The sequence below is a fragment of the Vanacampus margaritifer genome, chromosome 9 (assembly GCF_051991255.1).
Source record: "Vanacampus margaritifer isolate UIUO_Vmar chromosome 9, RoL_Vmar_1.0, whole genome shotgun sequence".
In the NCBI taxonomy this organism is placed as follows: Eukaryota; Metazoa; Chordata; class Actinopteri; order Syngnathiformes; family Syngnathidae; genus Vanacampus; species Vanacampus margaritifer.
The window spans coordinates 7,730,404-7,802,492 of record NC_135440.1 but is presented as its reverse complement, the minus strand read 5'-3'; the positions used below and the strand labels follow the sequence as shown (position 1 = coordinate 7,802,492).

General features: G+C 39.5%; 3 protein-coding genes and 1 long non-coding RNA gene across 6 annotated transcripts in view; 2 read left to right on the top strand and 2 right to left on the bottom strand.

Annotated features, from left to right (window-relative positions):
• Positions 1-4,135: 4,135 nt before the first annotated feature.
• Positions 4,136-8,444, bottom strand: LOC144058204 (uncharacterized). Its single transcript, XR_013295400.1, has 3 exons — positions 8,377-8,444; positions 6,186-6,213; positions 4,136-4,521 (listed from the first exon to the last, which is right to left on the bottom strand). It is a non-coding gene; the product is annotated as an uncharacterized LOC144058204 (long non-coding RNA).
• Positions 8,445-16,458: 8,014 nt separating this feature from the next.
• On the bottom strand, positions 16,459-18,564 carry tpbg (trophoblast glycoprotein). The gene has a single exon (XM_077575790.1). It carries the CDS (start codon positions 18,158-18,160, stop codon positions 17,003-17,005), a length of 1,158 nt encoding a protein of 385 aa, XP_077431916.1. The 5' UTR covers positions 18,161-18,564; the 3' UTR covers positions 16,459-17,002.
• A 3,175-nt stretch (positions 18,565-21,739) lies between these two features.
• On the top strand, positions 21,740-61,514 carry ibtk (inhibitor of Bruton agammaglobulinemia tyrosine kinase). Of its 3 annotated transcripts, none has more exons than XM_077576125.1 (29): positions 21,740-21,875; positions 22,511-23,423; positions 23,574-23,670; positions 23,818-23,942; positions 25,093-25,203; positions 25,779-25,949; positions 27,626-27,743; positions 27,975-28,155; positions 31,762-31,885; positions 32,502-32,679; positions 32,886-33,039; positions 34,740-35,124; positions 35,256-35,506; positions 35,603-35,689; positions 35,775-35,857; positions 37,013-37,050; positions 37,170-37,266; positions 37,390-37,491; positions 40,597-40,714; positions 41,123-41,183; positions 43,020-43,147; positions 43,821-43,933; positions 44,018-44,160; positions 44,235-44,347; positions 50,738-50,836; positions 50,944-51,102; positions 51,796-51,996; positions 57,601-57,733; positions 60,571-61,514. In XM_077576125.1, exons 2-29 carry the CDS (start codon positions 23,100-23,102, stop codon positions 60,694-60,696), a joined length of 4,020 nt encoding a protein of 1,339 aa, XP_077432251.1. In that variant the 5' UTR covers positions 21,740-21,875; positions 22,511-23,099; the 3' UTR covers positions 60,697-61,514. The 3 variants fall into 3 exon arrangements, with proteins under 3 accessions (XP_077432251.1, XP_077432250.1, XP_077432249.1); XM_077576124.1 differs by having other exon boundaries at positions 44,015-44,160; XM_077576123.1 differs by having other exon boundaries at positions 43,821-44,160.
• An 8,224-nt stretch (positions 61,515-69,738) lies between these two features.
• tent5aa (terminal nucleotidyltransferase 5Aa) overlaps positions 69,739-72,089 on the top strand; it is a 5,374-nt gene continuing 3,023 nt past the window's right edge. The window contains exons 1-2 of the mRNA XM_077576690.1: positions 69,739-71,256; positions 71,657-72,089. The exon at positions 71,657-72,089 is cut by the window's right edge and continues 3,023 nt beyond it. Coding sequence (XP_077432816.1) covers positions 70,831-71,256; positions 71,657-72,089 — 859 coding nt within the window. The 5' untranslated portion in view covers positions 69,739-70,830. The remainder of the gene's footprint in view (positions 71,257-71,656) is intronic.

The following is a 72,089-nucleotide window of genomic DNA, read 5'->3' as shown; positions in this document are numbered from 1 at the left end:
GTGTGCACATTCGGACACAGCCAAATTTTGGGGTGTTATTTTGGATGAAAATTTAAGTTGGAAATGCAGCACATCAAGATAAATATAGCAAAAACAATAGCTCTGTTACACAAAGTAAAGGACTCATTGGATAATAAAGTACAGTTCATTTTATACAACACCATGATTGTTCAATATCTGACCTACTTGAGAGAAACGGGGCAGATACAACAAGACTTGTCTTCTTTCTGCTCCTCTTTCATTCAACGATGAAGAATATTGTTTTATATTGTCTTTTTTTCTTTTACAAATGAATTAAATAAACGATTGAAATGGGAAAAAAACTACAATTTTGCCCATTCCTAGCAAATTAGCTAAAGCTGAAGGATGAATCGCCTTCCAGCTCTCAAGTTTTTTGCAGCTTCCAACAGGTTTTCTTCCAGGATTGCCCTGGCTGTATTTAGCTTCATCTAACTCTGACAAGCTTCCCTGTCAATGCTGAAGAAAAGCGTGTGTTCAGGCAGGGTGATAAGCATAATAATGTACACTCCTCTGACGTCAGCAGCTTCTTCCACATGTTTGTGGTGTCCCCAACATGTCAAATAATTTGTTCTTGCTACTCTTCCATTAAAGCCAGCTTTGTGGAGTACATAACTTCCAATTGTCCTGTGGAAAGATTATCCCATCTGGACTTTGGATTTCCGTAGCTCTTTTAGAGTGACCATGAGCCTTTTGACTGCTTCTTTCACCAGTGATCTCTTTTTTAGCATAGTCAGTATAGGTCGACAGCCATGTCTTTTGCAGTTGTGCCATACTTTTTCCATTTTTTTAATGATGCTCAAGCTTGGCATATATACATAACAAAAGTAGTGATAAGTGTGCAGAAGGGGTAAGGACAAAAGTCACCTTGCATGCACACGTCTCACTTTGTATTATATTCCAACTTATTTGATATATAATATAAAATTTATTGTCCATTTAGCCACATTGTATTGAGCGGCTAGGACAAAGATTTATGTACTGAACTACTGACCACTAATTGGCTCGTTTGCCAACTCAGCAGTGCCTTCCTTATTTGCGGGGACACTTGCTGATGGGCTTTGGGTGGTGGCAACTGGTAAAGTGCACAAAAAGGCCAAAGACAATGGAATGAAATTTGCAGTTCATTTTTGAGACATGAAGTGTCATGAGATATGCTGTCTCACAAGATTTACTTGATTCAAAAATGATAAGTTGCTTGGCGGGCTAGATTTCACAGTCTGCATCCAATGAATTATTCCCATTCTTTTGCTGCCCCTATGTCACATGTTTGGAAACATTGCAGGCATCAAATTCAAAATTTGAGAATATTTTTTGGGACGTTAATTAGCTTTAACATTACATGTTTCATCTTTGTAGTGTAGTCAATTGACTATTGGTTGAAAAAAATTGTATTTTGTTATTATTTACGTTTTACACAACATCCCAACTTCATTGGAAATGGACCTTGTAAACCAAATGTAGGATTATTTTACCAATACAATACATTTCTCAATTTATATTCACAATGCATGAGTTGAGGTATGCTCATTACGCTACATTTCACTTCCTCTTTCCCTACTATACTGTGAAAATATGCAGTGCGTTTATGCTAAATGGTAAATATAGGCAAAGCGCATGTTATTAAATCTGCATTATATAATGAGCAGCAAAGATGCATGGTACAAAGATTCCCGTTTCCACTGTGAGTACTACAAAAGGAAGAGCTGAACACCTCTCCCAGATTAATGGCAGGAAGAGAACTGTCATGTTCGCTTTGGACCCTGTTAGACAGTTTCTTCAAGGCCTGCTGAGCATTCTAATTTAAAGAAGAAGAAAAAAAGAGTACACACTTTGAAAAGGGGGGTGTTTTACCATATGACCTTGTAGAAGTCTCACAGGGTGGTAGAGTCAAGCTCCTTCAAGCTGTCTTTGATCCCGCTGCTTTGCTGCTGTGTCACTGAGGTTGTTAATCACTGCGACAACCTGCACTGCTAAAATGTTTTACCAAGCATTTTATAGTATTGCCTAAGGACCATGTGGAAACGCATGCTCCAAATACATCATTAAGTTTGTGAAAGTCCTTTCCTCAGTGTAACCATTGTACAATCACGCACATGCACATTCTCTATCTTTTTTAGGCAAATATTTGACCTCACAAGGTGTGAAGTGAGAGGTGGGTTATTATGAAAGATTTTGCTTCAAAAAGCAACTTTCCCCACAGCCATTGTTATGGTTTTTTTTGTTTTTTTTTTAATGACGTACACATTGAGGGCCAACAGAATGTTCATCATGTTCATGTTTTTATCGGCACTGTCAAAGTTGACAAATGTTTTTTTAGGGCACTATGTCATATAAAGTGGTGTTTCCAATATTTTGGTTTCAGCCACGTCATAAAGAGAAAATGCTCCCTCCTGTGTTATCTCAGTACAATTTTATACACAGCAGGCTAATGAGAATATTAAATTAGTTTATTTTTGTATAAGTAGGATATTTGTTTTGATTGCATTAATTTGTGCAGGAAGATTAACTTAATTGACTCTGCTTTGATTGTAATAAAAGCGTGGGCCACGTGGGCCACTGGGAATGATAATAGGGCCCCTATTATCATTCCCAGCACAAGTCTAGTGCAATGCGCAATCTAATTGTGCACATTTGTGGAGTTTTGTTTCTTTTCATATTTTCCTAGAAGGCAAGGGGGCATTCACTCCGTTGTGGGATGGAACGTAGCCGACTCCCAGCCAATCGAAGCGGGTCATGGGTGTGATATTAAAAATATTTCAGGATGATAATTCATTCAATAAATGTATTTCTACAATAATTAAGGCGGATTGTCTCGCGCTGTTGTCATATAGTATATGAATTAAATATGACATCCACCACACGTCTGCAGAGCGCAGAATTTGCCTGCACCTCAAATCCATCAAAATTCCGTTTCATCCCCTGCGCCACTAGTTAGACTTGGTTTTACTGAGTCTAAAATCTCATCAACTTTTTGTCACCAAATTGCAGATGCGCCTGTCTGCGAAAATAGAGCACAATATGTTGAATTGAAAATTGCTATTCCCGAGGGGACACTGTATTATTATTATTAATACTATTCTGTATTAAATATACAATAGAGATGAAAGAAAATCTGTCAGGCGGCACGGTGGTTGACTGGTTAGCACGTCCGCCTCCCAGTGCAGAGGACGTGAGATCGAGTCCGATTGGCTGGCAACCAGTTCAGGGTGTACCCCGCCTACTGCCCGAAGCCAGCTGGGATAGGCTCCAGCACCCCCCGCGACCCTTGTGAGGAAAAGCGGTTAAGAAAATGGATGGATGGATGGAAAATCTGTCATTGCTGGGTTTAGTGAGATTCTCAGTTTTTACAAATCAAAACAAGTAGTCAGTAATGCTGTATGCAGCATTCCCGCTAACCATTATGTGTAAAACTCTAATTTGAAGTTTCTTAACATCATTTAGTCAATTTGTTGGCAGGGAACCAGAACAGTTTAACATATGGATATCTAGCATTGGTTCATTAAAGAAAATATATTTACAGCTTAGTATCTGATCAAACCGTCCGCTGATCTGGAGACATGATTGATTATCCCCCCCCTAACTCCCCACCACCACCCCAGTTTCCAGTCACTTCCCTGCAGTCATGCAAGTTTAATTATCTAGCTCTTCATTAGAACATAGATGAAATTATCTCCTTATTATCTTCGAACCAAATACCCAGTAAGATAAAAATAATGAAAACATATTTCCCAAGTGTGCATTAAAATAAAATTTGGAGCACAGTGACCTAGTGGCTAACACATCTGCATGTTTTTCCCTTGCTTTGTGGATTTTCCTCCACCCACATTCCAAAAACATGCATGTTAGGGTGTTTGAAGACCAAGTGAGTGTAAATGGTTGTTTGTCCAACTATGCCCTGTGACTCTTGGCTGGCGAGTCGCGACCAGTCCATGGTGTTGCCCAAATTCAGCTGGGAAAGATCTAGCTCACCTGCAATCCTAACGAAGACAAACAGATGTAGAATAGAATTAAGATTTGAGGTATATTCTCTTATTTTTTTTTTGTGAATTCAATTTATTGCCACATGACATAAGTGAGTTATGAGGTGTGTGAATCACAGAAACGCAGACACAAATAAAGGTTATAAAAATTTACAAAAAACAAAAACTGCACAAAATGTCAAAGTTTAAATTGAAAACGCTTACCAAACGGCAAGGGGAAAAACTGAAGAGAATGCGCATGCACAAATGCGGAAAAAGAACCAACTAACAAAAACACTTCCAGAAAAAGTGCAAGGAAATAAACTACAAAGTACTCACAAATATCCAAAGATCAAGACATGGTCAAGTTGAAGCAACAAACAGGTACAGTCAGGTAGTCAAGATTAGCAATTGGTACACCGTACAAAGAGGTGAGCAAGCGAAAAGTCTGACGAGTAACGAGCATGTTCAGCTGCCTTTGAAATTACTGTTCAGCGGCAATGCGTCGCCGGAGGATCCACCCACTATCATTCAAACTGGGCTGGGGGAAAAAACACAACAAGCCTGAACGCAGAGACATTACAGTTATTCTATTTTTAAAACGTTCATCCAAAATAAAAACATATCAACTGTGTCGGACAGAATTCTCATACCTGTTTGTTCAACCATTTATTAGTATTAGTGTTAGTATTAGTATTAGTATTAGTATTAGTATTAGTATTAGTATTTTCAAAATTTAAAATTGGTCAATAATTTGAAAAAATAGCACCCACACTTGTAGATTGACCAATAGCATAAATTTGTGAAAAATATGAGATTCCGCATATTGTGGCTTTGGCCCAATGCCAGCGATATATATATATACTGTGTGTATATATATATATATATATATATATATATATATATATATATATATATATATATATTGTTATTGGCTTTATGGCCACATTTAACCCAGTATGCATCAGGGGTCACCAAAATGGTTCCCACATGAACCACGAAAGACTGCATTAGTAGTCTATGGGTCTGTTAAAAACATCGCTCACCAGTGAGGGGACATTGAGATTTCCTAAAAATGTTCAAGATGTAATCATTTGAAAATAAAAACAATTAATCAGTGTATTCACATAATTATTGTTATTAATAACATACAATTTTATGTAATTTGAGCAAACATATTATTTCAGAAGTGTGTATCTAACGGAAAGCCCTTTGTATTAAGAAATAGCTCTCAATTTCAAAAGGGGTAGTGACCTCTGGTATATGAGTCATTGTAACATCACAATGCATTTTCAGGTGTTATTAATGAGAGGAAATCTTCTATGTGTGTTATACTTTGTTAATAGTGTACATAGGATATCATACAGTGCAGAAACAATGTTTCCATAAGCTCAAGGTAGAAGGTGTTATCTCGACCTGTTGATCAGGTTTCCAACAATTGAAAACAGATAGCAGCAGCTAATCTAATAACTACAGTTTGTGTGGTCGCTTCTATGCCTACAGAAAATGTCATCTTATTCCTAACCCAGAGTTGTGGTTGTTTATGGTCTAAGACCAGGTGTCCAATATGTGTTTACATAATGTATTTTTTTAGACAATAATCACCATTATTCTACTTTGTCATGGTCCTACATTGTACCTCCATTGACATGATCAAATGTGACTTAAATATACTATTCAAATATTAAACAGAGAGAGAGAGAGAGACCTTTTAGCTGTGTATGGGACTATTGACCCCAGCAAGCTTCTTCTCAAGCATGTCAAGATGTCAGTTCATTAAAGAGACAAATATGCATAAAACCATTGGATAGCAATCAAATGAGCATGGCTGCACAATTAATCAGTCTTTATCAGCTTTAATAAGATTTTAGGGGGCCTTTCCCTCTTGATACAGTAAAATAAGCACACTGGGTTCCGCGTTTTCTGAGGATGCACAAAAACTGCATTAAAGGTTGGCACATTAATCAGATATACTATTAAACTCCGGGGAATTGACACAAACATTTTCTGTGCGTGTCTAATAGATTGTTGGTGTTGGTGCTTTGTGGTCGCGCTTCATTATTTATGTTGAGTGACAAATGTTTAGTTTTTTTTAATTCCTGATTATGGGGCTTTCATTCAGAAACTGAAATACGTTGCAATTTACAATTGTATTTAGTAGTGATGTTCAATTTTTTTTTAGAGCGATACCGATACAATACTCACCGATACCACGTGCCGATACCATTAGTACCTATGATACATAAAAAAAAATAAAAAAATTAAACAATGATGTATAATTTTTTTTAAATGACACATATCACAACTACAGCAAATTTCCTTAAAATTGAATGAAGTTATTGGCAATTATATTTTTTCAATTTGCTCATAAAAGTTATTTTTGAATAGAGCACACAATAAAATGATTTTTTTTTTTATCGATAAATAAGAAACAAATAATCCAGTGGCTAGAAAAAAAAGTCAAAATCAAAATATGTGGTTGCACAACTTCTTTTTAAAGAATACAGTGAAGTGCAAAAAATTCATTTATATACAATAGGGCTTCAAGTAATTTAGTAATATCTACCATGTTAAAATTTCTCAAGCTGTTTAGTGTGTGATGTTTAATTATATCTCGTTTCGAAATCCATGCTTTTAATTTGGAAGGCTGCTCTGTATTTCCATTTCCTGTTTCACATTCTCATTCAGAGCTAGAATTAGCGTCTGTGAGAGCCGTAAACTGCACCCATCTAATTTTAGCGCCGCAGCTCGAGGACGTAAACAAGGTAATTAAAGACTGCAAAGTTGCGTGAGCTACAAACATACAAACCCAATTCCCAAAAAGTTGGGACACTATACAAATTATGAATAAAAACTGAATGCAATTATGTGGAAGTGCCCAATTTCAATATTTTGTTCAAAATAGAACATAGTTGACTGTTCAAAAGTTTAAACTGAGAAAATTTATAATTTTAAGGGGAAAATATGTTGATTGTAAATTTCATGGTGCCAACAAATCTAAAAAAAATTGGGACAGGTAGCAATAAGAGGTTGGAATTGTCAATTGCACTTAGTTACCAGTTACCACTACTGAGGTCCATTGGCAACTTGATTGGAGTATAAAAAGAGCTTCTTGGAGTGGCAGTGTCTCTCAGAAGCAAAGATGGGTAGAGAATTTCTCCAATGTTGCACAGAAAAATAGTGGAGAAATATCAGAAAGGTGTTTACCAGCGAAAAATTGCAATCATCTATAGTGCATAACATCATTCAAAGATTCAGAGAATCTGGAACAATCTCTGCGTGTAAGGGTCAAGGCCGAACAATCATACTGGATGCCCATGATCTTCGGGCCCTTAAAACGGCACTGCACCGCAAACAAGAATGCTTACTGTAAAAGAAATCACAGAAAGGCCTCGGCAATACTTCCAGAATATATTGTGGGTGAACACAATCCACCATGCCAGCCGCCGTTGCTAGATGAAACTCGACAGTACAAAGAAGAAGCCATTTCTAAAGCAGACCAAGAAGCGCAGGCGTTTCTCTGGGCCATTTAAAATGGAGTGTGGAAAACTGTTCTGTGGTCAGACAAATCACGATTTGAAGTTCTTTGTGGAAAACTGGGGCGCTATATCATACTGACTAAAGAGGACAAGGACAACCCAAGCCAGTTTATAAGCCTGCATCTGGGATGGTATAGGGTTGCATGAGTGCGTGTGGCGTGGGCAGCTTCCACATCTGGAAAGGCATCGTCAATGCAGAAAGGTATATTCAGATTGGAGAACAACATATGCTCCCATCCGGGCATCATCACTTTCAGAGAAAATCTTGCATTTCTCAACACGATAATGCCAGACCACATGCAGCACCAATTACAACATCATGGCTGCGTAGGAAAAGGATCCGGGTATTGAAATGGCCAGCCTGCAGTCCACTTCTTTCACTTCTAGAGCACATTTGGCGCATCATAAAGGGGAAGGTGCAACAAAGAAAGCCCAAGACAGTTGAACAGTTCGAGAGACGCGCGTTAGTAGACAAGAATGGGACAGCATTCCTATTTCTAAACTTGAGAAGCGTGTGTCCTCGATCCCAAGACGTTTGCAGACTGTTGTAAGAAGAAGAGGGGATGCCTCACAGTGGTGAAAATAGCCTTGTCTCAACTTTTTTTAGATTTGTTGACACCAGGGAATTTCAAATCAAAGTAGTTTTGATTAAATGATACATTTTCTCAGTTTAAACTTTTGGCCTGTTCTCTATGTTCTATTCTGAATAAAGTATTAAAGTTGGGCACTTCCACATGATTGCATTCAGTTTTTAGTCACAATTTGTATAGTGTCCCAACTTTTTGGGAATTGGGTTTGTATATAACAGACATTGAACCACAGATATAGGTGATAATACTCACAACAAGCGAACTTACTTATTCTCAGTAACACACACCGAAATGGCTCTGCCGGAAGTAATGAAATCAACAAGTGTTACCTCATGAGGAGACACACAGGAAACGAATGAGACGAAACAAAACTTTTGTTCCCCCCAGTCTTTCTGACAGTTCCTGACCAAAAAATGTCCCCAAGAGCGGGGGCCGATACCTGGTATTGGTACTCGCCCATCCCGAGTATTTAGTATTTTTAAGATTATTTAAAAAATCATCTGCAAAACATAAAACACATCATAGTTAAATTATTTCATATTTTCTCTCAATATGCAAGTTTAAAAGGTGACCTATGAAAGGTCAGCATATTCTTAACGTTTGAGATCCACAGCTATACTTAGCATTTGGAAGAAAGAAACTAATTCTCATTTATTCCTGAATCCTGAAACACTTCCTGCCATAAATGGTATTCTATCTGTGTTGTTTGCCGCTTTACAACATATACAGTATGGCATTGAGCCTTAGTCACAATGCTATGTTTCTTGCTGTGTTGCTTTTCCTCGAGAGCGTCCCTGAAGCGCATGAGGCGAACGGCTGAGCTACTGCCTCCGAGAGGCTGCGCCGCTGTCAGCTCAGATCCGTCTTCATTAAGTCGAGTATGGCTCAATGGGAGACTTGCTTCCAAAGCATGGAATGTACAGCATCATAAATCCACATTAGAGAAAATGAGGCGTCTCGCGTAGAGATGGGATGCTGAGGGGGTGATGATAAGTTGTGGAGGTCAGCATTGCCCTACCAAATCCAGACAAACTATATGTCCTTAGAGGCATTCATGGCATATCAGCATGATTCAGGGAAGTCTGAAAATCTTTGCATGGTAATTCCTCGTCTTTTGTTTGTGTTTTATGACAGCCTTAGATCGCCTTTTTCAGACGGAAAGGTCACTCACTGGGGCAACTTGCCAGGTGTTTGCGGAGCAGCAGACCTGTGCTGTGTAGTGAATGTAATTATGGCTCTCTGGCAATCTGATGACCTGCCAGTCTGTCTCTCAACACAAGGAAAGAGCACTGGCATATTAAATGTGGCTAAACAAACATGCTTGTCTGAAGGGCACAGTCTGGTGGGTTAAGGAGGTTTTATGGCACCAGGTCATTATGGTTTTGAATGTCAGGTTGGCCGCCTACTTATTCCGGACCATAAAATTGGATCATTTTCATTCTAAGAGCTAAAATAAAATGTTATACTGTTTTCCAAAGACTTGGATACGTTTTCGTGTACCTTGGTGTCCAAATTCTTCAACATTAGCCTTGTAGCTTTCAACCTGTAAGTGTTTTTGTGTTGTTTCCTTTTTAAACAAAGGACAAAATTAGGAAAAAGTTTATTGATAAATAGAAAATACTTCATCAGTGTTTTTCCCCTCAGAAACATTACAACCATAACAATTTTTTTTACTTTCTTAAACAAAGTGTACAAAATGATCATAGGAAAATAAATTTGAACAATTACTTTATCATATACTGTTCAGAAAATACAAATACAAAACGTAACAAAAATTTCTGCCATCATCACTTTTTTTTCAACCTAAATAAACAAGATGTTAAAGAATATATAACATAAAACAATATACCAACATGTACTACAAAGATGAGATGGCGGCACTCGAGCGAAACACAGAAGGGGGAGGAGGGAGAGCGGGAGCAAATCTGCCTGTGGCTACTGTGACATGCCTGTTATCTGTTCTGTTTGACCAAACCGCAGCATTGCATAAAAGAGCCAAACTGAAACTAAACTATTAGATCGATATTATAGTTCATGTATCGAGCCGAGATCGATACTGACTTGGTATCGATAATATCGATATTTGGATCAACCCGCCCACCATTATTTAGTACTTAGTTCCGCACTCATGGCTCAAACTACAGGAGAAAATCTCTTAGCATGTTCTTACATACTTGGCCAATAAAAATAATTCTGATTAAAATATATGTATTATTATGAGCATACCTAATCAGTTGAATTTCCAATGGCAATCGCGACTGCATTGGGCTGCTGCTATCAGCAAAGACTGTTAGTTAGTGGGAATAACAGGCATCACTTCTCCTCTTGTCTGCAAATGAGCTCAAGGCAGCAGCCCTGACAGCCAGGAGTCCAGGGAGATTCTGCCCAGGACAAGCGCTGACATCATAAGTCAATGGCTGGCTATTTAGATGTTGGCGGTGTTTGGAGACTACTGCTAACAAGCACAAAAGGGCTACTGAGTGGACCGGTGAAGATGTCAATTGGAATTATAGGACAGAGGAAGTGCTCATTTGTTTTATTCCTCCACCTCCCAAGACCGTTCGATCTTTGTTTCTACTGTGATTACAATGTGCTGCCAAGCATTGCTTTAGGCGTGACGGGGAAAAAATCTCCTGTTAACATGGATGTGTGTGTGGAGGACTCCTCCTTGTTGGTCTCTGTGGAAACATTGTAATCACCTGTATGTAGGAACCCACTGGGACGCAGTGCTAGGGAGGCCTGACTTTGGGGAATTGAGTACGAAGAGAAGCCATCCATTTTCACAAGGAACCAACTGAGATTGCAAGACCACAATGAGAAAACAAGTGCTCGCGAATTACCGTCTTTAACTTTGCGATGAAATGGACCTTTAAAGTCACAGCTGTTCAAGCAGTCAGAGTGCCAGTGACAGTTGGGGAAATCACCTTCACACCATTGGGAATCCTGTCACAAATACATTCTCTGCTGTTTTTCTACAAATACCTCCCATGAGTTTTACAAGAAGGGAAGTGTTAAACTTAAGGTGCAATAACAAATTTACAGAGTGCAGAGATGATAAGCAGCAGCAGCAGCAGTGCTATGGTGTTTGTTACATGCCACACAAGACTGGTTTCGAGATAGACAGAAACTAATTAGTTATAGGTACTCCTCAACAAGCCAAGTACACACTCAAGTATATATATATATATATATATATATATATATATATATATATATATATATATATATATTTATATAGGGGCCTTTCTTTAAAATAATCAATTGTAACCATACCTGCCAGTAAAAGTAATAAAAATATTGAAGTGATGTAATAAACAATGATGGAAAACACATTTAGTTAATGTTAAGTTAAAGATAAAGCTGCTTGAGCTCATTTCCATAATATCTCTCTGTGCCCCATTAGATTCTTGGAAGCATGTTTGCCTTCATTTGCATGTGCCATGAAATGGTTTAGATCTTTTCTGGTATTTGCGGCTAGGGCGACCACTGGAGTATAATGAAATTCATACAACTGAATGTGAGACTTTGTTGGAAAAAGCCTCTGCCTTTGAAACCTGTCCACTGGCTGCAGCTCAAACAATTTTTTGGGAGGGTGGGGGGTGGGCTTTACAGTCCAGCCTTGGATTTTTATCAGATTCACAGCAGGAAGCAAATTGGACAGGAGATAGCAGTCAGCCACATTCGCCTTCTGTAGACCCACGAACAGATCAATTGCGTCGCAATGTCCTCAAGTTACCTTTGTTCAACCTTTTCATACCGGCCTTTCTATACATACAGTATGTGAACCAATTCATAAACTTAGTTTGTCATAAACTCATTTAAAAACAATTGACAGCTGAACAGGGCAGGTGTGCACAACTTGTGAATGTAGATAAAAGTTTCGGGGCGTTTGAAGGATATGAATTGTAGCATTCAATTCTTAAATAGGTTAAGTAAAATATATCTGTAACTATTATTGTTTTTTAAATTGATATACAGTATAATGGAGAATAAGAATCATTCTGAATGTTTCATCAGTCTTCATGATAATACACCTGTTTCAGACTGGATCATTTAGTTTACGAAATTTCAGTCAAATACTTATGAACATGACACAACATTACACAATGTTATTCACCACTGACTCTATTGACCTTGTTTTTGCAACAGCAGAAATGCAAATCCCATTAATGGGAGGTCACTATCACTTAAGGAGTTTATAAAAATTGATCTATAGGCCACCTTACTAATGAGTCAAGGTGAATACAGAGAGGGACTTTTTTTTTTGTTTGGGTAGGAGTCAGTCCACAAGAAGGGTTACCGGTATATATATTGATACGAAATTTGCAGTGTAATGGATGTTATCAAATTGAATTGGCTACGAAGCTACTTAAAGGAAAGACGGCAGTTTGTAAAGTTGGAGGAGTCTCAATCAAATTGTTTGGACATCGTGTGTGGCATTCCTCAGGGGTCAGTCTTAGGACCAAAATTATAAATTATTATAACAAGGGGTGGGAATATAAAAGTTTATATTTTTTCCTACACCTTTTCGAACACCTATGTCTAACTTACTACCAAAGACTGGGATGACTGTCTTACTTTCAGGGTTGGGAGGGTTACTTTTAAAATCTAATCTGTTACAGTTACAGTTTGCCTGCTACAAAATGTAGTTAGTAACGTAATCCAAGTGCCATAATATCAAAGTAATGTAACTGGATAACTTTTGGATTACTCCAATATTGAGTATGCTCATGAAGACAAAATAAAAATAAATATCACCACAATATATATTCTATACAATGTGCCCCTGCTATTTGCGGGTGATAGGGACCCGGGCAGCCTACGAATAGCAGAAATCCTTGTGTAATTAAAAAGCATGTAGGCTATACTGTAGATTGATTGATTGATTGATTGATTGATTGATTGATTGATTGATTGATTGATTGATTGATTGATTGATTGATTGATTGATTAAAGGCCATATGCTGTTTTCGAACTGTCACTGAAAGCAACCACACCTCACAGTAGATAGATAGATAGATAGATAGATAGATAGATAGATAGATAGATAGATAGATAGATAGATAGATAGATAGATAGATAGATAGATAGATAGATCCAATGAAGATGATGATGCGCGACATCAACTGCAGTCACAAGTTTAGCCGTGTATTTGTTGTGCAAGATGTTTAAATAGTGAATTGGTGGGAGGAAGATTTTTTTGTTAGGTGTAACCCACATTATGGTTGTAGGCTAGCGGGCTAGCTAGCAAGAAGCTACAGCGTGTAGCATGCCGCTGGACTCTCAGCTCAAACTTTCGCTCTGAGTAAGTTCCAGTGAATACCGGTCGCCATTTCCTCCTCTCGTCCGTGACGCTTTTTCAAACTGCCCGCGTGTGGAGCACACGACTAGTCAGTTCGACATGTAACGGTCCCACTCGTGCGGGCGTGCACACGCTCTCTCTCGCTCTGTCGCTCTCTCCCGCTCTGTCGCTCTCTCCCGCTCTGTCCTTCTCTCTATCTCTCGCTCTGTCGCTCTCTCTCTTTGTCTCTCGCCTTCTTTCGCACTCTCTCTCATCATTTTTAATAAATGTACCTGTAATCTGTTTACATGTTTTTTCCTGTAACTGTAACAGAACACAGTTAAAAAAAAAATTGTAATCTGATTATGTAACATGTATTCCGTTACTCCCCAAGCCTGCTTGGTTTATATCTCTTGTTTAATATGATGTTAAGTTTTGTTTCTTGTTTGCTACAATTGCTTCTTTTTCTTTCCTCTTTTTATTACATTTGCAGTTTACAAGTTTTGACTTCACAATTTTTATTTTCATTATTTTTAATTATGTTTTTCTATAAATGTTGGAAATAAAAATTCTGATCAAAAATCCTAAATAGACATTGAATAGAATTTCTGCCATCTAGTGGTGAACTAATGTAATGATTAAAGTTAGAAGCTCATGCATTTTGAAACACAAGCACTACGGTGCTTTGGAGAGACCCCACTTCGCAAGCCTACCACCAATACTACAGTGGATAAGTTTGTCACCTTCGGGCATCCGTAGCAGAAAGATGATGGCGAAACATGTCAGCTTCATTAATAAAGAAAGCAAAGACAAAAAATTGTGCAGTGCCATAGATAACTGTTTGGGAGCTAATGGGAAGAAACATAACCACAGGGTGGCCATCTTGGGAAAGGGCTGCTCGATCACTTATAACATTACAGTCAATGGAGTACGGACTTTGAAACAGATGCAGATTGCTCAACTCTACCAAATTCAACGGATTTACATTTTTCTTGTTAGGCATGACACAAAAAAACTGCAGGGTTTTAAAAAATATATCTGCGATTTAAAAATTCAGCCTGGATCATAGCCACATTAATAAGGTTTGTAATAAGCCAATCAGTTTTTAAATCCAGAATTCAGTGAGTTACAAGTATTTGAGTAAATCATCCAATTTACTGCAGACTACAGCACAGTGAACCAGAGCAGTCCCCTGTCCCAAGATGGCCGACCAGTGGTTACATTGCCGACTCCACCTTGAGTGTTCTTATAGATATTTACTTACTCTTACTCGGGGACAACAAGCTCTCTGCTCATTGAAAAGCATTTGGACTTTTGGATCGTTGTAATTTGAATTGTGAGGATTATTTTGATTTAAAAATGTGATCTTTTGACAACTATAGCAATCTGCCTGCAGAGGCAAAAGTGCAATATGAACAGAAATTGGACGTTATTGCTTAACATACAACCAAGAGGCACTTGTACCTTATTACATTATTAAAAATGAAGGAATTAAAACCACATATGTAAACAATTTAGTTCTTAGGTCATCCGAACGTTATGCTACATTACATTAACAATGTAAAAACTGTTATTTAGGAAATTAAAATGTGCCACGCGTGATGTCAAAAACTGGTAAATTGTTAGCTAGCACGGAGCTGTGGTGGTCTGATTCGGGTTGAGTTAGCCTGGCCAGCCGAGAGTAGGACATTTGCATGAAAAACTTCAGTGATTTGGACAATTAGAGTGATATTTCGTTTATTTTTATTTAAGCTAACTCTTATGTTTGCCCTCTTGTTACCAAGAAAAATGGATAAATGTCACTCCAGGATAGCGGAGGGTGCTTTACTCCATTTATATAGAAAATGAAGCAAGCTAAAATGTGTAGAAAACAAAATAATGCACTTTGTCACACTCAAAAAATATTCTTACCACTTAGGAAGTGCTCATTACAATACAAAGCACCGTGGTCTTGGTTAGCATCCATTTCGAACCATCCGGTTCCACTCTTTCACTGCTTTTACACATGGGAAAGACATGGAATGATAATTTACTTTCCATCATGTTATTTTTGGAGCATCCATCCACACAACACCTTTAGGCATGATTTTCTGAGAGCTTTGCATGCTAGTCACAGGCAAAAGCAATACAGTATGCTGTTTGGAAATATCATAAATGCCCGGATGTTTGGAATTGTTAATTATCGATTACTAGACCTACGATTATATATTTTTAAATAATTTATGTGATAGAACATATTTTTGGGATATTATTTGAACATTGAAAAATTCTAAACACTGTCCCTCTAATAGTGCATCACACACTTGCATCATTAAAAAAAAGCTATTTTGATTTAAACAAGATACAAGAGTGCAGGTGAAGAATCCTCCTAGCACAGGGGCAGACGTTTTTTTTTTTTATTATTAGTGCTGTCAAAGTTAAAGCGTTAATTCATTGATTAATCACCCAAAAATTATTGCATTAATCATGTACAGTATTAACGCAGATTAATCACACTATTAATTTTGACCGCAGATGATCCTTCAGCTTGACAGCGGACAGTTAGGTTAAAGGTAGCACAGGTTGTGTTGAGAAATAACCATAACTACATGCATTAAAGTAAAGTATTTAATAAATGTTTACGTATAACATTCAGAATATTTGTTGATGTTGAAATATTGCGGTCATTTTTTTTCAACTGATGAGAAAAAAGAGGATGAGCGTGTGCAGTGGATAAAAAAATTTCATTAAATGTAGAAATAATTAATACATAAAAGGTGCTCTTCAAATTTGATCTGGTTAAAAAATGTGATCATTCGACAGCTCTATTTTATTAAATGATAAATGACTGCGCTAAACCAATATCCAAATATATATTTTGAAGATCAACAGTAATAAGATGTATTGCATATTCTCTGCCTCTCAGTTGTGTGAAATAGTACAATACATTATACTGTACTGCTATTGTAACTAATGAGTGATATTTTTAGTCGTGTGAGCTGGAATTTAGAGGTGTTTGATGCATGTCTATAATACAAACTTCTGTTTACCAAATTATGCTCTTATGATTAAAAGGCCCTCAGTCAATGTGGATACAAGCAGTTCAGAGGCATTTTATTTAGATGAACATCTTCACAAGGAAAAATGAGTCATATCCATCTAATAAATCAAAAAATTATGCAATGTGCACTATAATCATACAAATAAATCCAACTATTCATCACAAGTTTGCATTCTAAACAGAGAAAAAAAATGCATACAAGTTTTATATTGTTTATCTTCAGCAGAGTCAAAGGGAAAAGGATGTGACAATCAGCAGAATATGGATTATTCTGTCATTTTGTTCATAAAAGCCAGTGTTTGTTTGGCTGTCGGGTAAAGTAAACATGGAACATTTCAATCTTTTCAGCCTGTCATGATTATTGATTGTCCATGCAGCATACATGTGAGTAAAAAGAATAGTAGACTATATCAGAGGAGAGCTGCAAGTTACAGAACATGCAGCAGCGGTTGAACAAGTGAGGTGGTAAAAGGGTTCATTAGGAGTCACGACCGAGGGGGCAGGAAGACTCATGCAACTTGAAGTCATATCAACATGTCACTGGAGGGCCTGACCAACAGCTCAATCCTTGCTTATACATCTGAGTTGATGCTCAGATTGGCCAAACGTGGGTCAGCGTTTATTTCATACCTGTAATGATATCCCTCCATGTGGTCCCTACAAGCATCCCGAATGTTGTACATCCAGCGCTTGATGCCTTTGCGGTTCAAGTAGAGCACCAACAGAAATATGACGCCAATTAGCGCCAGCACCAAACCCAGGAAGACGTACGAAGTCTCGAGCACACCTTCCATGTTGCCTGAACACTTCAGCTGGGACTGCTCCACCTGCAATAGTGGCCGGCGCCTCAGACGCTCGGGGTCGGCACAGGTCAGGTTCTTCATGTCCGTGACCTGAGTGGAGTTCTTCAGCCACACCAACAAGTCCTCAATAAAACAGTCACAACGCCAGGGATTCCCTTCTAAACGAATATGAAGGTCTGGCTTCAAGTTGAACTCAGTCAGCGTGGTGGGAGGGATATTCCTGAGACTGTTGTGCCTCAGGTCAAGGTCTTGCAGTTGTGGCACCTTTAGTATCCTGTCGGGGATTGAGATGATGGAACTGTTCTGCAGGCTGAGGTTGACCAGATTGGATAAACTTGTGAATAAATCATCTGGCAGAAGCACAAGGTCATTGTCGGACAGGTCTAAGACTGTCAGATGGAAGAGTTTTCCATTTTCTAGGACATTCACCAGCCCGTTCACAGAAGAATGATTATGAAAAGACCTACTGAGGTTCAACACCTGCAATTTGTTGTCATCTGGAAAAGCCTTTTCGCTGAAAGTTTGGATTTTATTGTTGCTCAGATCCAGCCGCTCTAGGTTTGGCAAGTTATGAAACACCATTTTCTCCACTGCCTCCATCTTATTATCAGTGAGATCAAGATCTGTTAATAATTCCAGGTGGCTAGTAAACGAGTCCTCATTGATACTCGAAATGTTGTTTCCCGTAATGAAAAGTAACTTAGAATTCACAGGTATGGAATGTGGAATTGCGTCCAAGTCCTGGTTTTGGCATTTCACTGTTTGCAAGGAACATGCGCATTTTTCTGGGCAGCCTTGACAGGACATTATGATAGCAAGGAGCAAAAGTAACTGCATCACACCGGACGTTAATGCATTCATTCGGATTCCTTCGCTTTGACACAAGCACGATGTGCTCAGCAGGCGCATCTTGTCTTTTACCACCATCTGTTGTGCAGATTGTGCGCAATGTCAGTCCGGAGCAGTCACCTCCGAGTGAAGTTTTTCTCCACCTCGATCCTTTCCACATCAAACGCCATCTAGCCCCAAACCATCTTCACGGAGGTCTTCATTTCCTCGAGGGGAAAAAATGTACACAAACTTCTTCGCTGCTTTTATTCTCCAAACATCAACGTGAACGTGCACACTATTACAAAAAAACAACAACAACAAAAAACACGTAAGGTATTCAAAAGTCAAAATCGGTTCAAATAAATTGAACCGTACCGAAAACGACATGCACCGTGACCTTATCTCCGCGATTTAATAGTTCCGTGCTTTCACACAGCAAGTTACAGCCTGCCGATCGGCTCGGCAACCTGGTGGGAAACCAAGGAGAGAGAGTCCAAACACAGGAGCGCCACTCCAAGCTGTGACTGGGTGGACCATACCATTGTACGACTCGGAGAGAGGGGGGTTTGTGGGGTGGCGTTCTTTGGGCTTCGATCACAGGAGTCTTTTTTTGCTGTTCACACTCGGGATTCTGCGTTTTCTATCCAGTCATCCATTATATCGCGTATCCTCACGAGGGTCGCAAAATTGTAATTTGTGATTGTAAATTTAACATGATCTTGAAAGTGGTATAGAGACTGAATGGTGGGCGCTCGTGGCCTATGACCTTTGAGACATCTGATGAAGGTCAATTAGTGACAATTTTAATGATGTATTTAAAAACTATAATAAAGTAGTCCTATCAGTGACTTAACTGTTGACATTTTTATTTTTGGTGCTGCAAATAGTCTACATATGAGAACGCTGCATTTGAAACCAAAACAACATTTGCATTCTTTATTCTTTTTTTTTTAAAAGACATTTGATCATGCTGTGTCCTCAGTCCTCACTGGAGCATTTGTGCCAGTATAAAAATGTGCACACACGGTGCATGCTGTATGAAACAAGTGTATGTTCATTTTTTGGTCAAATTTGAGTCCAAAATGCATACATACATATATAACACCCCCACTGTTACCATTATTCACAGTAGTGCTAGAGTTTATGTTGGTGTGGTAAGGTTCACTTATCTTATGCCATTCTTGGGGGCCCTGCTGTGGTTCCCTGTGTAACACTAGCGTCACCCTCCTGTGACCCTCTCGTATTTTGAGCATGGCTCAATTGACATTTACTTGAGGATTTCCATGAAATCTCAAACCTATATTCAGGCTGAAAGCAATATGGTGTCACAGGTGTTTTGACTCAATTTGACCTAATGGCCCCATTTTAAGTTTTAAAATGAAAAGACAGCAGCACTCCACACATAGATTTAGCAGGCTTTTGAATAAATTTGACTCACAAACTATATTTAGTAGCATGTTGTAGAGATATAGCCTTATCTTTAGCAACACAAGGCTAATTACTGGTAATGTCATTTTGTAATAATGCTGTACTATTTCAATATAATGGTATGATTGTAAACTCTAAAAATGGATTGGTTAAAAAAAAAACTACAACTCTACAGTAGGTTAAGATCACATTGGCTTGATTAACCAACAGATTGGTCAGACATTGACCATTCCGGGTGGTTACGGGCATGCCAATTTTATTGGTTAGCCAAACAACCAATACAATTGGTTACAATAGAGAGTAAATATTGATAGATCACTTGGAAATATATATATTGTATAAATTAATTGTATTCTCAATGTATTTATTAATTATTATGTGATTACAATAGTATTTAAAAATAGAAATGTGTGTCTAGATAGATCACTAGGCGTGACCAGCTCAGTGGGTTAGTGGTAGAGTTGTGGGTTCCATTAAATTCCTGCCCGGGTCATACCAAAGACTATAAAAATGGGACCCATTTACGTCCCTGCTTGACACTCAGCATTATGGATTAGAATTGGTGGGTTACATCACCAAATGATTCCTGAGCGCGGCCCCTGCTGCTGCTCACTGCTCCCTCAGGGGATCCGTCAAATGCAGAGAACAAATTTCACCCCAGTTCGACTACGAGGGTGTGACAATTAGTGGTATTTTTTTTTTCCGGGATTCCCAAAAAAATGTCAGCCTCTAACACAGATTAACCAATATCTTGATCAGAATAACCAATTTGTATCTGTTAGCCCAATAACCAATATAAATTGGTTGAAAACACCTACCATTCTAGAGTGGTTGTTTTAACCAAAGGATCTGTCGGTCACATAACTACCAGCAAGATTGGTCAAATTTAACTTTCTTTTTTATGGGAAATTTGACCAATCCGTTTTTAGGATGTATAAAGGCACAAAACCTCAGCAAAGTTAATGCATTCACAGACAGCCTATATGCTGTATGTAATTTTTAATTTCAAGAGATTTGTTTTTCAAGGTTATAAAGGGTTCACTTGTTCTTCTCAACTCTAACTTTAAACATCATGTGCATCATACCGAAATAAAATCATGCCCCTTCTGTATGCAAAGCCTTTATGTGAAGAAGCTACTGTATGTAATGGTGTATTTTGAGATTCTTGTTATTTGTTATTTGATATCTTGTTATTTATGATTGTATTATTTTAGGTAGTGGTTTTATGTTTAGTGCACATTTTGTGTATAGTGTGCATTGTTTATTGTAGGCTATTGGTACTTTTTTGCTCTTGCATTTATTTTGCCCTGCTGTCTGCATCAGGTCGGCATTGTAAATGAAAAACTGTTCTCAATTGTCTTACCGTTTTAAATAAAGGTTAAATAAAAATAATTCATTTCAGTAATACTTAATACATACACTGTACATCCAAACAAAAACAACAAATTACTACATTTCCAATAACACTGCAGATTACCTCACATAGACTGAACAGGATCTTAAATACAGAACAGTAAATGTGACAAACATTTTATTGATTTGCCTAGTCTACATAGAGATGTAGGCAATAATTCTTCCAGATATAGTACGTCTTCAGTTGTCAATGGCACACTTTAATCGCCTGATGCCCCGAATTTTTAATAATCTTTTCTTTTCCTTTTTATGAATTCACTGCCATTGATGGCTATAAACGTCAAAAATTCATTTTTAACAATTTCTATTAGTTTAAATTTGTTTCCACTTTTGTTAAAAATTGTATGAAAACCTATAATTTTTTTATTGTACATTTAGAACAAATGTAAAATTTGTGATTAATCATGAGTTAACTAGTGAAGTCGTGTGATTAATTACAATTAAAAAAATTAATCGCCTCTTGCCTTTAATTTTTAATAATCTTTAAAAAAATATATATATATATTTTTTATGGCAGTAAAAGAGTTAACTAATGAAATCATATAACCTTGAAACTTCTGCAGTAGTAAATTCAAAGAAATAAAGTATGTCATTTTATTTTCAAGATTATTTATTGTGTTTTTCTTCAAGGTTATATATACAGTATTTCAATGAAATAATTTCATACTAATTTATATTAATAGACGTTGGATTTTAACAAACCATCCAAACCAATACGCAAATGTAAACCAATAGGAGGTTATAAAAGGGGAAGATGACAACTAAGAAGGGAACCAATAGGAAACCCGAATGCAAAAGCAATCACCAATCAAAAGTCTTGTTGTTCATAGCGTTGTCTAACCCGGTTAGGCAAGGAGCCAGTTAAATTTACGTTACATCATTTAGCATATTAGTAGCAATGGAACAGTGGATATACACGGTTAATGTTACTTATTATGCCATCTCCCTTTTTTCGTTTATCTAGCGTAAGGTAATGTGATCGATTTTCATACAATTTGGTTTTGCATCTCGCTATGGTAGTTTGCGATAATGTCAGTCAACCTAGCTACTTCTGGCTAATCTTAACGCCTGTTCAAATTTAACATGATTTGGGTTTGTTAGCCTCGCATGATTTTCATTGTTAATTTGTTTTTATTTAACGTTACTATAGTACTGATTTTAAAGTATTGTCGTTGTCTCGCTCCGTAGCTACGCCTAATAGAGACACCAAGCTTGCTAACCAAGTTGGTAACCGGTGGAGGATGCATTAAACTGAGACCTTGTTTTTCCTTGCAAGTTGTATTGCATGACGAAATTGACTTCCACTATTTTTCGAAGTAACCATGACGCAGCCTGCACTTGAAATTAACCACCCGGCTCCAATGCTAATTTAGCGCGCTTGTTACGTAATTCTAGCCAAGTCACCATTGTCAATATGCCATCAAATAATGTTCCTGCATTTGCAGAAAGTATTTTAAACTTTAAAAAGAAGAAAATAGCGTCATATTTATCTTTTCTGAACAGAAAACACATTTTAAATCAACATTTATCATTGTATCAACATTTGTTTGGACAATGCTCAATTGTTCTAATAAAAATCTTTGTATTTTTAATTTTATTTTACAGGTTTTTCCTTCAATTATGGATTTTTGAAAAGAGAGGTGTGAATTTTGAGGGGAAAGGGAGGCTTTCCCCTCAATTTCATGGTTGGACTGCAGGGTGTGAAGGTTGGAGTTCTTGAATGTGTTGCCTTTTGTAGATTATCTGAAGAGCTCATAGAGAACAAAATATTATTTTTTTTGTAATATTTATTTGTATAATTTTGTACACAAGATAAACACAGGTTGCTGTTGTTTTTGTTGATGTAATGATGCCATTTGAGGCAAGCACCTTGGCTTGTGGTCCGAATTTTCTTGAGATGGTAGACTGAGCAAGTCGCACAGTCTCTGGGGTTGCTAGGGTGCAGTGGAACCTCAACACAAGCACAATTCTAGCACTCCACAGCACATCCATCTCAACCTTTTTGTTTTGTGATTTTTTTAATTTTTTTTTAGACTCAATGCACTTTTCTCCCCATTGAGGGAATTTCAGTACAGATTGTCACTGCCTCAGTGTGTGAATTTGCTCCTGCACATTGCTTTGTCTTAGATTTGTAATTTAGGTTGGACTGTCAGAAGGCAGCAGGCCTTATTTTGAAGACTTTGGGTAGCTCAGGATGAGTCTGGAATTGCCCGACTGCACCCCAAAATGCCGCTCAGTGCAGCATGCAAACGAGGTGGTAGCAGCAATAACGAGCGGCTCAGAGGGGCAGTTACGAGCTTTCTTAACATCACGCTGCCACAATGCAGCAACTTTGCGGGATGAATTTGGCCGCACGGCACTGCACCTGGCCGCTTCACTGGGAAAGAAGGCCTTACTGGAGTGGCTGCTGGAAAATAAGAATGCCGACCTGACAGTGAAGGATAAAGAATCAGGATGGACCGCTCTGCACCGCAGCGTCTTCTATGGACAGATCCATTGTCTCCTTTCCTTGGTCAAGGTACATGTTTTTCCAGTCATCATTGGTGAATGGGCTGTTGACAAAGCTTCATGTGACATTGTCAGCTGTTTGTTTATGCAATTTTTTTTTAAAATTAAGCTTCAATAAGTTTATTAATGGGAGTGTCATCATGATTTTTTTTATGTCCAGCATGGTGGAGTGCTTACCACTCAGGATAAGGAGGGTCTTTCTGCCCTGGACCTGGTGATGAAGGACAGACCACCTCATATTGTGTTTAAAAATGCTGGTAAATGTAATGTTTCATGTTTACTCAAACCATGATTTAGTGAATAAAAAATAATCCAACATAAGAATCTGAATCGATACATAATGCTGTATGCTAAATATTGGTATGCCTCTAATTAGAAATGTGTGTGTGTGTGTGTGTTTACAGATCCAACTGACGTTTATACATGGGGAAACAATACTAATTTCAGTCTTGGGCATGGTAATCAAGAGAGTCGCCAGCATCCTGAGCTAGTGGATGTCTTTGCCAGGACCGGAGTTTATATTAAGCAGGTAGGTTTTGTCTTCTTATCAACTTGCTTCGCCGCACCAAACATCCCACATTCGATATGTTTTCTAAATGTTTGTCACACTAGCCAAAAGTGTCCCACTTGAATTCAAACTCACTACAAGGCAGTATGTGTTGCATTAAAAAAAAAAAGCATTTCAGTTTGTCCATTGAGGACACCACCTGGGTACCCCAGCAAAACACTGTCTCCTGAGTCCTGTGTTATGCAACTCTCTCTCTAGAGGAGAAAGAAAATAAATGATCTCACACAAGAATGTGTGTTTCATTGGTGTAATGACCACATAAAGCATTTGGTTACTATCGCATATATAAATGAAGTAGACCGTGATGGCAGAGCCATGTCAACAGAGAGCATTAAGTTAAGTGTCATTATTAAACTTTCATTTGTCACTTAAGCCTGTGTTTGCATGGTTAACTCCCAGGCTGTGCCAACCTGACTACAATTTCCTGCATAATTTTTCACATGGGGAGGCTCTTATGTCTACTTGATGAGAGATGACGTTGTGGGCTACTCTTTAGCGCTGTGTTTGTGTTGCATAATTTTCCAGAACCGCTGTACTTGTTATCCCAGGTCATTTCATGAATCCCATTTGCAGTACAGGTGGATCTCATTTCATGATCATGCAATGACTCAGTGGCACCGCATATTATTCCCCTTTTCTTCTTAGTTCAATGCAACAGGTGCCAGAGGTTAAATATTAATTCCACATTGACATGTTTTAATTAAATGAACAGCCATGATATGTGTGAATGTCCACATCAATGTCATACTTGGCAAAACACCACCGTGCTCTATTGAATGTTTAAGGGGAGCCATGTATTAGTAATGATGTTTGCTTTTCCTCTCGTCCGCCAGCCTTTTTATTGGCATAGTATTTTACTATCACTACAAGAGGCCTTGGCTGATGGACATGGAACAAGATGGCAACATCTATCATGAGGTCAAATTGGAACAAGTCTTAGTGCAAACAGTAATTTGAGATATGAGTTTTGCATTTATCCCTCCTGTAATATATTTATGGATGTCCTGCCTGTTATAAAAGTGTCGTTTATTATTATTCATTTTATTTTTTTAGCTATAAAACATGACAAATTTGAATAGTAATGGTTTTTTTTTCTTCATCGCTCTTTTAGGTGGCACTCTGCAAGTTCCATTCAGTGTTCCTGTCTCAAAAAGGTCAGGTGTTCACATGTGGACATGGACAAGGAGGGCGGCTTGGCCATGGAGATGAACAGACTTACCTGGTGAGACTTGCGGTATTTGGCAGAATTTTGGTCAAAAAGTAGGGGAAAAATACAGTCTGTCCTTATTTTATGAAGTAGTTCTACTGTATTCCTATGGGCAAATCTGGACGTGGTTCTTCAGAACGTACTGTAGTCTATCGTTAACTTACCTGAACACAATAGTGAAATTCTTAATGACACTAATAATTGTTTCACATCAAAGTTTGGTCTCTTTTAGTTGGTTAGTCAATAAATTTATGTGCCCTCGGATTGCTGGGTAACTAATCCAGGGAAGTGCCTCTCACAGTGCTGGGATAGGATCCTGCTCACCTGTCACCTGATTGAGTACAAGTGCTACAGAAATAGACAAATGGCCGCATTAGCATACATGTGTACTGTACTTGTTTTGCTTTCATTTGCAGGCTCAATTGACACCGCACCACTTGTCTTGAATTACACATTCTCCTAGTAGCTTCTAATTTGCTACCCTGGGGGGACAATGCATAGTGCCTATCCTAGCTACATATAAAATATCCAAGGACCATTTGCTCCCATTTGCACATACTAAGTTTCACCATCTTCTCACTTCATTTCAGGTTCCCCGAATGGTGGAGGGTCTGATGTCCCACCACTGTTCTCAGGTTGCAGCAGCAAAAGACCACACAGTGGTGCTGACAGAAGGCGGCTATGTTTACACTTTTGGGCTAAACACCTTTCACCAGCTCGGTTTGACTCCTCCGCCAGTTTCGGCACATGTTCCTAAACAGGTGAATATGGCATATAGAATACGGTGATCCTTGTTTTATGTAATCTATATACAAACCCAAATCCCAAAAAGTTGAGACACTATACAAATTGTGAATAAAAATTGAATGCAATGATGTGGAAGTGCCAAATTTCAATATTTTATTTAAAATAGAACATAGATGACAGGTCAAAAGTTTAAACTGATATAATGTGTAATTGTAATGTGAAAATATGTTGATTTTAAATTACATTGTGTCAACAAATCTCAAAAAAGTTGGGACAGGTAGCAATAAGAGGCTGGAAAAGTCAATTGCACTTATAATGAACAGCTGGAAGACCAATTACCACTAATGAGGTCCATTGGCAACATCATTGAGTAGAAAAAAAAGCTTCTCAGTGACGGTATCTTTCAGAAGCGAAGATGGGTAGAGGATCACCAATTCCCACAGTGCTGCGCAGAAAGATTTTTGCAAAGAGTTTGAAGTTATCATATACAGTGCCATTACATCATCCAAAGATTCCGAGAATCTGGGACAATTTCTGTGCGTAAGGGTCAAGGCCGAAAACCTATACTGGATGCCCATGATCTTCGGGCCCTTAAACGGCACTGCACCACAAACAGAAAGGCTACTGTAAGGGATATCACAGAATGGGCTCAGCTATACTTCCAGAAACTATTGTCGGTGAACACAATCCACCGTGCCAGCCGCCGTTGCCAGCTGAAACTCTACAGTACAAAGAAGAAGCCATTTCTAAACAGGATCCTGAAGTGTAGGCGTTTTATCTGGGCCATTTAAAATGGAGTGTGGAAAACTATTCTGTGGTCAGACAAATCACGATTCAAAGTTCTTTGTGGAAAACTGGGACGTCATGTCATACGGACTAAAGGGGACAAGGACAACCCAAGTTGTTATCAGCGCTCAGTTTATAAGCCTGCATCTTTGATGGTATGGGGTTGCATGAGTGCGTGTGGTATGGGCAGCTTGCACATGTGGAAAGGCACCGTTAATGCTGAAAGGTATATTCAGGTTCTAGAACAACATATGCTTCCATCCAGACGTCGTCTCTTTCAGAGAAGACCTTGCATTTTTCAACACGATAATGCCAGACCACATGCAGCATCAATTACAACACCATGGCTGCGTAGGAAAAGAATCCGGGTATTGAAATGGCCAACCTGCAGTCCAGATCTCTTACCTATAGAGAACATTTGGCGTATCATAAAGAGGAAGGTGCAACAAATAAGGCCCAAGACAGTTGACCAGTTAGAGAGACGCGTGTTAGACAAGAATGGGACAGCGTTCCTATTTCTAAACTTGAGAAATTTGTCTCTTCGGTCCCCAGACGTTTGCAAGAAGAGGGGATGCCTCACAGTGGTGAAAATGGCCATGCCCCAACTTTTTTTTTTATTTTTTTTTTTAGATCTGTTGACACCATGGAATTTCAAATCAACATATCTTGCCTTTAAAATAATGCATTTTCTCAGTTTAAACTTTTGACCTGTCATCTATGTTCTATTGTGAATAAAATATTGAAATTTGGCACTTCCACATTATTGCATGAGTTTTTGTTCACTATTTGTATAGTGTACCAATTTTTGGGATATTGTTTTTTGTAATAGTTATTATGAACCACATGAGTCTACAAATCCCTATGTCTTGTTTATTTGGTTTTGTCTCGTTCTTTTGGTACATAGGTGTTTTCCAAGACACTAAAAGGGAGAACTATAATTGGAGTTGCAGCCGGAAGGTTTCACACAGTGCTGTGGACTAGGGAGGCAGTTTATACAATTGGACTCAATGGAGGGCAGCTTGGTAAGACCTGCAAATAAATGGTTTGGCTAGGTGACAAATTATAGCAGTTAAAAATCACCCGTTCTCTTACTGTGTTAAAATGAAGCGTAAAACATTTATTTGTTTTTCCTGTAAATTGTGGAGCTTATTACTGTGTTTGAGGTAAATGTTAAAAACACATTATAATATTATTACATTAAAACACAGCTGCTATTGGGTGTATTAATGCCGAGTGTATGTCTTGGTTTTCAGGTTACCTGTTGGACCCCAATGGGGAGAAATGTGTAACAGCCCCACGGCAGGTATCTGCCCTACACCACAAGGATGTCACCATAGCAATGGCTGCCGCAAGTGTTGGAGCGACTGTGATCGTGACTGAGAAAGGAGATGTCTACCTGTTGGCTGACTACCAGTGTAAAAAGATAGCTTCAAGGTCAGTAGCTCATGAAAGACTTCTCCAAAAAGTCCAGAAACAGAAATAAAATGGCTACTTTTCCAAGGATAAATGAAAGCATACTTCAAATGATGAAAGATCTAGATCAGTTCTTAAAAAATAGCTAACAACTAGGCACACATTTACAGTACATCATTAAAAAAAAAGTAAACTTAGCAAAGCCAAGGAAATGACTTTCTTTAAATGACGTTAAATAATAAAGTAAAGTTCAAAATAATATTGCAGCAAATTAAGAAACTTACTGGAGGAAATCATTCTAAAAAAACATTGAATTATACCGGTAGATAAATAATACTCTTAACAAATGAAACGGTGGTTGTAGCTGAAGCTTTAAATAATTACTTTGTTGAATCCATAGCTAATATTACTAAGTTTTCTTTCACATCAGCAGTATAGTGCCAAGCTATTAAACCTGGCTGTGCCACTTATTAATTTAGGAAGAGTATCTGAAACTCAAGTAGCAAAGGTAATCTATTCATTCAACTCCAAATGGTCAAAATATGTGTATGAAATGGACACTGTTGCCATTAAGGAACTTGTCCATGTCTTGACCACACCTATAACTCGCTTTGTAAATATTTCGTTCACTCAGGGTAGTTTCCATGAATAATGGAAGACCGCAGTTGCTGACCCTCACTCAGTATCAAACTATAGACCAACAAGCATTCTTCCTGTCACGTTCAAGATTAATTAAGAATGAGAGGCAGATGAGCTATTTTCTCAATACAAAATCCACTTTTAAAGATCTTGTCACGGGTATCCCACAGGGTTCAATATTACACATTTAGTTCAGCTGCAGCAGTGCTTACTAGAGGGGTTGCTATAGTAGAGTGTGAAAATCCTCATTTGGTCAGTCGTAATTTTTCGTTTGTTTTTTGCACAGGACAAGTAATTTGTGAAAAAGCAATCCCACAAAACATATTAGTCTATCTCATATAGCTCATTTTAACATAATTTAAAGAAATGGTTAATTGACAACCAAACTTGTCAACGTCACTACTTGCTGCTTTATTAGTCTTGAGTAATGATTGTGTTTGTACGGTGTCTGTATTATTCATTTTATTTCCTTTCCTGTTAAATTGTGCTTTTTGTTGTTGTGGTTGTTGCTTCACATTAGCCATTTTCCTTATGGCAGAGTAGCTATCAATGAAAATGAGCCTTCTGGCTATAATTGTTGGTGCATTTACATTTTATTTTTGAAATGTTTATTTTTGTACATTGGCCCTCTACAACAGGCTTCCCCAATCCTGATTCTCAAGGGCCAGAGTCCTGCAGGTTCTAGACCTTTCTGTCCACCAATACACCTGATTCTAAAGATCAGGCTACTGCAGAGCTTGCTGATGAGCTTATAATGTGAATCAGGTGTGTTGGGGGGCAGAAACATCTAAAACCTGCTGGTCTCCGGCCTTCGAAGATCAGGACTGGGGAAGCCTGCGTTACAACAAACAAAGAGAATTGGCAAAAAAATTCATCTTGTCTACAAATCTATATCGTCCTGTTTTTTTTCTATTTTACGACAAAAAAGGTTGTGCATCTTGACTAGTTTCGGCGACGACTGCCACCTTCCTCATAAACTCTCAAACTGACAGTTGTGACTTGTCTTATCAGTTGATGCAAACTTATTTAGTCGCACGTTAACAAAAAAACTAGGAAAATTTACTAGAAAAGGGACTTAATTTCGCCATAACACCCCAAAGGATGCCCCACGAAGATTTCATACTAGCAACAGAATTAGCATGCAACAAAATACAGGATCCAGGTGTAAAAGCGGACCTTAGAAACACGATTACAGGCATACTCAAACGCAACAAATTATCGAAGAGCATTACAAAACAAGAAAGGTTAGCCATAGACACGCTAAAAAAAAGATAACACAATTATCATCATCCTGGCAGATAAAGGTAGGATGATAGTTGTTATGGATGCAGATATGTACAACACACAAATGCAAACTTTATTGGCAGATAGAGAGACACACAAAATACAAAAAAAAACAACAGAGGAAAAGAAAAAAACACTTAAATTATTATTAAAACCATTAGTCAAGGCAGGAAAAATAACTACCAAAGCATACAATAGGTACTCCGCTTTGCCCTATAGTAGAAAGTACAGGATCAGTTACTTACAGTCTTTCTAAAACATTAGTGGACACAATCAAACCCCTCCTAGGAAAAACTGAACATCATTGTAAAAACTCAAAACAACTGGCAGAGGAACTCAAATACTTTATTACTAGAACAGGACGAAATATTAATATCACACAACGTGGTATCATTATTCACAAAAAAAATAGTGAAGAAGAGACTAACCCCAGACAAATCACTCAAAAACGCACAAATTTATTAGTATTAGACATTACGCAACTTCTCACTTTTGTTGTAAAATCCACATACTTTCAATATAAAAACATAATATATCAACAAAAGGAATGTTTTGCCAGGGAAGATCTTCTTTCAGCCATCATGAGCAACTTATTCATGGAGTACCTGGAAGAGAGGGCCATCACCATAGCACAGACACACTATAAACCCACATTATGGAAACGATACGTGGATGACATTCTGGGAGAAGTAAAACAAGGACATACATAATATTTAACAGACCACCTCAACACAATGGACAAAACTGGAAATATCAAGTTCATACATGAGGAAGAATAACAAGGAGAACTCGCTTTATTGGACATAAATATTCATTACGAACAGGATGGCAGCTTCAAGACCACGGTCTACAGGAAACCCACGCACTCGGACCAGTATCTACTTTGGACCTCAGAACATCCCATTGCACACAAACTCTTAGTTGTTAGAACATAATTTGAACGCACAAGCATTATTACGGACATGGAAGACTGAAAGAAAGAAGAAACACACATAGAAATGGCACAAAAAAATTGTCAATATCCACGATGGGCAATAGAAAAAGGCAAAAATCAGGTAAAAAAATAAACGAGAGAACAAAAAAAAACCAGACAATCAATACAAGGAAACAATCAAATTACCATATATTAGAGGTGTCACAGAACAAATACAGCGAGCAATGAGAAAACACAATGTAGGTACAATAATTAAAGCCACCCAAAAAACTAAGGCAGGAATTAGTGCATCCAAAGGACAGTATACATTCAGACAATAAATGCAATGTAATATATGAAATACCCTGCAATAAAACCTATGTTTGGGAAACAGGAAGGTCTTTCAACATAAGAAAAAAAGAACACCAAAAGGAATGTGACAAACAGCAACACATTACACCAGAGCAGAAAAGGAAAGTGCCACTGAAGAAAACCTAAAATTTGCCATATCACACCACAGCAAATGAGAAAACCACATCATGGACTGGGACAAAGCAAGCATCATTGGAACAGAAGAACAAAAATACAACCGGTACCATATGATGGACCGTAATCACATACTCTGTAGCATAGTGCATAAAAGCCCACTTTTAAATAAGAAAGTAGTTAGTTTTCACTCCCTCGTCTGACATCAATGTCACGACATACTATTAAACCACCTGCTTGTCGCAGCTCGTAGTTTCTGTTTTTGTTTGAGGCCATGCTGATTGTCTGGTCTTGTTCCTGTTCAGGCAGCTCAACATCAAGAAAGTCCTTGTCAGTGGTGGAAATCTCGACCATCGTGTGAGTCCCCAGATTCTAAATGAGTGCGGAGGAGAAAAGTTGTCCATCTTGGCTTTGGATGAAGCTGGTCGGGTAAGTGCAGCCAGAAGTAAGAGGCAGTTACTTACTTACTTTCCCTTTTTTCAACTGAAATGACCATGACACCATTCCTTGTTGCAGTTTTATTATTAAGTTTTACTCCCTTTCCAAGCTTGCGTCCTCTGTTCTGAGGAATTAAATTAAGTAAATTCAAGTGAAAAACCAGATTAGGATTTGATTTTGAGCACTATGTATCTAATTCTGTAATTGAGGGTGGGGAAAACATTTTTTTCTTCACCTTTTCAACATACAACTATGGATGTGTATCATGCGTCTTCCATTGATGCCCATTAATCAAGGAAATGTGTACAGGTATGCCACGTGCATGTTTGTTTGCTGCTGAAAAACAGCAGACGCTTGTGTTCATTGCTCTTGATGTGACATGGTTGACTAAAATCAGTTTTTGGGCCGTAAAAGCGTACCGTTAATATGGTACTGTATATTAAAATTGTATAATTTTTTATCATAGCTTTTGTCTATTGTTATATAACCCATTGGTGAATAGTGGGCAGTTATACAATCTCAACCAATCTTGTCTTGATGGAGGCCTATAGATGGAAATGATGACTAAGATTTTTGAGTAACTTCTGTATTTTTCCATCCCTGTCAGGTGTTCGGCTGGCGCGCCTCAGGTAGCTCGATGAGACTATGCCGGTGGGCGTATGGGCGCCAGGTTTTCATGTCCGACATTGCTCTCAGCAAAAATGGCATGATGTTTGTGACTCAGGAGGGGGAGGGATTCAGTGGTGTGTGGGCTGGAGAATATAAAAAGTACAGTGAGAAAAAAGGTAAGTTGAGTAAAATAGTGATGGTAACTTGCATCAAGCACATAAAGTTATTAGATTAGTATTCTATCAAGATACTTATTGATTTTTGTCTTACCCATTTTACTACAGAGGAAATGGCACATGTTAACTGGTTAATTACTAAAAATTGGTATGAAAGAAGTCTTATGCCTAATCTAATAATTTTCATGTATTTATTCATACATCAGAGATGAGTGTGGAGGTTTGTGGACATTCAGATGTTGGCACCATATTTGAGCGAATTCGTCTGGAAAAGCTCCCATTCGTTCACAGAGCTGTCAGCATCACCATGGACTCCAGTGGTCGAAATTTTGGATTGCTTCAGGTTGATCCCAGAACAAGGTACAGAATCATTGTATTGTATACAAGTTCAGTTGATCATTCCTGGACCTAAGTCAGTGCTGGAAAGTAGTGATAGCTCCTAGTAGTTAAAACAGACTAGTTGACTTTACTACTCCACAATGACGTTTTGTGTCATATCAACAAGGTTTCATCCAACCACCTATTCATTCTTTGTACCTCACTAGGTTCACAGGTTGTACCTCACTAGGTTCGCAGGTATGCCGGAGTCTATCTCATCTTAGTTTCGGGCGAGAGGTAGGGTACACCCTGAACTGGTCACCACCCAATTGCAGGACACGTATAGACAAAACAGTCGTTTGCGCTCAAATTCACTCTGAATGACAATTTAGGACAAGTCTTCAAATAACCTACGATGCATGTTGTTAGAATGTGGGAGGAGCCTGGATTCGAACTCATGATGTCTGAACTGTGAGGCAGATGTGCTAACCGTACTCCCAACAATCAGTCATGTGTTGTATTGGTTTCAGAAGGTGGCAGAGCCACTTGCATCGGCAGATCAGCAACAGCATAAGTGAGGGCAAAGGGAGAACTGGGTAAGGGGAAAACAAGCCAGGCTCCGTTACGACAACTTTTCGGCCTATACTATCAAAGTGGAAGGCGAGCGGGGAATTATTCTACAGCACACAAACAGGGCCCAATTCCCATCATGCAGAACCTGCTGCTTTGGTGGGCCTAGAACAAGGAGCAGTTGGCTACTAGCTGATATGATTTGGCTCAACATTGGTGTTGAGTTTAAAAAAAATAAAATGACCAAGTCATGAGAACCTTTCTAGCTACTGGCTGATGTTAACATGTTTTTGAAACCCCTGCCTTTTGACTGCTCATCATCCACTTCAAATACTGCATTCCACATTAGGTAAATTATGGGAAGTTCTTGTGACAAAGTAGTTTTACTATTACTTGTATCTAGAATACATCAATTTTAACAGAAGTGATATGAAATGTTTTTCAATGTTAAAAATTTCCTCCCCACCCCAAATTTCAATTATCACTTAAGTCCTTTTCACGCTGCATTAAACAGGGTGCAGTGATCAAGCATATTTATTATGTATGTGGTGAGATGTGGGCAGTGGGCACCATGGAATGGAGCGCTGCCGCATAGTGAGCGGGCTTCTGCTGCGCCAAAGGCACCTCAAATTGATAAGCATTCTATTCGAGACTGGCTTCCGTAACCGCAAAAAAGCTACTCCAATCGGCCAGCGGAGTAATTTAGTCCTTTTTTTTTTGGTAGGGTTTTTGGTGGAACTGAAGCTCATGCACAAGAACTATCCATCCAAATTCCTGCCAAGCCATTAGGTTTTTTTCTGCTGCTTGTCTCCTACTTCTTAAAATGAGCAAAGCCAAGACTTTCTTTTTGCAACAATGAAAGATATATCTTGTCGAGGTGTTATCTACTTTTCGTCTAAAACAGCTTGCAAAAGTCTCCGTCTTTACTTCCTATAGTAGCCTTCGGCTACTATGTAAGCACTTCCAAATATGGGCTCACTGGCCAGTGGCCACTTCTGTCTGCCTGTTTGTTCTGCTAAGCGATCCTTTCACACTGAGCCAGTGCAGTTTGAAAAGGGCTCTTAGGTTGTGTATTACTTGGTTCCGTGTTCTGTTCTGAATGTTTCACACCTTTGTTTGCTCAAAACTACAATTTAACTTTAAGCTTTTTAAAATGTTTTCTTTTGTTCCAGTTTATATGAGATTCCCAGCATTTCGCCATCCTCCTTTGCCACACACTTCCAGAAACTTTTGGAGGAAGCAGATGAAATGGACAGCATCCATGATGTAACACTTCAAGCAGGCAATCGCACCTTCGCAGCTCACAAATATATCCTCTCCATGAGGTCTGAGTTCTTCCTGAAACTCTTTATGGTTGAGCGTTGTGGAATTGATGAAGAGCTTGATAAAGAAGTGAAGAAGAGTGAAGATGCTGTGGGCTGCGACTTGTTAATTTTGGAGAAAATTCCACCGGACATGCTGGAATATGCCCTGCACTTCATCTACACAGATAACTGTGAGCTTCTGGTGCACGGGTTCCAACCTAGACACCATGGATCTCTTATGGAACAAAGCCAGGTATGAAAAGTTACCATCGTTCTTTTTGGACTGTGGTCCCTCTAATGCCAGCAATCCTTTTTCAGACCAAGTCATAGTATTATCTACTGTAGTTATGTCCTGTAACCACTGTCCTTTTTTTCTTGGGCCAGGATTCAGAGGAGGAGAGGCTCATCAGCAACCTGCAGGACTTTGGGCTTAGAGGTCGTTCAGCACTGGAAGTGTATCGCTCCCTTCCCTTTGCAGCCAAAGGAGATTGTAACAAGCAAACAAGCAAAGGCTCCAAACCTGGCAAAAAAGGGAAAAGTAAAGGTGACAAAGGTGCCAATGAAAGACGCGACAACCCAGTGAAAATTTTACAGGAAGTAGCAAAGAAGCTCGGCCTAGGCAGCCTTTCTGCACGGTGAGTTTTATGTTCTGAATCCTACATGACATCCTGTTTCAATTTCAAAATTCCAAATTCAATTTCTTATCAAAATACTTTATTTTCCTGTGACAGATTGGAGGGTGTCAAATATGAGGGTGGAAAGGTCAATGTTATACACAAGAAAACCGGCAACAAACTTAAATTCAACCAAAAGAAATGGTTGGTGTTCTAAAATTGTGTATGTTTTTTTATGTGTGCTGAATGTAAAAAAAAAAAAATCCTCCTCTCTGCTTGTGGCTTACAGTTCCTACCTGTGTGACATTACTTTGAAATCAGAAGATGGCAAAGAGTTTCCTTGCCATAAAAGCGTCCTCTGTGCGAGACAAGGTATGAAGTTGAATAAACAACACAATTATGGTACACCCAAAAACGCCACACTTTATTTATATTAGAAGTATTTCTTTTTCTAATGTGAATGAACTTGTGATTTGACAAAAAAATGTGAATTTAGCATCATGCTCTGCAATATGAACCAAAATTGGGCATTTTGTCAGTACCGACGGACGGCTGGTTTGGTGACTAATGATGAGAAACTTTAAAAGAGAGGGGGGAAAAATGACATACCAAGCACTGACAGAAGTGGAATTTCGTCCGTCAGTGTAATAGACCTTTTCCACAAAAAACTGAAATATGTAATCACCGGGGAGCTTAACTTCCGGTCCTTCGTATTTAGCGCTAGAAGTGAGATGGATCACACAGTGCACTGTACACTTTCTCAAGCATTTGTCAAAAATCACCTTTGCCGATGTGGAAACTAGCATTGTACAAGAAAACCCTATCACAAAAAATATATGATGACGGAGGGTACGCATTTTTCTACGAGAAACTCATTGAAAAGGGGACCGTCTAAAATACCGCTTCATGTGCATGTAAAAAGGTTAACGTTGCTTAATGTCAGAAAACTTTGATGAATCGCATGGAGTTAAAATCATGCCAAAACCCCGCAAGCACACAAAACGTGATCTACGCACACAAAACGTGATCTACGCACACAAAACATACTAAATTACAACCAATCAACATCAAAATTCACATGCACATCTTTACTTACTTACAGCGATGACATAGTTCCGGCCCAAAAATGCAGAACTGTGAAAATGGTCTATTGTCATCACTGACGGATGGCCATTTTGTTGATTGATGAATGATGAACTGACGGAATGTGCACGTATGTCTGTGGGTCCTAAAATAGTAGTGACGAAGTGATGACCGAAGCATGGTTCGGCTTGAAAAAAAATGACAGACTGACGATGACGGAAGGGTGCTCGATGCTGACAAATGACAGACAAGCAAAATTTTGTAAATTGCCCACCTTTTTGTGTAGCCATAAATTAAAAGAAATAGCTACTGTTTAGAAGCTTTTAAGATTTACTTAGGATCTCCTTCGATGGATCGCTTGGGCACCACATACTAGGTTTGCAAGCATTTAGAAAGTCAATTTTTATTTTCCTTTTAAATATGTGTTTGTGTAAATTTTTGCAGAATACTTCCACAGTATGCTTAGCAATCCATGGATTGAGGTTTGTTGTACTGATTTTTTTTTCTAACCATCTTGTCAGTGTTGCTAATAAACATTTGGCTTTCTCTTGGCATATCCCTTACATTAGTTCAATGGTTGATGCTTTGTTGCCCTCCTCAGGCTACTGCTTGTACTGCACTTCAGATGCCCATCAACTCAGACATTCTGTTTGTCATTCTTGAGTATATTTACACAGATGATTGCCCCACCGTTAAAGGTAACTCCTCACATTACATGCTTGAAAGACAGATTTGTAATTCAAGTAGTTTTTTCATTTACATAGGTTATGATGATACATATGAAACTCAAAAATATGCTGTTGTGTTGCTTTTCACCCCAGAGTCTGTGAATGTGGCGTTTGTCTGCAACGTGCTTGTTGTCGCTGACCAGCTGCTGATCACACGATTGAAGGAAATGTGCGAGGTTGTCATCACAGAGAATTGTATGTAACTTTTGTCTCTTTTTAATCTCTTGCCAAAGTTAACTACAATATAACCTGTCTTCCCTGTTCTATTCTTTACATAATGGTAATATAAATATTACAATGTTAAAAACATTTTGATATTGCTGTACATTGTATAACTGTTTATTTTTTCCCCCTACATATTGGTGGAGAATAAGCCAGATAGTTCAGTTCACAATGCATTCACTGTGTGAGATGTCATGTTAGTATAGCTACAGGGGGACTCAAAAGCAAACATTTTCTTTGCAATAATGTATTATGTGCCATCACTGTTTAATCTTATAATCTGGTTAATATCGTGTTTGTAGAATAAAAAAATAGGCAAATTAATCTATCCCTTTTTATCAGTCTCATAGAGTGCAGCCATTTTAATTCTGCACCGCCCTCTGCTTTTGACTGAAATTTATGTCAGAGTGCTCTCGTAATCATACTGCGAACATTATGGCTCACCTGTTTTCTGAATTTGGTCACGACCATCCTTCCATCCATCCATTATCTGTTGCTTATCGGTCGCGGGGACAGCAGCTTTAGCAGGGAAGCCCCCAGACTTCCCTCTCCCCAGACACTTCAACTCGCTTCTCCGACAGGATTCTTAAGTGCTCCCAGGCCAGCCGAGAGACATAGTCTCTCCAGCGTGTCCTTGCTAGTCCCCAGGGCCCACATCAGTAGCCTGGAAATCCAGACTCACTCGCGGATTTGCCAGAGAGTGAGTCTGGTCAACCGGCTTATCAGTTGCATTTCTGAGGCGGGGCAAACCTGAGCTAACAGACAGTGGAATGAACCAATGAGCGAACAGCGGACGTGACGTCAGAAAAGCGACTTTAGTATTTTTATTTTTTTTCGGGAAATGGAGTAAAAGTCCAACATGGCTACTAGCTGAAGTGAGACAGTAGTGAATGACTTATGTCATTGTTGCAGGAAAAACTTGGAGTAACGTTGCTCACGAAGACAACGTCACGCAAATAGATGAATTTGATTGGACGCCTGTCCATCTCCATTTTCTTTTTCAAGAAAGTGGGTGTGGCTTTTCCAGGCTATCCCGTCGGTGGGACATGTCCGGAACACCTCTCAACTGGCTCCTCTCAACGTGGAGGAGCAGCGGCTCTACTTTGAGCCCCTCCCGGATGTCCAAGCTTCTCACCATATCTCTAAGCGGAGGAAACTTATTTTGGTCGCTTGTAATCGGGATTTTGTTCTTTCGGTCACAAATCCACAGCTCGTGACCATAGGTGAGGGTCGGAACATAGATCGACCGGTAAATCGTGAGCTTCGCCTTTCGACTCAGCTAATTCTTCAGCACAATGGACCGATACAGAGTCCGCATCACTGCAGACCCTGCACCGATCCGCCGTCGATCTCTCGCTTCTTCCTGCCCCCACTCGTGACCCCAAGATCCTTGAACTCCACTTGGGGTAGGATCTCTTTCCCGACCCGGAGGGGGCACTCCACCCTTTTCCAACTAAGGACCATGGTCTTAGATTTCTCTCGTTGGAGATCGCGGCTTGAAGAAGCCAACAGCACCACATCTAGAAAAAGCAGAGATGCAATGCTGATGCCATCAAACCGGACCCCCTCAATGCTTCGGCTGCACCTAGTAATTCTGTTCAAAAAGGTTATGAACAGAATATGTGACAAAGGGCAACCTTGGCGGAGTCCAACCCTCACTGGAAACAAATCCGACTTACTGCCAACTTACCAGCAATGTGCACCAAAGTCTGACATTGGTCGTACAGGGACCTAACAGCCCGTATCAGCGGGTTTTAGTACCCCATACTCCCGAAGCACCCGCCACAGGGCTCCCCGAGGGACACGGTCAAACACATTCTCTATGTCCACAAAACACATGTAGACTGGTTGAGTGAACTCCCATGCACCCTTGAGGGCCCTGCCAAGGGTGTAGAGCTGGTCCACTGTTCCACGAACGGGACGAAAACCACACTGCTCCTCCTAAATCCAAGATTCGGCTTCCAGATGCACCCTCCTCTCCAGCAACCCTAAACAGATCTTACCAGGGAGGCTGGGGAGTGTGCTTTACCACAGATGAGCCACTTCAATGACTTCAACCCCAGAGATAGGAGAGCGCACCTGAGAGTCCTCAGACTCTGCTTCCTCAAAGGATTGCGTGTCCGTGGAATTGAGGCCTTTGAAGTATTCTCTCCTGTTGTTTGGTGCATAGGCACAAACAACAGTCAAGACCAGTCCCCCCACCCGAAGGCTGAGGGCGGCTACCCTATCGTCTACAAAGGTGAACTCCAACGGCGCCAAGCCGGGGGGCAATAAGTATGCCCACACCTGCTTTACACCTCTCACCGTGGGCATCTCTAATGGAAAAAGTCCAACCCCTCTCGAGAGGACTGGTACCAGAGCCCAACTTGTGTGTGGAGGTGAGTCCAGCTATGTCTAGTCATAATTTCTCTGCCTCACACACCCACCAGCTCAGGCTCATTCCCCATCAGAGAGGTAACGTTACATGTCCCATGAGCTAGCTTCTGTAGCCGTTGATTGGACCGCCAAGGTGCCCGCCTTTGGCTGCTACCCAGCTCACTGCACACCTGACCCTTTTGGCCCCTTTTTGGTGAGTCCATGAGAAGGGGAATCCACGTTGCCTTTTCGGGCTGTGTACGGCTGGGCCCCATGGGAACATGGGAACCCCATAGCGTCCGGCCACCAGACGCTCGCCTTTGCGCCTTACCTCCAGGCCTGGCTTCAGAGGGGAGAGACCCGCCTCCTGGCAAGGGAAAACATGTTCCAAATATCTTTCTCATCATAAATGGGTCAAGAGCCGTGTTTTGTCTGGTCCCTCATCTATATGACCTGTTGGCCACAGGTGACCCTGCCAGGGGTATAAAACCCTAGACAACATTGCTTCCTAGGATCATTAAGACACACAAACCCCTCCACCACAGTAAGGTGACAGCTCACGGAGGGTTAACGACTAGTGTGAAAATATTTTGTTAGTTTTCCTCAAGAAATGGATCATACTTAAGTTGATAAATGAATAAAAACTGATATTCTTTCACCTGATTGTGTAACACTTCAACAACCTTCCATAAGTGGCTAATTAAGCTCATTTGTTCTTTCTAGTAACTCTGAGAAATGCAGCGGAATTGCTGGAATTTGCCTCCATGTACAACGCAAAGCAACTTAAACTCTCCTGCTTCCAGTTCATTGTGCTGAACATGGCTGCGCTACTAGAATCAAAGTGAGAACCATGATTAATATTTATACAGTGACTTAAATTGGATTTCTTAAGATGTCATGTGAAGTATTGCTGCCGTTGGACTGAAACCACCTATGTGCAAATTTGGTAAATTTCATGTTTTCACAAACCAATGCTATTGGTCAATTGGCACGTGTAATTTTATTTTTATTTATTTTACAAATCTAAATTGCTGAAAAATGACGTGCTCTCTAACAATGCAATGTGAATGGCTCACAAAAGTATGCAATTCTTTTAGTTTCCTGAAAAATAAGTGATCGTAGCATGACCAACGTCAGCGATATGATCTATAGAGTAGTTAAAGTTGGTTTTGGATAAATACTGAATGATTTTTACTACTTGTGTTCTGTCTTCTCCTTATAATGTATTGTTTTCTGTGATACATTTTAGAGCACTGGATTGTCTTAGTGATGAAGTGCTTGTAGAGCTTTCTGCAGCCTACAAGAGAATGGTCAGTCACCTAACGTGTGCCTAACACACTTACCTACTATTGTTTCCTGTTTTTGTAAGTTATAGATTAGGCATGGGCCGATTACCGTTTTGGCGTTTGACCGTAATTTTAAAAAGTCAGGGTTTCATTAACAACTAATGCTGGATGTCGCCTAGGGGTGGGAATCTCTGACATGAGGCCGATTCGATACGTTTCTCGATACACAGGTTGCGATTCGATTGAAGAACGATATCTTTCCGAGCAGAATGGCTCGATTATTACGGTTCAATTAAGTTTGGGAGCCATATGATTTTTGATTTGATACGATTCATTTCAATATTCAAAACAATAATATAGTTGACATTTGTTGCTTGTAGACGTTAATCATAAAACACCACAAATTATTACGGTATCTTCAAACATGTTAAAAAAATATATATTATTATTGTATTGTATTTATATTATATTATATTAATTTGCACAATTGCCTTATGAGGCTAGTATATAGTAATTGCCATTAATGCAATTCTACTAATAATTTAGTGCGATTATAGATACCGCAAGATATACTGTGGTAACGGGGTTCCACATAATGTTCTTAACAATATGTTAAAAATATGGAAATTCAGACAAATTGTTCTGGAAGTGAATTTCAATAGGTTGGCAACTCTGACAATGTTAACAATTATTTATTTAGAATTAACATGACACATATATATTTTATACCAAATATTGTATACAGTACAGGCCAAATGTTTGGACACACACACACATCTCATTCAATGTGTTTGCTTTATTCTCATTAATATTTACATTGTAGATTCTCACTGAAAGAATCCAAACTAAGAATGAACACGTGGAGTTATGTACTTAACAAAAAAAAAAGGTGAAATGTTTGAAAACGTGTTTTAGATTCTAGTTTCTTCAAAATAGCCACCCTTTGCTCTGATTGCTACTTTGCACACTCTTGACATTCTCACCTCTGGGAACTCCTTCAATACTGTTGGAAAACCATTTGAGGTGACTACTCTTGAAGCTCATCCATCCAGGGAATGCCAAGAGTGTGCAAAAAAAATAAAAATCAGAGCAAAGAGTGACTATTTTGAAGAAACTAGAATATAAAACATGTTTTCAATTATTTCACCCTTTTTTAGGTACCTGTACATAACTCGTTCATTCATAGTTTTGATGTCATCAGTGAAAATCTACAATGTAAATAGTATGGTGTGTCCAAACTTTTGGCCTCTACTGTATACTGTATATACATTATGTATATATTTTTTAAATAAAATATATTGTGTTGAGACAAAATGCTTTTTTTTTTTTTTTTTTTTTTTTTGTCATTTTAGAAGTGTAGTTTTAATACTGTGATAATAGTATTTTTGCTCATGTTTATCATACAGTCAGAATATCGAATATCGACCCATGCACATGCGTAGTATAGATATATTCTTGGTAAGTCAGAGACGTTTCTTTTCTATTGTTATACAAATATTTTGTGTACCAATTTTTTAATCTTTTTGTTTGATTGTGTTTTGCTGTTTTTGATCAACTTCAAGTTTAGACACTCAAGGAAGGGTGTCTGAATAATGAATAGGACTTGTAGAGCAACATGAAAAATGGGTGGCGGGGGGTGGGTGGCGGTTAAAGCAGCATTATGCAACTTTAACCTCGGAAATAACAGCTTGTAAATCATTTTTGAATTGATGCCTTGAGAATAGTTTCTTCCAGTTACCATGCTGAAAAATTATTCATGTTTGTTGGACATTTACAATCACTAATGTCAGGTGTCATTTGCAATTTCAAAACAGTCTATTATGGTACAATTTGAATTTTTATTTTAACATTTAATTTCAGATCTCAGCAATGAATAGAAGAGTTCTCACTCCATATCCTGGTGCCCCAGATCTCAGTATGTACGAAGATGAGGATTTTGACTTTGCCTTCAGCCCCAAACAAGTATCAGAACTGGACCAATCCAGCAGGTACACAGGAACATAACCACTTATTTTATAATTCTGAACTTAAAAACGATGTCTGCAGTGACACCCCCACCCCTATAAAGTCTCTGAGGATTTTTAGGCTGGTTTGTATAGCAAAGTACGGCACACAGCCATGTAGTGGCATTGCATGATAATTATTATGCTAAATTGAATGGACTGCACAAATAAAGACATTTTGTTTGTGGATTTGAATTACGATGCAGATGGTTCATTATTTATTTGTATTCCGAATAATCATGGCATCTGTTCCCCTTCCTCCAGGACATAGCCTGCTCATTAACACATGCAATCCCCTCCAAACAACAAACAAACCTAACATGAACCTTGTTGAATTAAGAGCAAGAGGCGCTTCATGCATTTTTAGGTGGTAAAGATATTCATGCTTTCTGTTTTGTTTTTTTAACCTACGAAGACAGCAACGACATTTTCATCCGCTGCTGTGATTGATCAAAACAAAAGTTTGGTAGACGTGCACAAGTTGCCCAATCAGCTTGAAGTATTGTACTGAATGCCTTTCCCGATTAAATCAGACTAGAACAGTCCCAGATTTATATTGTGTGAACTCCTTTGAGTGATTCACATTATCAATCTGGCACTTGCCAGGTTAATTACAAACAACACTAAACAAAAACAATGTGTCCGTGATTTTCCGCAGGGAAGTACTCTTAAGAAAAGCTAAGATGAAGGCTAAAAAGAAACCAAGGCGACGTTCTGACAGCTCAGGAGGCTACACTCTGTCTGATATTATTCAAAGCCCCCCTGCTGCAGGTATGGTTGCACATGCAATCTTAAAATACTGTATATACATTTCACACAAGAATTATACTGACTTGCACTTACCGCTCTCAGCAGTTTCCCCATGCCTGGTAAAGACAGGAAAAGGTACCTCCACTGAGTCTCTGCAGGAGCTGCTCACATCAGACTCAGAGGGTAGCTGCATGGGGCTGGGCAGCCCCAGAGATATGCAGTCACCAGTTTTTCACGACAGAGCTGTGGTTAGTGTTGGATTGCGAGTACTGTCATGGTCACGTTATAAAAACAAGAAATTCATTTGTTTCATTATACACAGGAGGAGAGGGTCTTGTGTCAGAGGGTGAAGACCCCACCAAATACTTTAACAAGAGATGGCCTCCCACCTTCCCCCAGTTCTGGGCTGAAAGATATCCCAAAGATCATTCATGGGTAAGATGGAAATTACTAAAGCTTTTTAGTTCATCCCAGATGTGGTTTGATGTAAGCCACAATCCCTTTAAACGTCACGGGATCAGCTCTGCTTCAGCATGTCACTGTACATTTACATTAGGGATGCGACGATACAGGTAACTCACGATTCGATACTGTGACGATATGTGGCCTACGATACCGATATCACAACACTTACGATATTTGACATATCGTCAGGAACTTTCTCAACGATAACATCACGATATTCAGTATGTGAGTGACAGTGAAAACTTGCCGACTGTTCTTCGTAAATAGTGTCTAGACACCAGTTCTTCGCCACTGCTTCTGCCTACTTTACTGCCATTTAGAGGATTAGCGTCCCCACAAACAAGACGAGAGATTAAGTACAACGGATCACAAAAGTCATGGTTCGGGTCGGATCATGGATTTGAGTCCTAGATCGAATCGTTCTTTGGATCAGAAAACAAAACAAGATAAATTGATGCATTTTATTAAACACTTTTGCCCATTAAAAAAAAAAATCGACTCAAAATGTCTAGGGCTACGTTCACGCTGCAGGTCTTAATGCTCAATTCTGATTTTTGGGTAAAATCAGTTTTTTTTTGAGTAAGCGTTCACATTGCGACCTCTGTCTGTCTGCTGTGTGCATGTAATGCGTCCCCAAAGTGACCCGCATGCGCAGAAGAAGATACGTCATTCACAACTCTGTTTGCGGAAGTAAATACGAATGGTCCAGCAGCGTGTCAGGGCCACGGACTTTTATATGTCCATCGTCGGGGCTCATATTTTTACCATCTCATATCTACAGAGGAGTGATGCAAGAGGAGGTAGAAATGATATTTTGTGAAAATGAGGCGAGCCTGTTTGAGTGCCCCATCTCACAGGGACCTCTCTTTTTTTCTCTTCCCAATGATGAAGTCACGTAATTGCCACTTGTAAGAAATGAGCCGTCTGCGTGGCTAAATTACTAATATCACCACCACAAATGTCATCTTTGTACTTCATGTTTCAAGTGGGATTAAATTAAAGTCAAATCTAAAGTCACAACATGTTACTCGAAACAACTTTGCCGATTCACGTACGTCTCCCGAGCCGTGTGGACCTCGCAGATATGTCAAGCTTAATGCTTTAGACTTTTGATGTCATCGATGTCGGATATATGCGACCTGGCTGTTCAGACTGCAGTCATATTGCAAAAATTCAGATACGTATCCGATCTAGGACCACATATGAAAATGACCCAGGTCGGATGTGAAAAAATCCGAATTGAGCTGTTCAGACTGACATAAAAAAGACAGATACACGTCATATTTGGGCACAAATTTAAGGGCAAAAAGAGGCAGATACATTCTTATTTTATACCTGGCCCATGTATAAAATAACAAGGTATTAACTCTTTGACTGCCAAAAACGTTAAACAACGTTTAGTAAAATCCTACGGAGAGCGCCAAAGACCTTAACTCTTTGACTGCCAGACGTTTTCAGAAACGGGATGTCGCCAGTGCCAGCCGATTTAAGCATTTTGACTGATCTTTCAAGGTCCACAGAAAATGTTGTGTTTGGACTATGGAAACATACATTCAACTGAAAGATTGAACTCTCATCTTTCATCAGAAAAAAAAGTTTGTTTCTACCTTATTCCGTTCTTCAGTAATCAACAATAGAAAATGGTTAGTTTCACCGAAATGCTCTGTTTTGAAACAAAAAGCGGAGAAAAAGAGCTTTTTGTGAAACGATGTTATTTCATGCACTCTAGTGAATTCTACACTTCTTTTTGTCCATGTATGATGCCACAAACACCTAAATAGTGTTTAATACACCACCACCAACAATGAAAAAGTGTTTTTGGATTGCAAAATACGTTTATTTCCATTCAACAGTGTAACAATTTGACAAAACAATTTCGCAAACTATTTACAAAGGTGTGCAACTGTGGTACTATTTACAATTATGTGGATGTTTCAAATACAGTTTTTCTTTTTGGAACGCTCTCCTGCGTGCAAGGAGAGGGACCAGGATTTGCACAACAGATTACTTTCACTTTCGATTGTCCCTTTCGCGTGCAGACGTTACACTTTCTTGACGGCCTTTTTTTCCGGGGAATAGCAAGTAGCAGACTGTACCCACTCCTCCGATGAATATGCATTGGACTCGGGGCACTCTTCGTCGTCCGTTTGAACGTCCGCCTGAGCGTGCTCGGTTGTGCTCCGCGTTTTCCGGTGTGAGCATTGCTAGCCCGTGAACCTTTATGACTTCGTCATAGCCGCCGCGTCAGCGCTTCCAACTTCGGCGTCAACCTCGGAGTCACCATCATCATCATCGATGATGATCATCGTCGTCATCAATGTGCTCTTAAGCGTTGGTCGATGCCTTTCGTCTTTGAAAAAAATTCCCAAGTGTGAGCTGCTTGCAACCGCCATTGTTTGCTTCCTCAGCCATCTAGCTCCGCCTCACGTCTTCTACTGCCGCGTCAACGCTTCCAACCTCGGAGTCACCATTATCATCATCGATGATGATCATCGTCGTCATCAATGTGCTCTTTAGCGTTGGTCGATGCTTTTCGTCTTTGAAAAAAAATGCTCGAGCGTGAGCTGCTTGCAAACCGGTCGCCATGTTCTCTTCTCTTCCCTTCCCCAGCCATTGTCCCCTCTAGCTCCGCCTCACATCTTCTACTGACGCCTACCCAATCTTGTCAAAAGAGAGTCATCGCTGCCCTCTAGGGGCCAAAAATAGTCATTAGGCTCACTAGACCTGCTTGAAACTTTCACCACAGCTGGGCAAGGCTCCACCCGTTTCAAAAAAAAAAAAAAATGGGTGGATGTCTTTTAATGTCTTTGGCGCTCCTCCGTAGGTTTTTGCAGAACGTCATTTAACGTCTTTGGCAGTAAAAGAGTTAAAAGACGTTCACCAAGTTTTTTTTTTTTGGGGGGGGGAAACGGGTGGAGGAAAGCCTTGGCCAGCTGTGCTGAAAGAATCAAGCAGATCGAGTTAGTATAATGCCTATTTTTGGCCCCTAGATGGCAGCGATGACTCTCTTTGGACAAGATTGGGTAGGCGTCAGTAGAAGACGTGAGGCGGAGCTAGAGTGTTGAGGGGACAATGGCTGAGGAAGCCATAATGGCGACCGGTTGCAAGCAGCTCACGCTTGAGCATTTTTTTCAAAGACGAAAAGCATCGACCAATGCTAAAGAGCACATTGATGACGACGATGATGATGATGGTGACTCCGAGGTTGACGCGGCGGCTACGATCACGTCATAAAGCCTCACCGGCTAGGGATGCTAACGCCGGAAAACGCGGAGCACAACCGAGCACGCTTTAGGCGGACGTTCAATCGGACGACGAGTCCAATGCATATTCATCGGAGGAGTGGGTACAGTCTGATCACGGAGAAGACACTGGCTCTGGACTACGATGCCACCATGAATGGAGTGGATACGATGGATCAGAACATCTCTTACCACCCGGTATAGGAACAGAAGGACATGAGGAAGCCAAACGTAACACCACCGTAACGTCACCGTATCATGATCTGAGAGTAGACTTGATGGCAACATGGCCAAACACACACTGCAGTATATACTTGCTATTCCCCGGAAAAAAAAGCCAGCAAGAAAGTGTAGCGTCTGCACGCTAAGGGGCCTTCGCAGTGAAACTAATCTGTTCTGCAAATCCTGCTGCGTCTCCTTGCACTCAGGGGAGTGTGAAAAACTGTATTTGAAACATCCACACAATTGTAAATAGTACCACGGTTGCACACATTTGTAAATAGTTTGCCAAATTGATTTGTCAAATTGTTACACTGTTGAATGTAAATAAACGTATTTTGCTATCAAAAAACACTTTTTCATTGTTGATGGTAGTGTTTTACAGAAGTAAAGCACTGTTTAGGTGTTTGTGGCATCATTCATTGGAAAAAAAAAAAAGGTGTCAAATTCACTAGAGTGCATGAAATAATATCGTTTCACAAAAACCTTGATTTCTCAGTTTTTTGTTTCAAAACAGAGCATTTGGGTGAAACTAACCATTTCTATTGTTGATTACTGAAAGATGATGAAAGATGAGAGTCCAATCTTTCATTTGGTAGAATGTGTATTTTCATAGTCCAAACATAAAATTTTCTGTGGACCTTGAAAGATCAGTCAAAATGCTTAAATCGGCTGGCACCCACGGCATCCCTTTTCTGAAAACATCTGGCAGTCAAAGAGTTTATGGCTTAAAGTTGTGTTCCTATAATCTAAACGGCAATATTTGACATTTTGAGTTGAATATTTTTATTTATTGGTAAAGGTGTTTTATAAAATAAATGAAGACTAAGTTCTATTATCTTTTTGTTTTTTAATAATGAAAAAGACCAAGTGCAATTTAAGGCACATTCCCTTCCTTTAAACATGGACAGTGAAATATAAAGTAGCCTAGGTCCAGGATATTGAAAAAGTAGTAGCAAGCCATGTAGCTCACTCATTACTGTTGCCAGGCTTTTTTTTTTTTTTTGCGTTTTGCACTTCAGGGCCACCGTACCAGCCCGCCACTAATGCTAACACTAGCTGCTAGCCACTAACGTCAGAGACTTTCGCCGTATCCATACAATGACAGCATAATTAACTAGCGGTTTCTTAGCGTCCTAAATTACCGATTAAATATACGGTACTTTCGGGATGGCATTGAGATAATGTTGATAGAAAATATGTAATTTCAATAAAAACTTCGATATGTAAGCCAACACATCAAAAAGGGAAGTCAAGCTGACGGTCATGTCGCTCTGCAGGCCGACTTTCAAAGTAAAAGCCCACCAAGGCTATTGCATTGGCGTCAATGTATTGTTTGCACCTTTGTATTAACGGCATGGTTAAATGCAAGTGGGGAAAAAAGTAGCGGCTTGTAGTCCAGAAATTACTGTTATTGACATATCTGAATGGCGGTGAAAATCCATTGTATGCGTGGCGTTGGTGTGCTGTCATAAAATATCGATACTGCCCTCAGTGTATCGATATATTTATTGCAACAGAGAGCGCAACAATATACTCTATTGCACTATCAATTTTTTTCCCCACCCCCATTTTATATGCATGTGCTTAACAATCAAGATGGCGACATATAGAAGTGCCCTGGTCTTTTGAGTTTTGAGTTCTGGTGTGGTGTGTCTTTGTGTGTTAATCATGTTTGCATAGTCTTACACTCGTGAAGAGCGCATATAACACCAGGACTACAATTCTTATGGTTTTATTGCCAATTATTGAAACACCTTCTGTGGCTCATGTCCATTTTTGACCCAAAAAAGTGAGGCACTGTACAAGAGAGTGACCTGGTGTGCGTGCATGTGTCATTCAGTAAATGGGGGACAGAAGTGGATGGGTTGGCTTCTGACAAGTAATTAACTCCAGGTACCCCTGGATTTACTACTCACAGTTAAGGAAACCAAAAACAGCGTCTTACCTTCCTAACTGAGAAAACAGAGGAAAACCTAATGAACAGAAATGGCAGTTCACCCCTACTCAAATTACAAAGGACCGCAAACAAATCACAGGCGTGGCCAGTTGGGAGGAGAGGGAGAAGGGTTGGGTTGCCTCCTAGTGTTGCAGGTCTTTAAGGAGATGAGCCTCTATTTCCACCAATCGGGGAGCAGAACTTTCAGCCACCTTGTTGTCACATTGCATGCACCTGTACAGATTTGCAGCAAGACATTACCCCAGCCATAACAGTAGGTTGCCAAGCTGTGACTTATCAAAGGGAAATTGCTACAGATGTACAGTATGTGTACACACATTTTGATAGATCTTTTTTTTCCCATGTTATTTTTCAGAGCTTGTGTGTACATATACATTACATACTCTTTGATAAGTGGGACCCCAGGCCCTTAGAGATGAGCTAGTGACACCCAAGCCACAACATTCTAACAATACTTGTTTCATACATTTTGAATTAGGACAATGTGCTGGCATAGAACAGGAAACACCCAAAAATGTTTCAATACGTGTTGGAATTGTAAGACTATTTAGAGAGACTTAGAATGGTTCCTCCAGTTGACCAAATGGTTCAATTTGAAATCTTGTGTTTCAAAATTTTTCTACAGAAACACAATGCATGTGACAATCAGTTTTTGGACATGATTAAAAAGCAGTTTTGAGACTGAGAGTCAGTTGAAGTGCATCTACTGTATATCGGATCCTTGGTTTGTCTCTGTGATACTAAAATTGGTTTGATGAAATGAAACCTTTTTGAGTGACAAATATGCACACAAAAAACATCAGGAAGGGAGCAAGTACTCTTTCATGGCACTGTACAGTATTTTCCTCCCGCATTTTTTGAAGGGACAAAGTTTTCTGCCAAAGTAAATAAATTTAATTCTAGCCCTGCGATGTGACTGCATGTTATTCCACTTCATAGGCCTTCCCATCCACCTCCAGTCTTGGATCTTAGAGCCATCATGGATATGGAAGCCAACTCTTTGCAGACCGTCAAAGCAGCTCCTAAAAGCCTTGCAAGGTGAAACGTCGTAATGACATATTCATGTTGACTATAGCTGCTTTTACAGCATGCACAACAGTTTTGGTATCCTTATCCACTCTACAATTTTTTTCTGCTACTTTCAGTGTCAGCACCCTCTGCAAATATTCTCCTAGTCCTACAAAATTGTCCCAAAAGCAAAGGAAGATGTTGGCCTTGGCCACTAAAGAGACCAGTGTGGATTCCTCGGCATGCAAATCCACCCCCACAGTCACGCCATCCAAGAACAGTAGTGGGAAGGCCTGGTGAGTGAGCTCCAGGATCCATTCATCCATCCATATTCAGTACCGCTTATCCTATTGACGGTTATGGGTATGCTCCAAGATGGAGAGAATACCTCATGCTCAGCCGAAACTTTAGATTTTTTTATTTTACTGTGCTGTTAACCATACAGTATAGTAGCTGCATGGCATTCGCAAAATCACATAAATGTTAAACCTATCCACAGTTATTGGCTGAAAAACTCTTGTTTTTGTGCTCATGCCAAAGCAATAAAAACATGGCTTTGCCACCATTGCATGCCAGGGACTAGTTTGAAGTGAATTAAAGAGATTCACTTAGGCAAAGGCTGTACTTTGCCACCATCTTGTAAAATACATTTTATTTATAGGTGCCTTTTTGGACACTTAAGGTCACCGTACAACAACAGTTAAGAGCATACAAATGTATGTATGTATGTACCGTCACTAATCTTTTGACATTTATGCAGTTACTCTTATAAACCTTTTGTTTGTGTGGCCATTACTTATGGATGAATTTTCAATATGTCGGGCAGGGCTTGATCCCTAGCCCTCATGAATAGAACGTTTGCTTTATGAGCCATATTTAATGCTAAAAACTTAATTGATGTATATGATGGTTATACATGGGTTCAATTAGTCTATCATTTAACGGCTTGACGTGTTTCATGTTTATCCTGCATCCATTTCGGCCATCAGGGCAACAGCAGTCCAGTCCCAGCCCGCATCTTGCTCATTTCGGGCACTGCTCGAGGAGGAGGAGGAGAACGCAATCATCAGACCGGGGCATTCTGAAACTCAGAGAGGCCAAGGTGCTCAAGCATTCCCTGTCGGTGTTTCACCTGTTAGCAGGAAGGTGACCTTTAGATGTGCTGACAGCAGTGAGCTGGAGAAACCTGGGTAAGTAAACTACATGTAGTGTGTTCTGCCATCACTGGGAGGCACTGTTGTCATAAAACAGTGCTTCACCCTATACATGTCTAAATCAGTCATTCCCAACCACTGGGCCAAACACAGGAGGTCATTGGGTGTGCCATAGGAAATTATCCAATTTCACTAAATTGGTCCCACCATGTGTGGTCTTCCTTCAATGCCTGTAAATTGAGAGGCGGTCATTATTTGAACAAATACGGTACTTTTTGTAAAAAAAAATTCTTTGGACGTGTGCTATTAGTTTTTTGTCATGTAAAATATGTACCATGGCTCAATGAAGGTTGGGAAAAACTGGTCTAAACTACAGGTTACCCAATGCAATCGCATGATCAGACATCCATTTATAAATAAGCAACCCTCATTATTATAGCAGTCCTGACTACATTATACTGTATACTTAAGTACTTTTTTTTTTTTTTTTTTAATCTGTCATTATGTAGTGTTGATTATCTTACAAGTCACTTTTAAGTGGCCATTATGCAGAAGATGAACCACAATCTGCAATTAAGCCCTTGGAAATTCCGCATTCTGTTGAGTGTAATTTATGCTCTGTCAGTGAGGCTGCCACGGAGACAGTGATTATTATCTGGTGTTGTCACAATCCCAAAATCTTCTCGATAAAATACCTGCATTAACCCATTAAGGCCCAAAGTGCCTGCTAAAACATGCCTCTAAAACCTATGAGTGACTTTTCACTTTTGAATCACCCCCGAAAACCTGACGTTTTCCTGGATATTCAACAATATTGTCGACGCCTACTGAATAATTTATATCTCAGTTCCTGAAGCAGATAGAAACATAGTTCCAAAAAACATTTCAGAGCATACACCTGTGGCGTTCACACAAACCTACTTTCATTATTATAAACTTTCAATAAAAAAAAATAAAAAATCAACAAACAGCTGTCGCATCTGCGGGTATATTTACCTTCAGTACTGGAGCGTTCATTGTCCATTCTTTTACAAATCCATCGAAATGCTCAACATCCTCATTGTCTACAAACATATTTCTTAACTGTGTGTCACTGTCGACGCGTTACACTGATTCCATTCCTCCCGCGTCGTTGTCAATCACATTATTTATTTCATAACTCCCACAAATCTGCGTCAGCCATAAATGCTCAAATAAAATTACAGGATATGCTAGGAGGCCCACATCACCCTCTTGTGTATATTGTGATGCATTTCGATTTCAAGAATTGGTCAAAACGAAACATACGTATCTGCTCTCCCTGCTTTAAAGGGAGAAGCGCCTGGAGCGCTTTCGGCTCTAATGGTAGAAGCGCGGTCATTAATGGGTTAAGTACCTTAATACTGCATGGTACTGAAAAACAATGAAATAATAGCTTCAAATTATTTTATTTGTATTAATTCAATTATTAGAAAGATACAAACAAATGAATACTTTCCATAAAATTAATTTTGGGGAAAATTTTGAAATACTATGGAAGAAATTGAATTTTGTATAGCTATTGCCACATGTGGCTGAAAAATAAAACTGCACACTCACTTCTTCACGTGCACGTACGAGCACAACTTTATTACTGAATACTCAGCACAGAGTCCACATTCATAAGCAAGACTCAAATATCAATCTTATCCTCCCGCGTGGCTTCCGATCAGTCATTTCTCCCGCTGATCTCCTGATTTTACAGCGAAGTAAACAGTTTACATTGTGGGGAATATTTGGCACAGAATCTGGCAACCCTAGCCTGCTTGCACGGTAAGTGGCCAGTTACGAGACTCCCACTGTAAGCAATGATAGTCAAGAAGCCTTGAGCCGAGCACAAGGCACCTTACCCCCGAATGCTAGTTGCCATAATTCCGATTACACCGTACTTCAATTTCCACTTGTGCCTACTTTTGCCCAATCAAAATAAAAGCATCACATCAATCATCACTGTGTATTAAATGTTTTTATTTTGGCATCATGAAGACTGCATGAGCCAGTCAGACCATGGATGGGCCAATGTGGCCTGTGGGCAGTACTTTGCTCAGGTCTGCTGTAACAAACAAAAACATGTGCTTTACTCTTAGAGACAAAAAACACCACCAACATATTAACACAGGGGTCACCAACATGGTGCCCATGGTTAGCCCCCAAAGACCACAGGACACTAAAAATAGCTTGCCAGTGATGAAACAGTGTGATTTTTCTAGGAATGTTCAGTAGATGAAAATGTGAACAATGGCAGAGATGCATTAAAAATAATGTGTGCATATTGAAATTCATCATTTTCTAATTATTGTGAGAAATCATTAACATCATCAGTCTTCATATTAGTATCCATTATTAATAAGGCAAGATAATAATAACATTATAATGGTAATTTTTTAGAGCTATCAAACGATTACATTTTTTAATCCGATTAATCACATCTTAGAATTCTGATTAATCACAATTAATCGCCTAATAAAAAGGCTTTTTTATCAACTTTTTTTTCCCCGCCAAATTTGAAGAGCACCGGTTATGTGTTAATTCTTTTGACATATAATGTTATGAGGACGTCTTCAACATTTTTTGATCCACACTCTCATCCTCCTCTTTTTCTAATCAGTTAATTACTTGCATAATTTAAAATGGGGAAAAAATGTGATACGTAAACATTCATTAAATGCTTTAAATTATGTTTATTGCTCAAACACAACCTGTGCTACCTTAAACATAGCCATCCGCTGTCACGCTGAAGGATAATCTATGCTTAAAATGAAAAGTGTGATTAATCTGCGTTAATTCATGATTAATGCACTATTTTTTGTGATTAATTAATCAGTTAACGCTTAAACATTGACAGCACTAGTAATTTTGTTATTTCAGAAGTGTGTATCAGACCAGTAGCCCTTCAACATTAATCAGTACCTAAGAAGTAGCTCTCAAAAAGGCTGGTGAGTTTGACCCAGGATTTAAGAGAACCAACTAAAATTTGTGTGGATCAAATGATCAATTAAAATCCACTTCACAAAAATGCACATGATGTTTTGCCTTAACTATATATTCAACATTCAATTACTACCTCAGTATGTTCTATTAAATTCAGTGCAATTTGTGTAATAGGGCAGGAAAACATTGAAGAAAATGCTTACAAAGATGAACTCCAGTGGAAGTGGGATGACCAGCTCAAAAATGATGGTCAGCAAGGTTGACCTGACCTTAGACACAGAGTCAACCTGACTTAAAACAACAACACTCATTTAGAAAACACACAGACTATTAAGATGGGTGTTATAGTTAATATTTGCAAAAGCCTATGACGAAAGGTGGAAATCTGATGTTAAATGCTTTTTTTCAGAGCTTTTTCAGAGTTCCTGCTAGTCCGGAAAAATGCATCTCTGCTATCATACTTGTGCTGTATGTTTACCCTGCAGCAGAATTTTGAAGATTCCTCCAGATGTTAAACAGCTGCGTGAGTCTCCAGTGCAGCCAGTGATGCTAATAAGAATTGATAAAGGCAGCCCTCCCTCATGTCACACTATATCATGCAGAAAAGGGAGCAGGAATCAGGTTACTCTTGGTAATTAGCTGAAGAGTCAAGAAACGGCAGCACCAGCCGCACCAGCCTCGTCTTTTGGAATGTTCTTTCCATGCGCTGCATTAATGATCTGAGAATCTTAACTCCCTCCCACCTCTCCGTTTTTTGGAATTCAACTGACTTTATGCAGTCTTCATATGTCTTTAACTTAATATTGTGAGGATACAAAAATGTCCACATCTCATAAATAAAATAGTGTCGTTCAGCTCAGATCATCTGTGTTGCATCATACTTGGCTTTGTGCAATTTAAAAAAAAAAAAAAAAAAAGGCCAACATCATTATGGCTACCAAGAGTCAGATGGTGTCTTAAGCAAGTTTACAGTTGTCCTAGTATGAACAGTTAAATTTATGTTACCTCACATGTTATAAAGGTTTGCCATTTGCAAATTCACCTAATCACAGATGTTTTATTTTGGAATCTGTCCTTTTGTTATTGGCCATCTTGGGATATCTACAGGCAGTTACAAAACCTTTTTGAGGGGTTTGAGCATCAATTACTCGCAGATTTTTGGTCTTCGCAGCAGGATTTAGCCCCTTAGTCCCTATTATTATTATTATTATTATTATTATTATTCGCAAATGATAACATTTTTGTAAACCTAAGCATGTGCAAAAACTCATCAAAGTTTGCACACTCTTCGGGCAAGGTGAAAAATATTGAAATTATGAAATTGTCACAACAACATGGCCCTATGGCGCTCCCTAGAGTGGAAAAATAAAAAACATTCACGGCACGTTTGACCTAAGACTTCGAAAATTGGCGGGCATGTGTAGCACCCAGAGACGTACAAAAAAGTCAGCGGAAGCCCATGACCCAGATGATCCTATCCTCTCAAAATTGTGCATATTTGATGATAGTCAAGGCTTGAAAAGGTCTACGAACTTATTTTTCACCGTAGTGGTCGCTGTGAACTTCTGTTGCCTGTTGTGAGATAATAATAAAAAAAAAGGCTCAGTAACGCCCCCTATAAATAAAAAAATAAATAAACACTACCGCTTATACACTTAACTGAGATCTAAAAGTTGGAGGCATATAAAACGGTCCAAGATCTGCAAAAAAGCCTCTTTTTAACCCAACAGGAAGTTGCCAATTTGATCTCCTCCCACAGATTTTATTGAATCTTTGGGGGTGTCATGTAAAGATGTTGCTGATTAAAAGAATTTTATTTTGTCCAATGCTGTAACTGCTATGCGTTGTTTGCCAACAAACATTCGCTGATCTGGGCGGTCCAAACACGTTATTTATTTCATAACTCCCGCAAATCTGCGTCAGCCATAAATGCTCAAATAAAATTCCAGGATATGCTAGGAGGCCCACATCACCCTCTTGTGTATATTGTGATGCATTTCGATTTCAAGAATTGGTCAAAACGAAACATACGTATCATGTAAAAATGATAAAATAATTTTATTTTGTCCAATGCTGTAACTGCTATGCGTTGTTTGCCAACAAACATTCGCTGATCTGGGCGGTCCAAACATGCGTGAAAACTCATTACATTTTGAATATACATCTGGACTGGCACAAAACAAATAATCCATATGTAACAATTATTGTCCCATTTTTAAAAAAAAAAAAAAATCGAATTCTAATGTAACAGTACCCCAATGTACAAGTACTGCTGCAAGGGACCTTTATAACTACTTCCAGCTCTAGTTAAACTTGAAATGCCAAGAAAATGCCTTAACAATGCAGACAACTGAACTGTTAACTAAAATGGACTTTCTTGTCTATAAAACACTTTTCGGGTGCAGTGTCTCAAGTGTAGTGAAGTAAAATGACTACTATCTCATCTTAATCCAAGTTTGAGATCATAACTTAAAGCTCGACAATCTTGTCTTTATACTGTTGGAAGTGAGGTCCACAGCATGCAAATGGAGAGCTAGACTGATTACACAATTTCATAACGGGTGTATTCAAGCCAGGCGGAAAGGCGGCCATTCACACAGAAGCGCGTCAGTAGAAGTTCACATAACCTTTTGTCCTCCCACTGTGACAGTACTGCCCCTCATATATCCTCTCTCTTTCCTCCCACCTCAGGCCCTGGGTGATGGCAGCAGCGGGAAGCCCACCCCTCCCTTCCCTGGTGACCTTTGCCTCCATCGTGGAGGAGGAACGGCAGCAGGAAGCGGCGCTAATCCGCAGCCGAGAGAAACCGCTGGCGCTCATCCAGGTAGCATGGCTTGCCTGTGTGTGGTAGTGCTTTCTTTGACTGACACAGACACACGTGCCATGACACACAACACACATCGTCTCCCTTTCCTTCTATGGCAGACTGTATTCTGAACATGGTTGGAAAAAGGTTATTGTAGTCGGCCTTCTTTCATTACCTTCATCATCCCCTTTCCCCCAATGACTGGTTTAAATAATCAAAAACGTGCAGTGAATCCCCTGTAATAGGTGGAAAAACTGTGATACGATTTTAATATTTTTTTTTTTTAAAGGGTTGTTTTGCCCCTCACACAATTACTTATTTGTACACACTTTATGTGGTCCTCAGTGTGTGTTCCCATGCTCTCTCACTTGCACAGTTCGCGAAATAAGAGGTAGTGTGCTTGCATCAAACTGTAATTTGTCACTCCCAGTTGAAGTTTAACTCTTTTACCGCCAATAACGTCAATTGACGTCAACTACTTTTTTTTTTCTCAATGGGCAGTGCAACTTCTTGTGCAGCGCTGCTTTGTAAATGGGGTTGTGAAAATCCCGAAAAACACCCACTAACTATGGCCAGCAGATGGCAGCATTGTATCTCTTTTCGTTGGGCTCCCCAGTATCAAATAACATGAAAACATGGCGGATCTTAGGAAATAGAACATTTTCAAGGATGACGTGAATGATCAAAACGTCACATTAAATCTAGTTTACATAGCGTCACTAAACAAAAAATATTTTTGTCAAAGTCACTGTTGTGCAGAAAATGTATCTTTTCACAAAAAGCTTGTTTTTTTTCTCCTTATGTTTTCCATTTTTGCTTGATGACACTCAAATTACCTATTTTCAAAGGGTGTTTAATAAAGAACGGAATAAGGTAAAAACATACTTTTTTTCTAACGAAAGAATGGAATTCAATCTTTCATATGGTATCCTCCATTTTTATGTAGTCATAGCACTCAATATTCTGTTTGCCTTGAAAGTTGAGTGAAAATGTTTGAAATTGGCTAGCACTGTAGGTGTTTTTTTGGACGTTTGGCAGTAAAGGAGTTCATTTAAAACAAACACATTAAACAAAACAAGCAAAAAAATATGTGTAACCAAACAATACTTTCATCAAATGAAAGTATCCTATCATAATGCAGCTATATAATGCCAAACAACAGCTATACCTTTATGTTTCCCAACAGTGATGCTGTTAATGTGGCTACATTCTCACTGCAGGGCCGGATACCCTATTCAGGGGGGGGGGGTTAAATAGTTTGGTTAATTTTTTTAATGTACTAGTTCACATTACAAAAACAAACTTTGTCTACTACAAACTTCTAATGTAAACAAAATGTGCCCGTGTCTCCGTGATGTGACGCACAAAATCGAGTGACACGCAGCAAAAAACAACAAAAATGACATGACCTGGCACAGTGTTTGCGGAAGTAAATATGGTCCCACATTTTGGGGCTCATCTTATCATCTCTTATCGACAGAGAAACGAGGCAGGAGGAGGTAGAAATATTTTGGGGGTATGAGGCCACGCTCCTTGATCTCAATTCATGGCGACGTCTACTAAATGTGTCACATCATTACGGCGTGTAACTAATTAACCACCTGCATGGCTGAATAACTACTACCACCACAAATTTCCAGTTTATGCTTCATGTTTCAAAAGGGATTAAATTAAAGTTATATGAAAGCAAAACTGTTACTACAACTTTGCAGTACGGATGAGCGTTCATACTGCAGAGACATCGGATACATATCCAGTTAATATCCACTTACGAAAGAGGCCTCAGGTCGGATTTGAAAAAAATCACAATTGTACCATTCACACTGCAAGACAAAAAAGATGCACATCCCATTTTGGCAAAAAAAATTTGGAATGGTCAAGCTGCAGTGTGCACATAGCCTAAGAATTTGTGACTAAATAAGAATGGCTGTCATTTCGAGTAACTAGTGACACGTTACTGTATCTAATATAGTGACTGATTAAAGTTACTATTCGAAGACTTATTCCTTTACTTTAGCACTATGAAATTAAAGGGATACTTGTCTCATTGAGACATTTTCAACAGTACGAACATATTTTGTTTATAATTGTGATGTCATTATTTTTCATGAAAAATTGATACTTTTGAAAACTGATTTTGCCACTTGCTGTCGACTGAAGATGACATCACCTGTGCACAGAAAATAGATAACGACCAATGACTCAGTTTGCTGACCAAACCCAGAAAACAGGTGAGCCGTGATTGGTCGTTACCTATTTCCTCTGCACAGGTGATGTCATCTTCAGTTGACAGCAAGTGGGGAAAAAAATGTTTTTAAAGGTATTAATTGTCCATGCAAAATAATGAAGTTATCATATAAATTCTGGACAAAATATTTACTTTTTACTGCTGAAAATGGCTCATTGAGTCAAGTAGCCCTTTAAGGTGTGCAACTCTTAATTGCAACTTGCCTGTATACTGTAAAAAATCCTAAAACAAAAACATTGTTTAAAATTGTGCAATACTGCAGGAGTGGGATCAATGAGCTGTGTTGCAGTGGGGTTTAATGTACATCGCCTCCCCGGTTTCCCTCTCAATGTACATCACCTCCCTTTCCCTCTGTGGCAGACCATTTTTAACCGCAGTTGGTTGGGGAAAAAAAGTTGTCCAAGTTATTCAATTGCCAGCCTTCTTTCATCACCTTCTTAAAGCCCTCCCGATTTTCTGTTTGTGATCATCCAAAACATGTTTTATCATCCAGCTTTTAGTGTCAGCAGTTTTTCTTTTCACCCTCTGAGGGGAGTGTGGTTCTGCTGGCCACAATTTCCTCAAGTATGTCTCCTTTCCCTGACTTTCTTCTCTTCTCTCCGTGTAGATTGAAGAGCGGGCTATTCAAGACCTTCTGTTCCATTACAAGGCCTATGACAACCCCGATGAGCTGATCTTGGTGGAGAGGGCCTCCTCAGGTCCCATGGCAGCTCCAATATGGAACAAACACTGATTACCTGCCACAACGTAGCGGTGAAGTGAGAGGATTGTTGGCAATGTGCTAAGCTCATATACTCATAGTTCAAAAATCGATGCTACTTTTTGCATTGTTACATCAAGTTGTCCTCATTCGCTGCATTGCGTTGTGCATTGTGTCACAGGCTGAATGTTGTCCATAAGAAAATGGAGCCCCTCTGAGGCATTTGGAGCATGGCGCTTTTTTTATGTGTTACGTACTCACATGGCTTAAGTTAATGCTTCCCAATTGTTATTGTAATGTGATGTTGCCAAAGAAACCAAATTGAAATGATGAAGACACACACAGGGTGCACAGTACAGAATGTGTGTTTGATTAGTTGGAAGTTCTCCTTGATCTTGAGAAAGTTTGGAGTGCCAACTAGAACTAGAAAATGGCAGTAGCTTAAGTTCTTTTCGCGTGACTGCTTTTTCTAGATCATTGAGCAGATTGGTTTGCAAAAATATTATGTCGTCATTGGCATCAATTGATACAAAAAGTTTAGTGAATCAAAATTCTGCCAATCTTCCAGTCCGTGTGGTTTGGTGTGTTCTAGTGACATAATGCATATTTCACAGGGTGTTTTTTGTGGAGCTGAAGAAGCTGCTGCACTCTTATTAAACTAAATAAGATTTAGCAGCTCCCAATTACATTTATTTTCAATCCTTTTTTTTTTCCTTCAGCGAGTATGGCCAACTTAGGTACCTCAGTTAAAATGTGGCATTACTTTTGTGTGATTGGGCAGTCTTTGTATTAAAGAGACTTAAAGATGAGAAATGGCATTGCAATAAAGTATCTCACCTGTGCAATGATGACCCAGTCGAAATGTGAGTGTAATTATAGAGCAGCGTTCTGAACAAAAACAGTGATGTCTTTAATGTCCTTAATTATTTCCTAGCCTTTTTCCTTTTCTGGTGACAAATCTGTGCTGAACTGAAAGGAATAAAAAAAAAAAAAAGGTTGCCTCCTGACATATTAGCTGCCCTGCATGAGCCACTAACAATTTGCACTTCTCTGCCTCTAATTGACTGTGATGACCCTGATTAGAACACAGCTTGCGGTAATTTACTGGTTTTATTAAGCGTAATTGCAACATCACACCTGAAGTCAGGGAGGGACCACTTGTGAGGGAAATGTTCATCATTAGCGTGTACTGTATTTAGCTGGAGTATTTTTTCAATACATCACTATATAGCAGGTTATGTGGAATCAAACCGATATACAGTGGAATGATGAGCATCTAACTAACTCAAAGGTAGATGGAGAAGAGCATGTTTTGAAAAATAATGAGCTGTCCAATTTCGATCAATTTTGTCATGTTTCGGTTCAGTGAGTGTTGTTTTTTTTGTTTATGGGTGTTCTTGTTGTTTTTGTCTGTGGTTGTTTTTTTTTGTCTTGTGTTCCTGGTGACTTCCCTTGTCTCGTTATGGCCAACCCCAATTCACCTGTGTGTGTCTTCCCTTCCCCAGTTGTGTCAGTGTTGATGTATTTAGTCTGTTATGTTTTTCCAGTCGGGGTAGGAGCATTGTCTGTTATGCTGAGTCGTCTTAGTCGCAGCCGAGTCGTCTTAGTCGCAGCCGAGTCGTCTTAGTCGCAGCCGAGTCGTCTTAGTCGCAGCCGAGTCGTCCTCGCCGCAGCCGAGTCGGCTTCACCCCTGCGAAGTTATAGCCACGCCACAGCAAGTCAAGGAAAATCAGGTCATGTCACATCACGCTCGTTCCAGTCATGGTGACCGGACTACTTGCGTCCTGTCCAGTCATGGCGACCAGTCCAGTCACGTCCCATCAGGTCATGGTTGCACTACACATTGCACTTAACTCCTGTTTCCCTGCATTTGGTTCCGCCATCCCTCAATTACTCACGTCCTCCCTGACAGATTTTTGCCTATCCTTTATTTTAAAAAGGTAAATGATAATAGAAGGGGTATTGCAGCTGTTAGGCCTAGCAGAAGAAATCCAATCGCACTGTTCCCTGGAAATTCTTATTTATAGATTTGAATCGAGAAGGTGTCCAGCCGTCAAAGGTAACTAGCCTTTTATTGTTTCAGGGTGTGCCGATTTTTTTAAGATGGTTGATTTGAGGACAGTTCACGTAATCTGTCAGTCAGGAGATGGGGGAGGACACAGACCCTGGCCATATTTCCAGTCAGCCAGATGGAAAAGTTGTGAGGGTGTCCTCCAAACTGTTAGTATAACTTCTCTATTATTTATGGACAAAAGGGGACGTTAGAGACATTCAATACAATAACGTCCTACCTGTGAAATAGGGCCAAGTGCATGCCCTAATGAATCAACTCAAAATCCATATTCATCCACTCTGACGCTATGGATTGATCAAAGTTAAAACTATTTGTGCTAAAGTGACACAATCCAGGATGCAGTGGAAATGAGTGAATGGAAATTTCAGTTCACCTCGAATAATAAAATCATGCATCTGTTGCCAGGATTTTAGAGAAGCTACAGTGCTGATCTTGGGCCACTTTCACGTTTTCTGGGCCAAAAAAAGAACCCATTACATCTGGGAGATTACAAAAGAAATGTGTGCCACAATTGAAAATCATTCCTCCAGTACTTACTTACTTTGACTCTTATTGGTGTATACAGTATTTATATTTTATTTCATTAACATGAATTAGGTGTTTATTTAAAGTGACAGCAGTACATATTACTTACTAAAAATGATAAATAGATACCTTTGAAATTTTATTGACACTAAGTGGTTGCCTGACAATGGTGCAATGCGCCCCTGCCACCATTGACGACTGCTACACAGTGATAATTACGTCAATGAAAAATTTATGTCATTTTCATCACGAAAGGTTTTTTTTTTTTCAGACAAAAATTAAACGAAAACTAAAATAGAAACCATTCATTTAGATGATAACGCTAACTAAAATTGACAATTTTGGAAATGAAAACAACAGTGACGAAATTTCACACAATCCAATCAGAAGGAATGAAACGCAGGTTGGAGAAAAGAACCACTCAGAATTTATTCAATGTTCAAACTTGTTTACATTCGTTGTGCAGCTTTAAAATTAATCTCAAGCAATTATCAACTTGTCAGTTAAGTCGACTAAAATTGCTCTTTTTTTTTCGTTAACTAAAATTGGATTAAAACTACAATACAAAAATAAAATACAATCAGACTAAATTATGACTAAAACTTTAATTTATTATAAGACTATAATTCAAATTTATTTAAAATTTCTTGTCAAAATTAACACTGCTGATACAACCATTTTAATGGCCTTAACCCCTTCGGACCCATAGATGATTGCAGTGAACATGACATATTTGCGTGTCTAAACCAAACCAATAAAAACGCATCATTTGGATGATGGCAACACTTCTGGTTCGATCCTAGCTAACCAATCACAATCGCAAATTGATTTGCGTGATCATGTTAAAAATGTTACATATAAACTTGGTAAGTTTACGTCACGTTACAGCCATACTATCCTGGTGTCCAATCCACTAATAAAACTGAGACACCCCCCCCCCCCCCCACACACACACACACACAAAAACAAACAAACAAAACAACAACAAAAGCATGTTCTTTATGTGGGAAGAGAGTCCAAATCAATTTAAAAAAAAATGTCATGCAGGTCTGAAGTGGTTAACACATCGTTGTGATGAGTAGCATCACTCGTGTCTGATCAAAACAGTTTCTTGTCCTCTTGCTTTCTGTTATCTACTCAATTAGAATGACTCCTTGTTTTACTCAAAAGTTTATAGCTTTTTTGTTGTCTTGCTACCTTCTTCCTGAATCCAGTTTGCTCATGGGAAGTAAGAAGATGAAATAGTCCATTGCATGAAAAGGGAGGGGGGAAGACTTGAAATTGTCACACTGTAATCTGAATAGCTTCCTGATTTGTTTTAAGAACAGGAATTTAGCGTGTGAAAACTAAACCTAGATGAAGAAAACTTTGGTTTGGTGGCCCCTGGAAATCTTGGGGATCCAGAATTGCCTAAAGGGAAGACATTGAATGCAAGGCGTGGGCCATTTGGCTATATAAATATTCCTTTTCAGCACGGTTATCTGATTTCCAGGTAGCTGAATTGAGTGTGCATGGACAGCAGATTCCAAACTGAAGTACCAAATTTACAACATGTCTGTAAAATGTAGTAGTCCCTAAAGTGCATCACTAGAATGTGACTTCTTCGCTGCCAATGGACCCGCAGACTGAGAGAGCGTACAAAGACTCTTTAATAAGGCAGATTAAGTGAGATGGTCCTCCCTATCTCCCTTGTGAAACATGATCTATTTTGTAACCTTTTGCTTTAATCTGCAAGGAAAACATGAAACCAAACACACCACACACTGTCCCTCTGGCATCAAACACAACTGAAATAGCGGATCCTCTTTGTTAGACTGATTGCTGCCGTTTCTCCTCTCCTGAGACCCTCACAGGAGCGATTCTGCAGATATATTTTTTAACGACTATGTCTGACGCATTTTGATTGAAAAGCAGGAAGGAAATTACATTATTGTCAGTCATGCGTCTGGTACACAAGCGCAGCTAAAACTGTTGTCTGCAACACGGAAAAATAAGGCTACCTGGCTAGCTCCTGGAATTCCATTTGTCTCTGTGAAGAGAGATTGAAGAGGCACTGGAGGTGACGTTTGATTTCTACTCATGCAGTCAATCATATTTTATCATGAGGTTGTCGCCTTTAGTGGGGGCCTGGACACTGTGCAGCCATTTCTGTGTGTTATTGATCAAATATGACACGCAGTAAGTAGACATAATTCACTTTGGATCAACAACAGATCTAGTCAAATTTGGTTTACTGCTGCTGAGCAATATTCACACAGTAAAACAAGGAGCTCCTTTGCCATACTGGTGTTAATTGTGGTTGATATACAGGCTTGGGGAGTAACGGAATACCCCAAAAATTTAACTGTATTCCGTTACTGTTACAGGGAGGGGGGTGTAATCAGATTACAGGTAGATTACAGGTACAGTTGAGAGTTGATCCTGTGGCATGATATGCTGAACTTCTTGCTAACTGCCGCTATAACAATGTGAGTTACATCTTCCAAACAAACATCCCTCCCACCTTATTCACCATACACAATATGTCTAAACTCGTGACTGGGATAAAAATTCATTTTGCAGTTAATGTCACGCATGGTCATCTTCATACCATTATTAGTGCGTGCGTGTGGGTGAAATGACCATGGGAAATGTGCTTTTAAAAGCATAATTTCTCCCTTTTCTTCCGGGTCCATATCACCGGAAAATAGCAAGGGCACACTGTATAGAAATATAAATTGTGATGATATTTATTTTAATTTTGACTTCATGAGCATGCTTGGTATTGGAGTAATCCAAAGTAATCATTACATTACTTTGATATTATGGTACTCGGATTACGTTACTAACTACATTTTTGAGCAGGTAACTTATAACTATAACGGAATACATTTTAAAAGTAACTCTCCCAACCCTGTTGGTATAGCCTGTTAAGAAAATCATACATATGATTATGTAAATCAATGACACATTCAATTACCTTCTCCTTCAGGTATTCGTAGCAGAAAGTTGTCAAGTGAAACATGTCAGCCTCGTGTAAGGTTCTTTTTCCCCCCATACAATTGAAACTAGTAGTGTCTTTTTTAAATGAATGAACATTGGAAAATAAAAAAAATAAAATAAAAATACAACTAAATAAATCTACACACTGTTTTTCCTTTAAGTATAAAAGTAAAGGTTTCAAAAGTAAAGTATAAAAGGAAAACTAATGCAAGGGGAAAAATGCATTCAAGTGGATGTCAAGTCCAAAATGTTCTTTTCAATATATTCAATAATAGGGAGATAACGATATCCAAACATCATAATATGATAATTGTCACAATATAAACCTCATGATACAATAATTATCACAGTATTTTGGGAGGTTGGCGTGTATGTATACAATCACTAATAACTCTTAATGTAGAGGCCCAAACTTGCTAATGCACTCACACATTGTATTTTTATTTGCATTTGACAGACAGATAAATGAATAATTGCTTAGATAATATACACTAGCATAGCGCCGTATGTATGCATATTCTGCATACTGTATGCACACCATTGTCACGTTCAGCTGTTACTTGTTCTGTTGCTAGTCTGTGTGCATCTAGCTTCCACGTCTCTATATTTGTCAAATCTTTATTGTGGTCATTGATGTTTTTTTTTATCATATCATACTTTTCTGATTTGGATTTGCACTTTTAGATTTCTTAGGACTCCCAACAAATTTGGTTTGTGGGGTAATAAAAAACATTTGATTTTTGTCTTGTCTACGTTTACAGCGGTTTAACAACATTATGCTGTTTTGGCCGCAATTCACCCATGACAGGGAAAGACATATTCCAGTGGGGAACGTTGTACATCCTTTTCGTACTTCCTACCATTTCCCTGAGTGACATAATTCCATTCAAATTTTTCATTGGGCTGAGCCTCCATCATAATGTGTTTTATGTGTATGACATATGATGTCCTTGTTTTTGATTACTTCCACTTTACCATTCGGTGGGCTGCTGCTTCATGGAATCAAGGGAACAAGTTCAATTCATAGCAAGCATCTGTCCACACATGCAAAAGACATTGACTAAGTGGCTCTCTGTCCATTATGGCTGATTAATAGTTCCATGTACATTTCCAGGTGGGGAATGTAATTTCAAAATTGTGTGACTTCTGTTTGATTCATGTGGTGCAAGAAAGCAAAGAAAACCAAAATGGGTCATTTGAAAAAGAAGGGGGAAAATCATCAAATTGACTTTGAATTAGAAAACGTAATGGCTAGTCTTAGCCTCTAAGCTAGCGCTGGCTCTCCATCACCGTCATAACTGCACACCTGTTAGATTAATCCGAGCATCAGAAACGTCCATTCATTAGCCAATCCCTCAGTGATGATGGTAACAATGTCTGAAATTACATACTTGTTTTTTTTATTTTTCTATTATTAACTTAAACTAATCTTGTTGAAATGTAAATTACAGTTATTGTACGTTCTGTCTTCTTAGAAGCAATTTTTCTCTCGTAACATCTTCCCCTTTTCTCAATCACTCTACCTAGGTTAAATGGCATACAACAGTTTGTTAGCACAGAAGCACATGACGTCATGGTTAAATATCCTATCGTAGGTAGTGCTTAGCACTGCTGTGAGTCATGAGCCTGATGTACAGAGACAACCATTCAATTTAAGCCCTGTCCAGACGGAAGCAAAGCCTGCTTCGTTCCTCAAACAAATCTCGTACACACAGAAGCATTTCAAGACTTGCGTGTGTCCAAAAGAAGACGCTGAGGATGTTTAACGGCTGTAATGTATATGCCAAGTCTGGAGTGGCGCTGTAGCGCAGCCACTGGGGGTTAACGGAGAAGAAGCGAAGAAGACACTTAAAAAAAAAAAGTCCTGCAAATGGTGTCCAGAGGGACGCATACAGGGCGCGTTTTGATCTTTCCATTCTGCCCGGTTTCAAAAGTGACCGGTTTCAAGTTCCGAAACCGCGCCGTCGTGTGGACGAAAGGCTTAAACGGTAAGAAAATTGTGAGGATACATCGAAACTGGCTTTTGTGTGAACGGGGCCTTAGAGCGGTGGTTCTTAACCTGAGTTCAATCGAACAGTCTCAGGCCCCGTCCACACGAAAGCCAGTTTCAATATATGCTCACAAGTTTCTTAAGCCGTTTGTCCACACGATGGCGCGGTTTCGGAGCTTGAAACCGATCACTTCTGAAACTGGGCTCCAGAGTGGAAAGATTCCAAAACGCGCCCCGTACGCGTCCGTCTGGACACCATATGCAGGATGCTCCTCCAGTGATGACGTAATGGTCGCAGCTCGATGACGACGCATTGTTGCAGATTGATGACGTATGCGCCAATTCTCGCGCAAACCATCAGTCTGTCAACCACAATGGCGGATAGCCGCGCCATAGTCGTTTTGCGCAGCCTCCTTAGCTTGCTTATGCTTTTGCAACAAAATATTTTGCTTCTTTATTCCCATGTTCAACAAGCGGTGTTGTACTTGAATCACCCGCCATTGTCACTTTTCCTGTGTTCGTCTTTTTCATGTTGTTTCGATACATGCAAAGCCATGTTTGTTCTGTAGATTGCAATAAAGTTTTTTTTTTAAGTATCCTTCTTCTTCGCTAATTCTTCTTTTACGCTTTCCGTTAACCCCCTGTGGCTGCGCTACAGCGCCACTCCAGATTTGGTATATACATTACAGCCGTTAAACGTCCTCAGCGTCTTCTTTTGGACACACGCAAGTCTTAAAATGCTTCTGTGTGTACGAGATTTGTTGGAGGAACGAAGCCGGCTTTGTTTCCGTCTGGACGGGGCCTCAGTCTCAAGAGTTCTGCGAAGCTCAAGACGCACACCTGGCTTATATAATTGGTGAAGACACACCCTTGCCTGCCATCATTAGCTGCAGGTGATCGATCACACTAGATTGCTTGGCTTCTCAGTGCTGCAGGAAATTTGGTGCACTTAGTAGTCGACTTGTGACTGATGTGATTGTACGTCGTGAAATTTCTTTGTTATACTGATTATGTCGATCAAAAAAAGAAAGAGGTCGGACGAATATGTTTGAATTCATATGTGTAATGGAACATATGGTGTTCAACAGGGTTCAACACAACACTTTCTGAATTCAAGGTGAAGAGAACCACATTCGATGAAAAGGCTACTCTCCCGATCATTTTGTTCACTAGTAAACCATATACCTACCGTATGTCTTGAATTTTAATTTTAAAAAATCATTTTATTTTTCAATATAGCAGGTTTCGGTGAATATGCCTAGTAAACTGGTGGGGTTCAGTACCTCCAAAAAGGTGAAGAACACACAGAAAGGTGACACCTTATCCCCCCCCCCCCACCCCTATTAATTAAGAACATAGCAGGATGATGTGACTGTCGTCCTAGCTGGGGAGAGTAACGCAGCTGCCTCTGTATGGCACCGAAGTTAAGTAAATGGGATAATCAGGCTTTAGAGATCTGAGTGGCTGTTAGTGACGCAGAGCTTTACACAGCCAAATAGAGCTGCCCAGCCCTGACAGAGCTGGTTCACGACCCTTAAACGGACTCTATCTATCTATCTATCTATCTATCTATCTGGATCATTTAATTGTATCAAAGTCAATTTTGGTACTATATTCATATACAATTTTATGTTAAAACCCAGCACTGCCTATAGGAGGCGATATGGCAACATTTTGTGTGTTCAACGTGTAGTTTAACCCCACTGTGATGTGCATGTGCAGCTGCTATATTTAATATTCTTCCCCACCACCACCCACATATTTGCATACATTTTGATTGAAGGAAATGCAATTGCGGGAACATATCAGAGGGATCATTCTGAACAGAAGACTTGAAGCTGATTATGATTTTTAAGTAGGCAGCAGTTTACCAATGTGTGTCAATGTGATTGTGCTGCAGACTTGCTGTGGGGGTGGAGCACACTGGCTTTAACCGCATGTGAAGTGGGCAGGTAGTTAACTTCCCCACCAGTGGAATAATATATGGCATTAAATAGAAATGAGGAAGGCAAGTTGGACTTCGTACGCGCACGTGTTGGAAGTGGGAGAAGACATGAAAAATGTGTAAAGACGCCCAAAAGCTTCTTGCGTGGGGTTGATTGTCAGAGGGAGGACTGTGCCAAAGTGTGAATCGAGGAGCCGCTTATTCATGCAAATTCATCAAATCATAGGCGTGCCTTGAGCGATGGAGCCGGAAAAGCAACCACCTCCTGGATCATGCAGCACCTTCAAAGACTGTGGTGTGCGCGTCTCGGTCACATTCTCAGCAGCACTGGAGTGAGCGTTTGTGAAGCACGAAGTTCGGCTTCACTTTCCATGCGTTTGTCTTCTTGACCGGCTGCACTTCCTCAGGGCAACCATCAAGTCCGCAGCGCTTCCTCTGGGGTTTTGAAACTCACTTGTTGCGTAATTATATACTCTTTTTGATTTCTTTTTTGTTTCTCACAAGTTGAACTTTTTTTTGACATGCTGAGATTCGATTTTCATGACGTTGAAGTTCCTCCACGAAACAGAATCCGTGCGTAAATACGCATTTGCTCCCACGTTGGCACTTGTTTTTTTAGATTAAATAACTCGGGACTTTTCCTGCATCAACATGTCAGAGAGCGACAGCAGCACTACCGTTGGCCGTGTTTGTGAAACGGAAGGCGGCAGCGTCAGTGTGCTGAGCTGGGAGCAAGTGCAGCGTCTGGACGCCATACTGACGGAGACCATCCCGATCCACGGACGGGGCAACTTCCCCACGCTGGAGATGCAGCCCCGACACATAGTCAAAGTGGTGCGCAGCAGGATGGAGGAGAACCAAATCCACGTGCGGGACGTTCGATTGAACGGCTCTGCAGCCAGCCACATACTGCACGAAGACAGCGGACTGGGTTTCAAGGATCTCGATCTCATATTTTGCGCAGATATGAAAGGAGAAAGGGACTTCCAGATAGTGAAGGACATTGTTCTCGACTGTCTCCTGGACTTTTTACCCGACTGTGTGAATAAAGAGAGGATTACTCATTTAACGTTAAAGGTAGGCCGACACAAACAATCCCTTCGGAATTACTGTACATTTGTTTCGTTTAGATGTGGCGACATTTAATTGCATTTGTGTCATTTTGGGTTAACGGTCATTGTCCTCACACTTAATGTGCAATTAGATTAGTTTGGTGATAGTAAAGGATGCCTAAGAGGATTGAGTTAAACCAATTTGGAAGGTAACCTGAGCTCAGCCAGCTACAGTAGATCTCATATCCCAGCACAATCTTTGGTTGTAATTATCAGGTTCAGGATAGGAACTTTAATGTCAACCCTTTCTGCAGAGCCAAAACTTATCTTTGAAACATGGCTAACATCCATATTTGATGACTGTTTATCGCAATATTCCAAGCATCGTTGGTTATCATATGTTTGTAATGTTTTGCCTCTCGCAGGAAGCGTACGTGCAGAAGATGGTGAAGGTGTTTAACGACTCGGACCGCTGGAGCCTCATCTCCCTCTCCAACAATCGGGGCAAGAATGTGGAGCTGAAGTTCGTGGACTCTCTTCGGCGACAGTTTGAGTTCAGCGTGGACTCTTTCCAAATCAAGCTGGACTCCCTGCTGCTCTTCTATGAGTGCTCCGAGAACGCCATGACCGCAACTTTCCACCCTACCATTATGGGCGAGAGTGTGTACGGCGACTTCGGTGAGGCCCTGGATCACCTACGTCACAAGATCATCTGCACCCGCAACCCGGAGGAGATCAGAGGTGGCGGCCTGCTGAAGTACTGTCACCTGCTGGTGAGGGGCTTCCAGGCCGCGTCGCAGCCGGAGATGAAGTCGCTGCAGCGTTACATGTGTTCCCGCTTTTTCATTGACTTCCCTG

Bases quoted from the DNA above. Each gene is read 5' to 3' on its own strand.
- ibtk (XM_077576123.1), top strand. From the start codon at position 23,100: ATGAGTCTGGAATTGCCCGACTGCACCCCAAAATGCCGCTCAGTGCAG. The intron at 32,680-32,885 runs GTAAGTTGAGTA...TTCATACATCAG, and splicing joins AAAGTACAGTGAGAAAAAAG to AGATGAGTGTGGAGGTTTGT. The intron at 35,125-35,255 runs GTATGAAAAGTT...TTCTTGGGCCAG, and splicing joins CTCTTATGGAACAAAGCCAG to GATTCAGAGGAGGAGAGGCT.
- tpbg (XM_077575790.1), bottom strand. From the start codon at position 18,160: ATGGTGGTAAAAGACAAGATGCGCCTGCTGAGCACATCGTGCTTGTGT.